General features: G+C 41.0%; 2 protein-coding genes and 1 long non-coding RNA gene across 7 annotated transcripts in view; 1 reads left to right on the top strand and 2 right to left on the bottom strand.

Moving 5' to 3' along the window:
• Positions 1-10,655, top strand: part of LOC310922003 (protein EURL) — an 18,704-nt gene extending 8,049 nt beyond the window's left edge. The window contains exons 3-5 of one of the 4 annotated variants that reach the window (XM_083882271.1): positions 5,148-5,375; positions 8,568-8,630; positions 9,660-10,655. In XM_083882271.1, coding sequence (XP_083738397.1) covers positions 5,148-5,375; positions 8,568-8,630; positions 9,660-9,820 — 452 coding nt within the window. In that variant the 3' untranslated portion in view covers positions 9,821-10,655. Of the gene's footprint in view, positions 1-4,859; positions 5,376-8,567; positions 8,631-9,659 lie in introns of all 4 variants that reach the window. The other 3 variants (XM_083882270.1, XM_083882272.1, XM_083882273.1) reach the window with 3 other exon arrangements.
• Positions 10,656-30,945: 20,290 nt separating this feature from the next.
• LOC310906151 lies at positions 30,946-35,727 on the bottom strand. The gene is made up of 3 exons (XR_014589360.1): positions 35,560-35,727; positions 32,081-32,156; positions 30,946-31,826 (listed from the first exon to the last, which is right to left on the bottom strand). It is a non-coding gene; the product is annotated as an uncharacterized lncRNA (long non-coding RNA).
• A 2,914-nt stretch (positions 35,728-38,641) lies between these two features.
• CXADR (CXADR cell adhesion molecule) lies at positions 38,642-71,424 on the bottom strand. Of its 2 annotated transcripts, XM_083854294.1 has the most exons (8): positions 71,318-71,424; positions 55,107-55,276; positions 54,228-54,432; positions 53,701-53,856; positions 52,587-52,709; positions 52,167-52,305; positions 51,615-51,801; positions 38,642-39,261 (listed from the first exon to the last, which is right to left on the bottom strand). In XM_083854294.1, the coding sequence occupies exons 1-8, from the start codon at positions 71,373-71,375 to the stop codon at positions 39,220-39,222; spliced, it is 1,080 nt and encodes a 359-aa protein (XP_083710420.1). In that variant the 5' UTR covers positions 71,376-71,424; the 3' UTR covers positions 38,642-39,219. The 2 variants fall into 2 exon arrangements, with proteins under 2 accessions (XP_083710420.1, XP_083710419.1); XM_083854293.1 differs by lacking the exon at positions 38,642-39,261 and having other exon boundaries at positions 47,394-51,801.
• Between the last annotated feature and the right edge of the window lie 665 nt (positions 71,425-72,089).

Here is a 72,089-nt window from a genome sequence, read left to right as displayed (position 1 = left end):
TGGTAGAAACTCATTTACTTTCAAGTACAAATGCCATAAAATGGAGTAGAATTTGTTAAGATATGATTGCTTACGTGGTTATCTGGTAAATATTCTCCCTGCTTTCAGCTACTTTATAGTTATGAATAAATGGAAGTTACAAAAATGTGTATTAAACTGCCTGATTGCTAGTCATACATCTACAAAATTACTTTGTAGGAGCGGATTAGGAGTCATTTGGACTGCCTACCTTGCATAGCTTACAAATTGAAATAGGATTTGGGTTGACTTTTTTTTTTGCCTAAACATTACACACTTATGTAGGAGGTCCTGTTCTTCAAGTCAATATACAGAGATACTGTTGAGTGAAGTGATCTGTTCATATTTCATCTAGGACACATGAGTTCCTAGAATCAGAAACAATTAATGGATTGTAAGTGCTTACATTGTTTTATGATTTGTCTGGGGGTTTGAGGGCCATGTGCACTTGAGGAACGATGTCTGGCATGAGCTTGTTTCCTAATAGCATCTTTGCTGTCTTAAGTTTATCAGATATGGCCCTCTAGAAATTAGTGAATTTTGTGGGATATTTTTTCATTTTTCCCTGAAGATAAAACTTTTCTACTCTGTGTGATTGTGGGTTTTTTGTTGCTTTTTGAAGTTTGTTTTTTTCCTTCTGTGAAAGAATAAATCTGAAGTGTAGGACATACTTGGACATAGTCTGCAATCCTGTTCTTGGAGAGTAAGGCAAGGGGCAAATGTACACACACCTGCAAATGTGAGGGGGGAAAACGTTGATGGGTTTATGATTGCAGACTTGAAGAACCAGACAAAAAGTAGGAAAGATTCAGGTTGATATTGGCAAGCAGAAATGTGGAGATGGAACTGAAACCCTGTGAAAATCCCTGAAACTCACAATAGCTGTTTATCAAAATTACAGTATTGCTTCTTGTTTTGTACAGAAATCTTGCCACGCTTTATTCATCTCCTGATGTAGAGTGTTGAATAAAGCAATAAAATCACATCATCTTTATATATCACTTGCTCCATGCCAGCTCGCCAGATTGTAGCTTTTTCTGCAGTTGTGATGAAGGGAAAAACATGAAGTAATCTGAGTGGAGTATGAAGTCTTCCCAAAAAGAAATGGATATCTTTTCTGCCTCATAAAGCTGATGGTATTGCCCACAACAGAAGGATTTGTTCCTAAGAACTGTACCCTTACTTGCTGTAATTCTGGTATGTGATTGCTAGTTTGTGCTGGCACAGCAGCTGCTGTCCCTGCTCAGCTCTTCCAGAAGGTTGTCGCTGATGTTCTCTGCATAGGAAAGGCCTAATTGTCTCCTTAGGATAAAAGAGAGATTGATGGTTGTTTTAGTTTTCTGTGTGGTTGTTACAGTAAAATTCCAAGCCAGTTATGTGAAAGCTGAAGCAGGTCTGTTAGCAGTTCTCTACAAAAGTGGTTTGGTTTTGCACATTTTCAGTTCCTTACTTTATTCAAGATTGCTTAAATAAGGCACCTTTGGGCGTTTTTGCAGTGGAGTAAGAGAAGGGGTAGGATGTAAATTCTGATCTTGTATACTGGAAATGTTTCACAATAACCTGCCCTGTGCACAGAAATAGGGACACTGTGGCCAGTATGTGGCATATAAATAGCAAAGCTTGAACTCTTGAAGTAGCATGTTTTTTTCCTTCTGTAGTAATTGCTCATTTCAGGCACTGTTATTACTGAGTTCACATAAAGAGATCTCTTGGAGCAGCATGACTCTAGAATGGGGAAGTTAGCAATGTTTAGAACTCTTAAAAGATAAATTCATCAGAAGGAAAGATTTGAATAACCTTAAGACTTGGGCATAATTCAGTTGGGGCTTCATGAAGTCGTGCTTGCTCTCTTTTTGTGTAACAATTTGTGTGTTGGCTATTTTATGTGGTCTCACTCTACTCTCCTACTGCATGAGTAGCATTTATTCTCATTGAAATAATGAAGCAGTCTCAAAGGAATTTATTTTTTAAGCGATACCATCACTATTCTGTCATTTGTTGTGTGAATGTGTTTGTTAGGTGGGTTCCTTGAGCACTACTGTATGGAAAACTGTGCAAAACCGGGTTTTCAGCCCATTGTTTATTTTCTGTAAGTAAAAGAAAGCACTATGAGCAGCAGCAAAGTAGAATGTTGAAGAATCCATTGGGTAAAAAGCACTGAACAAATCACTTTGGTTTTTCTAGGCTTTGTAGTGTTGTGAATATATTTGCCTTATAATTTCACTTGACAGTGTTTGCTTTCCCTTGATGGCTTAAAGATTTAAGGTTTCCATCATGCTATTTGAGTTAAGCAGGCTTGCTCTATTTAAATGGTGCTGATAAGTGTGAAAGCAAATGGCTTGTCTTTCTTGTTTTCAGTAGAAATGTTTGTTGGGGTTTTTTAAGTGTCTGTAAAGATAGGTAAAATAGCATAGCAAGTAGGCAGCAGATTATGCAGAGCTTAAGAAAAGTTGGTGAATATCTGTTTGCTGAAAGAGGCTGAAAAGTTTTTTGAGTTTTGGAGTGAGAATCTTGACTGCCCACTGAAAGGAAGTTTACTCCAGAACTTCTTTCTTAAAAGGTGCCTCTGGGTAGTATGTGAATTTTGTATCTTCTAATAGTTACCTCATGAACAGAAGGAACATCTGTTTTCATGACTTTACTTTTTTTTCCCTGCTGCTAAGAAAAAAATAAATTCCAATACTGTTTTCTTTTATTTTCCAGTTTTTTAGACATTTTGTGCCATAAATTGTGTGCACTCTCAGAAACTCAGCCTGAAAATAATGCACTTAAGTTTCAGTGCTGCCCTAAGAGTGGAAGATCAACAATTTATAATGGCTGCTCTTGATGTTTGAGCTCGCCAACTTCAAACAGCAGTTACCAGCAAGTGATATAATCAAAATGAAGTGCTTGGATTTGTTTTCACAGTTTCATGTTAAAAAATTTACCTTTTCCAATTAGTTTTGAGAGTACTATGGGGTTTCATGTCATTCAGTGACTTTAAAACAAACATTGTATCATTTGTTAATTGTTTGGGGTGGTGAGATTGCACTTTACCACAAGAATTTAAGAGAGTAAATCAGATAGAACTGAGACTTGCTGTAACATGTAGCTTTCTTCTAAAAGTCTGTAAATGTCTTTGTTTACCAGATTTTGTTATGTGTTGTATTTCGAGGTTTTTCTTTTATTTTAGTTGCTTTTAATGGCTAAAAGGTAGGATGGCTGCAGGTTGGTTCATGTTACCTAAGTTCAGAGGTCCAGTTACATTGTTGGTTTAAATACTTCGGCATGAAGCACTCTCAGCCTCTGGTTTGCATGTATATTACTGCAATTTGAAGTGACAAATTTGTTAGACAGAATTAGTTTTCATTGTATTGGGAACCTCCCAAGTAGTATATGGGGTACTGAGATAAATTACAAACTGTTCATTACTCTGGACTTGGATTCTGAATCTGCTGTGTAGGTGAATCTGAAGAAAAATAAATACCCACTGAAGCTGCAGAAAGTAATTTTGTACTGGGGCACTATTAACTTTCTGGAATAGTCATTTCTCATACCATCTGTGTTCACTCATCAACTGCAGAACTTCACAGATTGTGTTCCTTTTTAACCTGTCAATCACTAGCAGTTACTTAGAGGTTTAAGTTACCTGCTGTAGCTATTTGTACAGCCTTTGAGGGAGGATGAGCAAAGAGGAGAATAAACATCCATCTTGTGTGGTGTCATGGTTTAACCAAAGTGGGATGGGGAGAGAGTTTTGGCTTGTGGGTTGAGACAAAGACGGTTTCAAAGGGAGAGCAAAAGCTGCCCATGCAAGCAAAGCAAAATAAGAAATTGGTTCACTGCTCCCTGTGGTTGGGCAGGTGTTCAGCCATCCCCAGGAGAGCAGGGCTCTGTCGTGCATAATGGTGACTTGGGATGACAAACACCATCACTCCAAACATTCCTTCCTTCCACCTTCTTCCCCCAGCTTTATACACTGAGCCTGATGCCGTATGGTGTGGAATATCCCTTGGCTCAGCTGGGATCAGCTGTTCCAGCTGTGTCCTTTCCCAGCTCCTTGCATGCCCCCAGCCCTCTCGCTGTCAGGGTAGTGAGAGAGGCAGAAAGGGCCTTGACTGTGTGTAAGCCCTGCTCAGTGATAATGAAAACACTGCAGCACAAATCAAAAACACAGCCCCATATTATACTGGGATCAAGATTAACTCTGTCCCAGCCAAAACCAGCATCCCTCAAATGAATTTCAGGACAGTTTAATGTTGGCAAGCATTGCCAGTATTAGACCTTCCTTCTCTGGCTAGGCTGCAGGTTTGTACCAGTGCAGTGGTACCTTTGTGTACCTTTGCACTGGTATATTACACCAAAATAATAAACTATGACTGAAATCTGAGTTACGTTTGACCACTTGAATGAGACAAGCCTGCACTCGGCAGTATTTGAGCAGATGGCTCATAACATTATGCATAAAAGATGGGTGCTTGTACGAGTGCTGTCAAAATACTCTTCAGGATCGTTCTATAGAGCTTGCTGATACACAGTTGGATTTATTTTACTCATTCAGCTTATACACTTGTGTGATGCAGCATGTGTGGAGCTGTCAGTTTGCCTCATCTCTGTCACCATGCAAGAGTCACACACTGGAGTCCTGCTCTAGAGGTTATGGTGTGCAAAACACTTTGCATGACAAAGACTCAAGCCTGAGGGAAACCTCACAAATTTTGGACTGTGAGGTACCCTTGTTTGCTTCAGTGATAAGGCTGTTGATAGGAAAGCATCACTAAAGTTTGTTTTCTCGGTTGCTTGTGAGTAAAGATTTTAAAAAATTAGCAGTAAGTGAACTTCTTTCTCTTGTGTCTTCACAGGAGTACCAAAGTCAGACCTTCTACATACAAGATCTTTAAGGGGGCACAGAGACTGCTTTGAAAAGTTCCACTTAATAGCAAATCAGGACTGTCCACGATCAAAGCTCTCTAAAAGTCCTTATGCAGAAGTAAAAAATATCTTGAGCAAAAAAATTAACCGGATCATACAATACGCACAAAACAAGGATTTAGACTCTGATTCTGAAAGCTCAAAACCTTCCCAACACCAGCTTTTTAGCTTCAGACATAAGACTGACAGAAAATTACTGACACAGTTTGACTCCCCAGTCCCTAGATACTCTGCAAAATGGATAGATGGGAAATCTGGAGGCATCTCAAGCTGCTCACAGACTCTGCTGGAACCAAAAGAACCCAGAGATTTCAGACTCGGTGCTGCCTTCTGCTGCAGCAGCGTTCTGTGGCCCAACCGCAGCCAAGTGCAGAAGGGTGAAAAAGCTGAAGGTGATTCACTTGCCAGTGTTCATAGGAGACATCCTCAGCACAGCAGGGAGGAACGTGAGTATGCATCCATTTACACACAGCCTAGCAAGCAAGGGAGTTCTTTCAAATACCTGTTGACCCCTTCATGTCTCCCACAGGGCATTAGTTCTCATCCTGGAGTCCAGCATGTAAAATCAGTGGGGGGAAAAAAGAGTTACCTGCCTGAGCAAACGGGGTGGTTTGGCTGATTTATGTTTGTGGGTTTCTTTTGGTTTTTTTATTTTATTTTACTCTTAGCTGTAGCCCAGCATGATACAGGACATGTCTAATTTATGCAAAAAAAGTCGTTTCAATACGTTATTACTCTCTGCCTGTGGAGGTGGAGGTTACTCGACTCCTGCAAATCTCTCTTATTGAACTTGCACAGTGCCCTGAGTTACATTTCACAGAGACCTGCCCTAAGCAAGTGGGGAAATTAGAGGTCACGTAGCAGAACAAACTTGTGAAATAATCTTAATAGTAGGATACTTTTGTTGTGCATTTTACTGGACTTGTTTTTCCCTTGTGTTTGTTGAGCATAAGAAGTTGGGAAGGCCCTTCTGCCACCATGTCTTCTTTTAGGCTGTAGCAGAAGACCTGAGCTATCTTTTGATGACTGTGGTGATAATGAAAATAAGAGGAAATTAGTTTCCCTGTTGTTGAAGAAGATCACTAGAAGAAATCTTTAGAAAAATCTAGGATATTCTAGTGTCTCTGGAATCAGGCTGCATAAAATGTGTTAGGAGTGGATTCCTAGAGGTTTGTGCTGTTATCATCCTGCTTTTTGGGCAATACTTCGTCCTGAGCTGGTGTATGTCCACTCTTACTTCTGTAGATGAGGAAAGTAATTGGAAAGGGTTTCTGAACTTCAAAAGACCTGAGAAAGCAAATAAAAGCACTGATAAAATATTCCAAGGAAAAACAGGTGGTGAACAACAAGGTAATAGTGGAATCAGAATGTCAGAAGAGTCAGAGAAAGAGATACTGTAAAAAGTTGGAATTGGCTTCTTTAGCCTCCCATTTTTTTTTAAACAAACTGACAATTCTGTCCTTGCAAAGCTGAGTCATTCCTCATTCTTTATGAAAGGATTTTACTTAACTGCTGCATGATGCGTCACATTGCATTTGTAGTGAATTAATAGCCTTAAAGCCATAAATCAAAACAGACACACTGGGCTTTTTGACCACCTGTCTGCTGGAGTCGTGAATTGGGATTACATAAATCAGGACAGCATATAACAGGAATTAGGGAAGCTTGACCTTGTTTATGGGGTTGTCTAACTGAAGTTAGTGACTTGAAATTCATCTCCAACTCTTGATTTTGGGATGGGAACATAAATCTGCATTGAGTACAATAACAGGTTTTTTCTTCTGTTATGACTACCTAATGCAGCTTTGCGGCATTTTTGCTTGTATTTTGCAGTGTTTACCTTTAAAAGCCATTTATTTTGGAGGCTCTATGATTATATAAAGTTTCTATGTTAGACAAAAACTTAGACTGCCAGAATTAGGTACAGAATTAGGTACTGCAATGCTTTCACTCTTAACAATATAGCTATCTACTGAAATAAAAAAAAGTATTAATGGAACTGTAAATAGCTTGGCCAGTATTTCTTCAGAATTTACCTCAGCTGTGGATAGAATAATGTTTTACCACTTAAATTCAGTGCTCCATTCTTTCTCCCTTTCCCTTCTGTATCAGAATTATGTGTCATGAAACAGTCCCATCTCAAAACACTCAAGTGAAACATGTGAACCAGCCTGTCTGCCAGATGACAAAATGTTAATGAAAATGCTGAAGAATGAGGAAGTAACATCCTACCACTGGTATAAAAGGAGGGGGGGGGAATCTTGACATTTTTAGCTGTTGATTACTATATTAAATTTGGTTCAGGGTTTTCAGTTCTTAAAGGGTGGTAAGGTAAGGTGTGAGAAGGGACTTTTCAGGTTTGTTGATAGCTGAAGATAGGAAGGAGCACCATTTTACCTGGCTGATAGAAGAGAAAGGTGAACCTATTTTAATCTTAGCTGGGATTATGTCTCAAGTACCAAGTCTTAGCTATTGCCAGCTTATTTAGTTTGGCAGTACTGTCAGCAGTTTAACATCCCACAGCTGCCAGCTGTGAGAAAGTTTGAAAGGCAAGGCTTAGGATAATCAAATAATCCAGTGGGTAGCTAAACCCCATCTTTTTCAGAACTCTGGACTTTAAATTTGCCATGTAGAAATCTTCTGCACAGAGAAATCTCTGGAAAAAAAAGCTGCAGCATCATTTTTTTTCTCTCAAGTAGGCAATGAGAGCTTTGCTAAGCTGTAGCAGAAACAGCTTGCTGAAGTTTAAGAACAGTGGTTTAGAATTGCAAGGTGTTAAAGCTCATGCCACCTGCGGTGTTCAGATTGTGACTTTTCACCGTGGTGACAGGGGCACCTCAGTAGCAGGCATGGCACCATGTGTGCCCACTGCAGGGTTGAGGAAATCCTAGGAAGCAGGACGCTGCTTCCCTGCTGTTGATCAAGGTCAGTGAAGAATACTTTCACAGTTCCCTCCTCTGAGGCTTAAGGTATATTTTCTGTGAGGATGATACAGAAGGGCTTTTGAATGATACAAAGGATCTCGTAGTTATCACCAGGAGCACAGAAGGAAACCTATTTTTATATGCTGGTCTTCATATCAAGCCAGGATTGTCCTTCATTTGTCACTAAGATACTCGCTGGAAACTGTGTATGTTATTCCTGTATGCATAAAGCACAGACTTGGGTAACCAAAACAGGGAGCCACAGGCTGAAAATTCTGTCAGGAAGCTGCTTCTTGCAGGCTGCAAGTTGTAGCAGGACATAGCTCAGAATTGTCCCCTTGCCCACAATTAAACAGATCTGCCTGGAGGGGTTGCACTGGGGAAATCATGTTTTGCACTGAGAGGAGGGTGGAGTAGTTAAATGTGCCAAGCAGTTCTGATTCTGAATGCTACTGTTTTCAGGGCTTGATTTTTAACCTTTTTGACATTAAAGAGAGGGTTTCCTAATGGAGTAAATCCTTGCCTGTATCAACATTAAAAAGAGAATTTTCAGACTTTCCTCAAATGAGTGATAAATACTGTTATCTCTGACTTACTGCCATGCATCTGTTGATTATTAGGATGCAAATAGGAGAAATCTCGAGAAAATAGGAGTCTGCTTAGGGATGCTTATGTGACTTTGGTAGTAGTAATAACAGATTTTTATTGTTGCAGTGACTACAATGACTCTAGGAGAGTTAAAGCAACTTAATGAAAAACTGCTCAAGCAAATCCAGGGTGAGAATTTTTCAATAGTCTTTGTTTTGAGTTTGTGGTGCTTTGTCATTAAAAATGCTCTGATATTAAAAAAGAAATTTTGATTCCTTTCTGTCATTTAAGTTTTTAACTGAAATCTCTTGTGTTGCATGGAAGTGTGTGATATAGAGAGATTTCTAGGTGCTTTCAGCTTTAATCTGCTTTGGTGCTGCAAATTTGCACAGTATTCTCTTTAAGAATTTGACTAGAACCATAGAATTGCTAAGGTTGAAAATGACCCTTAAGATCATCAAGTGCAACCATTAACCCAGCACTGCTGAGTCCCTCACTAAACCAAGTGGTTCCTAAATCTCCACATCTCCATGTCTGTTAAATCCCTCCAGGGGTGGTGATTCCACCACTTGCCTGGGCAGCCTGTTTCAGTGCATGACAATCCTTTCCATGAAGAAATGTTTTCAATCTAACTTTGCCTAGTGCAAACTAAGGCCACTTCTTCTCATCCTGTCACTTGTTACCTGAGAGAAGAGTCTGATCCCACCTGGCTCCACCCTCTTGTCAGTCAATTGTAGAGAATGATAAGGTTTCCCCTGAGCCTCCTTTTCTTCAGGCTGAGTCCCCTCAGCTGCTCCTTATCAGCCTTGTGCTCCAGACCATTCCCCAGCTCTGTTCCCTTCTCTGGACATGCTCCAGCACCTCCATGTCCTTGCTGTGAGGGTCCCAAAACTGAGCACAGGATTTGAGGTGTGGCCTCAGCAGTGCCCAGCACAGAGGGATGATCTCTTCCCTCGTCCTGCTGATCCAGGCCAGAGTCAGCTTTGTTTGGAGTTCTAAACTGGTCCTCCTTGGCTCAGGGTGTCTATAACTAGAAACAAAGTGATGCTGTTCAGTTTGCAATACATACAAAGCTGTGCTGGAGCCAGGAAAAGCAGAGTTCCTGTGCGTGATCCCACTTAAATGTCTGTGCCTCTTCCTCAGCGTTGTTTGTCAGTGTTTCCCTAAGCCTGTGTCAGTACAGGGACCAAGTGCATTGACCCAGTGCTGTTGTTGCAGATGTGTTTGAGGAGCTGACACAGCAGGTGCAGGAGAAAGACTCGCTGGCCTCTGAGCTCAACGTGCGCCACATTGCCATCGAGCAGCTGCTGAAGAACTGCTCCAAACTGCCCTGCCTGCAGATGGGAAGAACAGGGATGAAATCCAATGTACCCATATGAAGGGAGGTACCTTCCAGCCCCCCTAGAGCAAACTGTCCCTATTCAGTACAGCTGCACCCATATTTAGAAGCTTTGGAGAAAACTTGGGCAGCTTTCTCTTTGTATTCGTAATCCATGGGAAGTCTTATTCCACTTGGGGCTTAACAAAAAGGGCAAATATTTTGGCTATTAAAATCTACTGAAATATGGTTTATTCACATTTGGGGATTATTATTTCTTTCCCATAACTACACATGAGCCTTGAAACGAATTCTGTGTTTTGTTGATGGTAAAATTGTTTCTAGCAAAGAATGACCTGAAGCCTGTAAAGCTGCCTCCTTCATACAGAGGACAAAATAAAAATTTGACTTTTGATCAGGTCTGATCATGTTACATCCAAGAGAGCTTTAAGGGGAGAACAGTATTAATGAAACTCATGTTTTCTTATTTATTATGAGCAATATTTTATTATTGAAATTTTTTACTAAATAAATATCACTATTTTAGGTACCTTTCCAGATCTCTTTGTAAAATGTCTCAATTACTCTGTGTAACATTTATGCCTTGTGTATGATTGTTTATCTTTTTCAGGTCAGTATCTTTCATGATACAATTTTAAAAAGCATTATTTCCCAAAGAGATGAATTTCACATGTTGGAGAAAAAACTCTAGTGGTGTACCACTTATTTTTATCAGCTTTATAACTGAAGAATTTGGTTCATGAGATGTTTAAAAAAAAGCACAGCGCTTGCTTTAAATTAAAAAAAATAATAATCCATACTTCGATTTTAATGCATAGAAGTTGAAGTTGTTTTATATGTGTGAAATTTTCAATGCTGAAAAATTACTTTGATGAAACTCAATAAATTTGTAATACTACACTGCCTCGTTATGATTTCTTTATAAAGTTGGATCAGACTGATAAAGTTCTGAAATGCAAGTAGTAATGGTACATTATAAATCAGAACAGCCTTTGCATTTTTAAAACTTTTATCAGACTACCATGGCAATAAATCTTAGTCTCTCCCAAAAATACTGCAGGGCTGCATTTACATAGCTGAAAGCTGCTGAGTTGCACTGAAAAAATGTGGGGGAGAATGAGTGGAAAATACAGACACACACACACAAAAAAAGTTAAAAGTCAAATTTTGTGCTTTTGGTTCTTTAAGTGAAAATGGAGTAACTTCTGTAGCTGAGCCGAAGGCATGAATAGCATGAAAAAAGCTTTAGGTTTGATTTTAAACTCAAGCTGAGACATAAGCCAAAGTTCAAAGTAGGTTTAGTGATTGACCTATGTGTAGTGATAACTGGGTGTCATAGGACAGGTTGGTTTTGTGTTTTTATTACTTTTTATTGATTCTTTCCATATCCTCTAGCTGTTCCAAAGCCCTTCCACAAATGCATGAGCAGGGGCTTGAGCTTATCTGAGTATTTTGTGGTTCAGGAGGGGGAAAAAAACAAAGCATCATTGCTTGTGTATGCAAGTGGGCCCTAGAAAATCGCTGATTCGAGTTGTCAGAAGATGGATTAATCTCCATGTGCAAGTCTGTTGGTAGAGACCTTGTTGATTCAGTACCAAGCTATAAGGGTCAGGTCAGAGAAGGACCTGAGGATCCTGGTGGAGAGCAGACTATCCCTGAGCCAGCAGTGCCCTCGTGGCCAAGGAGGCCAATGGGATCCAGAGATGCATTAGGAAGAGCATTGCCAGCAGGTCAGGAATCCCTGTCCCTCTGCTCAGCCCTGGTGAGGCACATCTGGAGTGCTGTGTCCAGTCCTGGGCTCCTCAGTCCATGGAGCTCCTGGAGCAGCTCAGCAGAGGTTACAGAGATGATGAAGGGATGGAGCATCTCTCTTATGGGGAAATGCTGAGGGAACTGGGGCTGTTCAGCCTGGAGAAGAGATGACTGAGATGGGACCCCATCAGTGTCCATCAGTGCCTGCAGGGAGGGGTCAGAGCATGGACCAGGCTCTGCTCAGTGGTGCCCAGCAATGGGACAAGAGACAAGGGGCAGGAACTGATGCACAGGAAGTTCCACCTGAACATGAGGAAGAACTTTGTCACTGTGCAGTGACCAAACACTGGAACAGATCACCCAGAGAGGGTGTGGAGTTTGCCTCACTGGAGAGAGCCCAGAACCACCTGGATGCAATCCTGTGCCATGTGCTCTGGGATGACCCTGATTGGGCAGGGAAGTTGGACCAGATGATCTACTGTGGTCCCTTTCAACCTGACCCATTCTGGGGTTCTGTCACTCCGACCTGTTCAAGTGGCCATCATGCAGTCTGAGGGAGGCTGAATTATAGCATTCCCCAGGTGTCTGAGCAGACTGAGGAGAATTAAGTTCTACTTTACAATTCTGGTAGCTTTTGTGGGAATTAAATGCAGAACATCTACACTTTGAAGTCCCTCCTATGATTTGAAGCATTTTATTTTTGTTACGTTAGGTAGGTTATTGATCCAGGCAAGGTTGAGGGGGATATTTTTTTTTGTTTGTTTGTTTAAGAGGAATTATAATTAGGAATGCTGACTTTAGGGACACGTAAGCCATGGAGAAGCAATTTTTTTCGTGCTTTGCCTCTGACTGTGACTTTGGGGGAAAGGAAAGCGTACACCTGGCACACATACTGAAAAAATAGATTATTAAAATTAAAAATATATTTAAAAATTATGTAGCTTTTTTCTCAGGCCCAAGTTCCACAGGGGGTTAACGCGTACCCCAATGTCTGTCAGCTCTGAACTGCATTTGCTGCAGCACATCTGTAGTTTAGAGGAGTTCAAGAGGACACACATGGCTATAAGAAAATGTGCAAACCATCGCATATGTGGAGGATTTCTTTTCCGCTGGAAAATCTGTGTGGTGTAAATATTGAGTTAAATGTGAGCTGTTTGTCTCGATCTTGCATTAAATTTGAGTTGCTTCTGTATATGAAACATTGAATCTTAGGGAATCCAGTTCAGAGGTGGATGTATTTTGAGAGTAAGGAGTGAGCAGTCTTTAAAAAGTCCAAGAGGAGAAGGCTTGGATTTGCAAAAGTGGTGTTTGGGGGTATGAACACCTATCAATCAACTTGTTGGAGAGAGAACAGGATAATCAGAGGGATGGTGCACCTCTCCTATGAGGAAAGGCTGAAGAACTGGGATTGTTCAGCCTGGAAGAGAGCAGGCTGTGAGGTGACCTAATTGTGGCCTTACAGTACCTGAAGAGAACCCACAGAAAAGATGGAGAGATGCTGTTTACAAGAGTCTGGAGTGACAGGACAAGGGGGATTGGATTCAAACTGACAGAGAGTAGGTTTAGATCAAATATTAGGAAGAAAATCTTCCTTGTTAAAGTGGTGAGGCCCTGGCACAGATTGCCCAGAGAAGCTGTGGCTGCCCCATCCCTGGAAGTGTTCAAGGCCAGGCTGGATGGAGCTCTGAGCAGTGTCATCCAGTGGAAGTTGTCCTTGCCCATGGCAGGGATTTGGAACAAGATGATCTCTAAGATCCCTTCCAACCGAGGCCATTATGTGACTCTGATTCTAGTGTTAAAATAAAATCCAGTCTGAGGGTCTAATAGTTAAAGTTTACTAGTTTTCATTTGCATTAGAAGCTATTGCTTCTTAAAATGGTTACAAGAACTGACCAGAAACTGTCACTTAACAGAAGGGTATTAATTAATACTCTCTGAAAACAGGTAGAATTGTTACAGTTTGGGGGTCGTCTGTTGTGGGTTTCTTTGCAATTGCTATTGATAAAGGGTAGAAACTTAATTCTTTTAACACATGAATATATTACAAATAAAACATTCACTGAAATGGAATTTTGAAACCTTTTGTGACTTTATTTGTATTGCAATGCCTGGAGATCCCAGCTGCATCTGGGGTGGGTTAGGTAATAATTAAATTCACAACGAGGCATCTTGATCCAGATGAGATCTGTGTGATAGCACGCCACAGTTATAGACCCATTTAATATCTTAATCTATTATTTTCATGCAGAATCTTGGTTTTTAGTAGCAACTTTGTAACTGCATTAGAACAATGTTGTCCCTATTTCCCAGTTTGGGAACTCATTTGGGCAGGTGCATTCTGCTAGCAACATGGATAATGCCTGTGCAGGTTTCCACACTAGCAAGCCATGTCCAGAAAGTGTGGGAAGGGAATTTGGGGTTTATTGCTGCTTTTTAATTAATCAAACCCTCAGAACAAAACTGATGTTTTTTGTTTGTTTGGTTGAGATTTTATATTTCTGCTACATAAGAGGGTAGGTTTAGATTAGATATTAGGAAAAAATTCTTTACTGTGAGTGTGATGAGGCACTGGCAAAGGTTACTCCATCCCTGAGAGTGTTCAAGGCCAGGCTGGACAGGGCTTGGAGCACCCTGGGGTAGTGGAAGTTACTCCTGCCCACGGCAGGGCGTTGGAACAAGATGACCTTTGAGGTCCCTTCCAACACAGACCTGTCTAGGATTCTGTGATAACACAGTCTAGGGAAAAGCAACTGTTTCTGTCAAAATGGGAAATGCTGATTCCACGTGGCAGACATGGAATGGATCGCAGTAGCATTTACATTTGTTTTGCAGCTTTGAGACCTAGATATACATATTTAAATACTGTAGTTAATTTTGAGGGAAAAGTAATAAAGCAATCTGCTACTTTCTTTTTTTTTTTCAGATTAGCAGATTGCTTATTTTATTTCTACCCCCCGCCAGGATTTTTGCTTCTAAGAAAGAATTAACTGTTGAACTGTTATTTCTGATTTTTACTGCATATAAAATTGATGACGTGTAACTGCAGCTACACTAGGGGAGCTGTATCTGTAGAAATAGCATTGAGGCTGTCAAAGTTGGTTGGGCTTTTTGTCGAGGAAACTTCCACACAATAGCTGTGGTTCTAAAACACCTCAAAATCATAATGCTTCTGGCTAAAGAAAAGCCAGAGTTTAAATTCATAAAGTCTGTAAGGAAGCTGGTTTTTAAAATGTCTTTTTTTATTGTGTTGTGTGAAACAGCCCTCTGTTCACTTTTGTTTTGCAATAGTAAATGTCTTAGCATCGCTTGGCTTCAAGTTCTAAAGAAATGATTTCATAAGGATGGTATGTTAAGACAGTGTGTTGGAATAAAGGGAAGTAGGAATGCCAATGGCCATAGCTCCCAAAGTAGATTAAATTCTGCAGCAGAGTGGAAAAAAACCAAAGATGCTGCTAAATTACTATTGTTTGCTCATGTAGTAGTATCACAAGTCAATGGCAGATCCTGTGGTGAAATGGAAGACAGAACTTCACTAGGTTTTTCACCTCCATTTAATTTGTATCTCATAGGGTTCCCATTGCCAGGAAGTCTTTAAACCTGCTGGAATGTTTGTCTACCATCTGCTTAAATGTTTATTTAAAGGACTGTTTTTCTCAATTACTGAGAACAAATTAATTTGCTGGTTGCAGTTACATAGTTAATTCTTTTCCAAAGGCCTTTCCTAAGGGAGCCACATCAGACACCTCCCAGTCCTTTTCTCCAGGAGTATTTTTTCTCTGTTTGCTGTCCTTTGTGGTCCTGAGTCACCATGAAGAGTCTGACAAATGCCACGTTCCTCTGTTGGCATGAACAACAGCGAAATTGCAGGTAACACCTGAGAATTTTCTCTCTTCCCCTCCAACACCTTGGTAACTCCCCAGTTCCTCCTTCACTCACCCCCTCACCTTCCTCTGTGCCAGGGTCAGATGCTTAACCCCAGCTCAGGTGTCAGAAAAGGTGCTGCCACTGAGACAGCACCATGACAAAGAGAGGCAAAATTGCAGGCTGGAGTAGGGTTGTTGACAGAGCAATTTATTGGTAGCTCAAGGATTCAAGAGTAAAGCATGGACATGAAAAGGTGGAAAATCAGGAAGAAATTGGATGTCAAGCCCAGAGCTGGCTGAAAAAGTCCTTACCTGCATACTAAGAAAATGTTCAAAATATGTTATTTTTAGGAAAATATGACTTAGCACTGATGAAAAATGTGCCTAATTATTAATAATGACCTAATGGCCAACAAGGGAAGGCTTGTGCAGTTCTCTCCTGTCCTCTCCATCTACCTCAGTAACTCAGGAATCAAGCAGTTCCTTTTTCAGTTAAAATGTACTCTTGGCATTAGGCTAGCATTAAAAAAACCCTCATTGTAGCATTTAGTTTTACTCATAACAACAAAGAAGTGAATGCAAGTACCTTATTCACTGAGGTGCTCTACTGACTTCACGTGAAGATGCCTCTGAGCAAAACCCTCTGTAGTAACAAAAGGCCTACAGAGACTGGTCCTGGAGCAGCTCACAAGTGAACCTCTATTGCAACAACTTTAGCATCTGAAAGAAATGAAAATTGGAAAGCTCCTAAATATATGTTAGAAATTTGGAGAATTGAAACCCTTGATTGTTATGTAATAAGTGTATTAATATCTTGAATGTTTATTTTGTAATGTAACAATGAGAAGCCACCTTGGTAAGCAAAAAGGGGGGAGCTCTTTAGAAACTGCAGCCCCCCAAGCAGACAAAGAAAAAAAGAAGCCCCCCCACGCTTGCCAAACTGCAGCAGCCCCCCCGATGCCGGAGTGAGTTCGCCCGCCATGAGTGCCGAGAAGCCGGGGGGGGGGGGCGGACGCCCGCAGCCATGCGGCACCGGCTGCCGAGCCTGCCTCAGAACGGCTGCTAGCGGGGGCGGGGTCTGCCTCAGGCTTCCCAGCCCAAGGGGGTCTCCCCTGCCGCAGAACAGCTGCCGGCACCGCGGCTCCCGGCTCCCACACTGCTCCCGAACTCCTGCTGCTGCCGCCGCTGCCGGAGCCATGCCGTATACTCCCGCGGTTGCTGCCGACCCCCGCTCCCACACCGCTCCCGCTGCGGAGCCGCCAAAAGCAGACACACCCCTCCCGCCACCATCAAGCCCGCAAAACCTCTGAGACACCTGCTCCCCGAGCGCAGCCATCTCGTGAAATTGCCATGAGGCTGCTGGAGCCCCTGCAGTCCCTGCGCCCCCAGGGCAACCCCGTACATGTAAATTAAAAATCCCAGGTGCATTCTGGAACCCTTTTTAACATCAAAAACCCCCTATAAAGATGAATCTAAGTAAGATTTAAACCCACAAGAACCAATACTGGGCTGTGTATACCCTAGAGCATCAGTGGAGCTGATTAGTCCAGTTTTCGTAACTCGCTGTAACCTAAAAGTACCAAACAAGGGGTGAGACCCTGAGGCAAACAAACAGAATTCAGAACTCCGGGGAGACTCCCAGCGAGGGAAGAGTTCTCCAGCCCTGCTGAACTTCCTGCTGCAGAGCTGACCAAGACCCTCCTCCTCAAAGGCAAACCGGGCTGCCAAAACCCCTCGAGCCACCATTGTAAGAGCTGATTAATAAAGGCATTTTAAGGAGAAAAATATTATCTCCGCCCATTTTTAACAATCTTCATCCTCATCTTCATCCTAATTTCAAAAGTGTGCAATGATGAGATGAAGCAGAAATGAGCTATGGGATAGAGGTGACCTTTGCAGTCTAAGTCACCTGGGGTGTCTGTGTGGCCATACTCACAATGGATGAGATACATTCACATCTATCTATCATGAGAACATGGGCAAGAATTTTTCCTGCCTCTTATTTGAAAATTTATTGAGCTTTTCTGTGTATTCTGGATACTTTTGTGATAAATGTGAAATTGTGGTAAAAATTCGTGATGAAAAATACAGAAATATATGTTGGATTGGTGTTAATATAAAAATGTGAAAAGGTATAGTCTGTTTTAAAAATTCTTCCCAAGCCAGGTGGCTGCCCAAACAGCAACCGCTTTTCAGCCTGAGACAAAGAGCAGGACAGGGGCCATCAGGATGGACAAAGAAACTGGCCAACCGAGGTAAGAATCGACATTATACCTAGATGGAGAAATTCCTCCCGGAACGAAGAGGAATTCCTCGCCGAGAATACACATCGATGTAATCGTGGACCGACGAGCACAATCCGCGTGTGAAAAGAACCTTCCTGGAATACAATTTGCAAAGTTCAAGGGATCCGGGAAACCCATTCAAAGATGTATTTGGACTATTTGTTGAACTATGCCCCACACCTGTTTTGCCTTGGGATACAAAAAACCCTATAAAACCCCAAGCTGCAGTCCGCTCCGTGTGGATTTGGAGAATCTGTACCTTAGGGTGCGGATCCCTGTCCACCCAGTGCTGCGCTGCCCGTCCTATTTGTGGTTTCTCTCTTTGTCGGTGATTGGGATCATTTTTCTAATAAATTGTTTATTTATTAATCAGATTTTTTTGCCATTGCATTTATAACGCTTTCAAGCAAGTGTGTTGGTTCTGTGGTCACTGAAGTACATAGCAGCCTTCGTTGATTTCTATTAAGGATAAAAAATATCTCTGTGTGTAACGCATGCATATATATAAGAGTGTATGTTACTCTCATGGTAGCATGGATTGCTGTATCACATAAGTGAAGAAACATGGCTAGAGGCAGAGTTGATTAGCCAAGGATAGCCTAACTTCTTATTTAATAACACCAGTTTGGTCCAAGGTCCTCAGCAGAACATGTCCAGTATTTCCTCTTTAAAATATTTTTTCTTCCAGATAAAGCAGAAAAAAATAAATATTCTGCTAAGCCAAATACCAACGTTAAATGATAGGACTTTTTAAATCCACCTAAAGCGAGAAGAAATTATCAAAAAAATTTCAGGATTTTCACCTTTTCAATGATTTTTGCTAATCTGCTAAAAAAAAAAAAAAACAGAAAACCAAAAAAACTCAAACAAACAAAAAAACCCAAAACAAACCTGTAGGAAGTCAGTTTAAGGGGATTGGGGCAGGAGAAGTAGCAGGTTTTTGGCTTCTAGCAGGTAAAATAATTAGAATTCAAAATCCAAGGCAGCCAGCCTTCAAAGTGAAAAGATCATAGGCTGCAAATTATTCTGTTTAGAGCTGTGAATTGAAATAAATAATTATGGCCTTCTCTCCCCAGATGGCTTTAAAAGGAGATTCTGACTAGATGTTTATGTAGAGTGCACTTTCGAAAATCACTTGTGCTCCTTTCTGACTAGAGGTTTGTTTGAAGTGCCATTACTCGTTTGAAATGCCCTTACAACTACTTAAGTTCTTTGTGTAGTTAAAGATTACCAAGGCCTTTGTACAGGTGACTGTATTTAAGGACAGTTGGTCCTTCAGTGTGGAGACAGGTGAAGGAATAATACAGTGCCAACCTGCAAATAACTTTGGAAGGTGCAATATTTCTCCTCTCTCAGTACAAAGGGTTGTTTAGCAAGCAACAGCACCCTGCAAAACTGCATCCAAAGGCCTGTGGGCAGCAGGGCAGGGAGGGGATTCTGCCCCTCTGCCTCACTCTGCTGAGACCCCACCTGCAGGGCTGCATCCAGCTCTGGGCTCCCAGCACAGCAAGGACAGGAACCTGCTGGAGCCAGGCCAGAGGAGGCACCAAGGGGATCAGAGGGATGGAGCAGCTCTGCTGAGAGAATTGGGAATGTTCTGACTGGATTGTTCTTTTTTAGTATACTCTGCAAATGAATGGGATGGAAAAAGCTCAAACACTGAAGGAGGGTGGGGATATAGAAACAAATGTGTATAAGCTGGCACAGTTCCTCTTGAAACCTAACAAAATGATCTAGTAATCAGGAAAAATAAGGTTCTTGAAGCAGTGTGGTGAGAAATCTAGACAGCTTTCATGTGGGGGTTTCTAAAGTTTAATAGTTTAATTAATATCTGTGAGAGCAGCATGTTGGACTAAGTGACTGAAATTTTCCATTCTTGTCTTAATTGTCCTTATTTGTTTTGTCCTTTGTCCCTAATATCATCATGGAAGGACATGGACCTGTTGGAGCCAGGCCAGAGGAGGCACCAAGGGGATCAGAGGGATGGAGCAGCTCTGCTGTGAGGAAAGGCTGAGAGAACTGGGATTGTTCAGCTTGGAACAGAGGAGGATTTGGGGTGACCAAATTGTGGACTTTCAGTACCTGAAGGGCAGGGCAAGGCAAGGCAAGGCCTTTAAAAAATGTGTAATGCAGTCATGGGAAAGTTGCACTCTCCTACACCATTAACCAGCAGGCAGGTCAAACTCATCTTCATTAGCCCGAAATCCTCTTGTAAATGTTTTTCCCAGCAGCAAATGAGCACTTATCTTTTTATCACAGTATGTACTTGTAAAGGTTTCCCTTACAGCAGTTTCATTCAAACTGGCCAGTTCTCAAAAATTGTATTTTCTCTTCATAATCAGCTCTTGAGAAGGGAAGGAGGTAATTTTTGAAGGAAAGGTGCTGGTGCTTTATACTGGGCGGCAGTGGAACAGGAAGGAAAAGGCATGGCCTTTTTTTTCCTTTTTTTAGCTTAAAAAAAAAAAAAGATAATGAGATTTCTCACAGCAGTAACTAACAGGATCCTGCCCTTGGAGGAGGCAGTCAGCATCCACACAGGGCTTTCAGTGAGTCTCTGTCAGCATCAGCCTCTTCTGCGGCTGACTCTGCTGAGACTTCACCCTGAGATGTGGGGGACAAGGACGAGTAGGAGGAAACCACATCTTTTTCAGCCCTCCCCAAGTGAAGCTGCAATTCTGTGGTTTCAGAGAGCCCAACACAGACCCCAAGAGCTGGTTTTCTGCCAGCAAGTGCAGGACTCTTTCCCTCCATCTCTGCTCCCAGAGGAGCAGGGCTGAGCTGGCCTTGTCCTTGTGCTGTCTCCCACTGCCCACCACCAACCTGGCCTTGGGCTTGCAGGGAGGGGGCTGGGGGTGGGAACAGCCTGTCCCAAGGGCATCTTTTTCTGCTGGGTGACAGTGACCCACGGCAGAGCTTCCAGAAGGCCTTGGGCTCAGCCACAGGGACAAGCCAGGCCTGTTGTTCGTGAACAATTGGCATTGTTTTCCCTCAGTGTGGCAAATGGCCAAGATCATTGGCTTGTGCTTGATTTTGTATGTGTTAAAATAACACAGCACTCAGAGAAGCCTTCCAGTTTTGGTGTGTGGGTCAAAGAAAGACATTGATCCAACAGGAAAAGCAGACCAGTTATAGCACTCCTAGTAATGTAATGCTCTTTCAGTGCCACAAAAATAACACTAGTGGCCAGCTGCTTTTATCCATCCCCTTATTTCTGTGGCATCCTATTCTACAACCACAACAAATCTGTTAATTAACTGCATTGATCAAAATTAAATGCTTAATGTTTAAATTCAGCATTTTGGTGTTCAGTTGCCACATCATGGTAAATGTGATCTCTTTACTAGTTCTGGTTTTATACTGTATGTTGTTTAGCAACTGGTGTTTTCCACAGAGAAAAAGTCAGATGAGAAAAATATTCTTCTAAAAGCAGGTAACTTGCACACAGTAAGCATTTATCTGTAAATACAACACCTGTATGTCTGCAAATCTCAGTCACAAGTACATTTATTGTTCTGTCTGGCCAAAGAGCTTTAAAACAGATCTAGTGGGACACAGTTGCACTGGATCTGTTTAAAAAAAAAAACAAAAAAACAACAAAAAAAAAAAAAACCCACCAGTGGGAGATCTGGTTCAGTGTCATGGAATCACAGTATGGTTTAGGTTGGAAGGGACTTTAAAATTCATCTTGTTCCAGCCTCCTGCCATCTGCCATGGAGAAACACCTTGACTTGACTGCATTGCTCAGGGCCCTATCCAGCCTGGTCCTGAATGTTTCCAGGGATGGTGCACCTACTCTTTTCCTGGGCAATCTATTCCAGGGCCTCATCACCCTCATTGTAAAAGATTTCATTCTGGTGTCTCATCTAACTAGAGCCTGGTTCATTTTATTCCTTGTCCTTTCACAACAAGCATGGCTGAAAGGTTTGTCCCCATGGTTTGTCATCTTCAACAAGACCTGAGCAGGCCCTGCCAAAGGAAGTCTTCATGAGGAAGTTACTTCATTGTGAAGGTCAGCTCAAGGCTTTGCCAATTTAGCTTTGATATTCCTCGTATTCTCACAGAGGTTATTCCCCCAGACACTGTGTTGCTGTGAAATGCAGCTTTTCACCCTGCTGAAAACACACAGCTTAGTCATCATTTATATTATTTATATTAACCTTCTACTTCAATGCATCAATTCTTCAGCACAGTGCCATTTTCTGTAGGGCTTTGTTAACATTTCAGTTTCATTTGCTGATCGTAGGCCTTTTTAAAGGTGTGATTGAGGCAAGACTAATCTTTTCTGAAAACTTGCTTGTAGCTGCATATTATCTCTTGGGGAAAATTTACACATTTTACACAGCTGATATAAGCAGGGAAAATATCATTGCCCAGCAATGCAGATTTCAGACTCCTCTGATCACAACATGATCCCTCAGTTGCTAGTTTGGCACTGTCTGCTTGCCTTTTCTGGTGAGGCAAGGACACCTTTTGGCCACCAAAGGGGCAGGTGAGGAATGTCTGTTCCTTTCATAGCTGTCTCACAACAGAGACAACCACCACTATGATTTATGATGTTGAATAAAGTCAAAACTTACCTGGCTCACGTTGAAAGAAAGTGAGTCAGAGATCAGCTCTTGCCCTGAAAAGCTGAGGAGGCTGCAAGGTCCTGACAGTGCTGGAGATAGGCTGGGACCAGGAGCTGCTTCTTGGTGCTCTGGTAAAGCCCTCAGCCCTGCTGTCAGGTCATTGTCCTTCCTCCTGAAGCACTTTTAGGCCACCAGCCCTCAGCACCAGCTCCCTGAGCACCCAGGCAAAGAATCCAGCTTCCCTGAGAGGTTTGTGCTGGCAAAACCCTTTCCCTGAGCAGCCAAGAGTGGTGAGCACTGGAGTCAGCTGAGGAGGAAGCACAGATGGGAATCACCCCAAAACAGGGTTGGAAGTTGCTCAGGATGAGCATAGCTTGTTGGGCCCCTGCATGTACCTGTTGTTTCTCAGAGCAGCAGCAGATAGACTGCTCAAACACTGAGCAAGGTTAAAAGAGTATCTTTGGTTGCTCATTCAGTGAGTTCCATCTATTGTGGGAATGAGGGGGAGGAGGAAGAAAGCGTAGAGAAGAACCATATGTGATGGTCTGAGCAAAGACTGTCTCATCGTGACTAACCACAAAGGGACACACCACACTGCTTTGCTGACTTTAACTGCAGTGTGGCAAACCAGAACGCTTCATTTTGCAAACTTAACTCCAAATGCTGCATTTCCTATGGCACCTTATTGCTGGTTTTAAGGCACCTCTCACGATTTTGAACTAAAACTGGAAAAACTAAAGATATTTCCTTGTTGTGTCATGTTCAGACACTAGACCAGATCTGTCCAGAAACATGTAGCAGCTCTATAACCTCACTTGGAGCTGATGAATTTTGCACGTGATCAGCTCTGACTGCATACCTGGTCAATCAAGTAGTCCGGCAATGTGTCTGTCCTCTTTGATGTCAAGGCCTGGAAAACCTTGCCTGGATTCTCAGCAAGCAGCTAGTGCAACGATCACAAATAAAGAGCTCACTCTGGGGTGAAAATTAGGGTGGAATAAATTTAAGAGGTCCATTTTTGTTAAAATACATTTTTGAAAGCTACTTTGGAATACATCTACTGCCACAATATGGTTTTTTTGAGCACACATATAAACTAGAACCTGCTTCTGTACCGGGAGACTTGATCATAGTCACCCATTCCTAGCTGGAACCACTGAAGTTTGAATCCCTATCTACATGAATCCCAAACCACAACATGAATAGCTTAGCTTTTTTAGGACTTCACAAATTTTTTAGTCTTGTCAATGTTGTTATTTATTTAGTCTCACACACACACACACAAAATTAAAGCCTGCAACACGGCATTAAAGACAATCTGTAATTAAGCTGGCTTGACATAACATGCCAGAATAATCCACATGGAGGACATGTGTTGCTTTGGTGGCTATTTAATATGCTGTTTGATCTCTTGCCACAAAAAAAAAAAAAAAAAAAAAAAAAAAAAAAAAAAAAGTACACTGAGATATTGAAATGAGGAGTATGTAAGACACTAAGAAATTCCTAGGATTAGACAGTTTCTGGGAGAGAACAGAGCCAACTGCAGTTGTTCTACCTGCAGTGAGAAATTCTTCTTTACAGGCCTGAACACACCTATTCCCAGCAGTGCCTGAAGTTTTAGCATGGGAAGGAGCAGTGTGGCCCAGTTAAGTGAAAGATCTGGATGATAACAATCATTTTCCTGTGAGAACGAAGATGATTCCATTGCCTCAGTGAAGGTTTCCATCCACTTCACACAGGTATCAGGAGGCTCACATGATGATGGTATTGCTCACCTTTAAAACTGCAAACACACTTCTGCAATAAAAGTGGAGAAGGGATATTGGAGGTGGGGAGGACAGAGAGGGTGATGCTTCCTCTCAAACCACAAGGCTACTGGAGATGCTGGATCCCAGTTATCATCCATTTTGCCTGATATCATCTTTGCAGAACTGAATACTCAGGAAGGAAGCCAGGAAACATGCAAACATCTGCTGGCACTTCCCAGAAACAAAGCTTCAGAGCTTTGACCTACCTGCCTCTGTTCCTGAGCCAATGCTGGTATTTTGCCACAAAAAATACCAGATAAAAATATATTCCAGCTCTACAACACAGACAAATGTGAAACAAAACTTTCTGTGAAGTTATATCCATTTCATGGAAGCTGTTTTTCTCCACTTTAGAAATCTCTCTGCTTAAGAAATCTAGAGCAATCAGAAATATTATTTCAAAGCTCAATGAAGGTGTGATCGCATACATTTGACAAACATTTGCAGTTGCGTAATGTGTCAGCCATGGAAACCAAAAGTGATATTCCTAGAGGAAGGTAATGCCTGAGCTTGATTGGTCAAATGTTGGATTTGATGCTCCTGGAGGCCTTTTCCAACCTGTGTGATTCTGTAATGCTATGAATCTATTTCATGGCAAAAGAGATATGTGCAGCACAAGTCCCCACTCAATTCCAAGGGCAGCCCCATCACTCCCAGAGTGCCCCCCTCTAGATTGTACCAGCCAAAATCAGAGGAATCAGTGTCAGACCAGGGCCTTGTAGATAGGACACATTGATCTCGTAGCAGCTTTCCCCTGGCTGACATCAGCCCTACCAGCTGTCCTGATCACTTCAAAGGATCACATGTGCAGTTCAAATGGTATCAGTGGTGTGAATTTCGTTTCTTCTTCTCCACCTGATGATTCAACACTTACTTACAGAACCTTCCATTGTGAGCAGAGAGCTGCAGTACAGCGTCCCTGATAAAAGTCAGCAAGACAAAAGCTCTCTCTGGTGGTACATTTCAGTTGCTGCGGGTTCCTTTCCCTCCCATTCCAAGCACGCCGAGCAGCTCGGTGCTGTCCCTCCCTTTCCTGATGAACCCCCCCCAAGCTCTACCAGAATTAGTGACAGTGCTGGAGCAAACAGCAAGCAGGACATTGTCCTGCTTGAACAGAGCTGAACACATCTGGGATAAGACAAGACAGTATAGATGGTGAAAACTATTCACCATCCTGGAACAATATCTTAAGCTGCAAGGTCAGAAAATTTCCGTGTATTGGCATTTATGAGTGCTTCATAGATATCATTAAGCCCAAACACATCCAGGAGCTCAGGAAACAGAATCTACCTCAGGTTTTAATGATTTTATTCTTATTCTTACAGGTACAATTTCTTACCACAGCAAAATATAATATCCATCTGCCTTTTTAGCCCCAGGAGAGAGCTTGGAGCAGCAGATATGCTTATGTTCAAATTTCTGTGCGTAGCACTGACTGCTGAGCAGCTATCACTCTAAATTCCCTTGCCTCTTCCAAGGTGGAAACATAACAAGTTAATGCCCTGGGAATGGAAGAGGTATAAGGAATAGCTGGTATTATTTGCTGCTGATTTCTCCAAGTACATTTCAAAACAGTAGAAGATTGATGTTTAATATGGATAGTGTTACTGCAGCTAGGAATAAATTATAAAGCAATATGCCTTCCTGTCCTTTCACATACTGTCATTAGGCACCTTAAACAAACAAACAAACAAACAAACAAACAACTACCAAAAAAACTTCTACAAGATCAAAAATGCATGGATGCATGATACCAGGGAATCATCAGGCACAGACTGTGTTGTTTCTTTACATGCATATAATATTCAGTTGTATATTCAATTCAGTCTGTCAATTACAGCCCACTTACCTTTAAACACCAGAAAAAAAATCAGATGTCACACAGTCATATTATGGCTGTCTCCTTATTAGGCATTTATATGTACTCAGCACAGGTTTGCCTTATTGCCATATTGTGTGGATGATGGATTTCTGTGAATTGCCTTTTCATTCCTATGACCTATTCGTACCTTTTGGCACACACATCTAAGGAAGTCAGGAGAGCCTGGAGTCAAAAACATCTGTGTAATGCTCAAAAATGTATCTGATTGTTAGTAGGCTGCTATATACATCATTATCTTTTGTACAGGTAGACACATATGTATGTACATGTCTGTACATATAATATGCACATATCATATGTGTGTGTAGACTGGATTTTTGCTTTCTGTATAATGAACTAATAATACATGGCTGGGAAAATCACATGCAGAATTTCAGACCTGTGACTTCAGTAGGACTGTTCATAAGTACAAATGAAACATTTGCTTAGGCACTTGGTTAAGTTTAAGGTCAGGGTTAGGTTTATACTAACCCTACAGGAGTTACTTTGTAGAGGTTACCTGGGTAACTTGTAATGATATACAGGGACAGGAAAGTCTACCCCAGAGACTGGTTCTGGATAGATGGTGCTTCATAAGCCAACATGCCAACTTTGTGACATGGGAAATGCAGCCAAGAACAGCTTAATCTTTATTAATAAATGTCCAGAAGCCAGGTAAACAGGGAGGTGGCAAAACTATTGATTGTGTAATGACCTTACAGCTACAGCATGATGGAGTTAAACATTAACCTGAAGAAAGGGGGCATTGTGTTCATACATGGATAAGTGGTGTTTATAATCACCTTGTTACTTATACCAGTCTCATGAAACTGAAAAGCAGATTAATTTAGCAATGTATACTATCAGTAAAATGGTATTAAAGCTTTTCTTCAAGAGCAGCCCTGGAGAGAAGGACTTGGGGTGCTGGCGGGTGAGAGGCTGGACATGGCCCAGGAACCCCCATGTGCTGGGCTCATCCAAAGGCCCGTGGGCAGCAGGGCAGGGAGGGGATTCTGCCCCTCTGCCCCGCTCTGCTGAGACCCCACCTGCAGGGCTGCATCCAGCTCTGGGCTCCCAGCACAGCAAGGACAGGGACCTGCTGGAGCCGGGCCAGAGGAGGCACCAAGGGGATCAGAGGGATGGAGCAGCTCTGCTGTGAGGAAAGGCTGAGAGAATTGGGACTGTTCAGGCTGGAACAGAGAAGGCTCTGGGGTGGCCGAATTGTGATCTTCAGGTGCCTGAAGGGAGCACAGGAAAGATGGAGAGAGACTATTTACCTGGAGTGACAGGACAAGGAAGAGCAACTTCAAACTGAGACAGAAAAGCTTTAGATGAGATTAGGATGAAATTATTTACTATGAGTGTGGTGAGGCCCTGGCAGAGGTTTCCCAGAGAAGCTGTGGCTGTCCCATCCCTGGAATTGTTCAAGGACAGGTTGGATGGGGCTCTGAGAAACCTGGTCTAGGGGAAAGTGTCCCTGCCCATGGCGGGGAGTTGGAACTAGATGATCTTTGAGGCCCCTTCCAACCCAGTCCATTCCATGATTCTATAATTCAAGCATCACTAAAACATTACATCCTGAAACAAGAGGAGCAGTAGAACTGAACCATGGGCAGAAAGAATTGTCTCCTGTCTCACAAATCAAGCTCTAGGCTGAAATGGACATTCAAGATAGAACCTTCAAACCAGTGTTTAAACCTGCTGCCAAGCAAAATGCAGCTTGGGCTGCTTCTTACCAAGCCTCTTCCCTCTCCTGAAAGTCTGGTTATTAAATTTACTTAGTGGTACTGTCACATAATCTGTCTTCTAGACACAAACATTGTCAAATACGGTTAATTAGTGTACAAAAATCCGTTGGTAAACTAATGTTCCTTAAAAAAAAAACAAAAACCACAACCCTGAAAAACAAGCAATGAATTGGCTCATGTTGGAGCTGTCTGCTGCATTGTACAAAGTGCCTGCTTCAATAGACAACTAATCCAAAGTAATCCTCTTTTGAGATCACTGATTCACCATCTGATTTGTACTCTGATTTGCACTGGGAATGCCTGCTGTGGCAAATTATTCCAAAGTGGCAGATTAGATTATTTTTCACTGCCTACACTTTGATCTCCAGAAACTAAGAGACAGCACAGACTTTCCAACAGCTGATGAAATAAAACTGAAAAAAATATGATGCACACATTTTTTTATGAAGTCTCCTCCTGGGAATAAACCTAAAATAAACATTGTGTTTTGGCAGTCATACCTCAACTATCCATGAAGGGAAGGTTCATAGATTAAAAGCTTTCCTTTTAGCTTTTCCATAATCCTATCCTCCAGCTTCCCATTTCCTCTTTCTACCTAATGATTCACAATTCTGCCAACCTCTCCAACAAATGCCTAGGTATACTTTCTCTTCTTTTGCTCCCACAGCTCTTGTTGCTGGAAGAATTCTGACCTGCTGAATGCTCTGGACTTTGATACAGGAAGCCTGGTTTGGAATAATCTTTCTATATTGCAGGGCCCCTCTTCAATCTGTGATATCTCACTGAACTGATTGCTCACTTGATTCCCCCTCTGTAAAATAAAGACAACTATCTGCCCACTGCTCCACCTCTCAGCATTTGGTTGTATTTATTATTATTTATTATTGTTTAGATTGCAGGATCTATGTGGTAGGACAGGTTTCTTACTGTTTTCCTGTAGTGTCTAACACAGGGACGCCAGTCTGGGTCAGAACATTGGACTCAAGCCTGCCACAAAATTAGCAATATTATTTGTTAGTGATAAGAGTGTGTTTAATACTTTAACAAAAGTTAACCTGAAAGAAGAACATTGTTAGATTTCTACCTTACTACATTCCTATTTCTTAACAATATCATAAAGAATAACAACAATGCACATGTTCATATGTGTGCGTGGTGGGTTTTTGTATACAAAATACTGTGGGGTTTTTTTGGTTTTATGGGATTGTTTTACTTTTGTATGGTTGTTCCATATTCTTCATCAAGTATTTCACACCCAAAATTGCCCTTTCATTAATTAATTCCAGCAGTTCAAGAATAAAGGGAAACAAAATCAAGTACCATGAGATACAGCAAGACTGCAGAATCTAGCACTTTCTTCATAGTTGCCTGTGTCTCTTCATCATCATGAATGTATATCAAGCCATTAATGTAGGGAGTCTTGCCATGTGGTTTTTTTCTCTTCAGTTACATAGATTAAGTTAACATTAACTAAATCCATAAGATAAAACAGGATTACAACCTGGGCATAGAGGAGTAGAGACGAGATAAAAGGACAGAAATATATTAATATTTCAGAGAATTTTGGATTCATGGCTATGACACTTTGCCATATCTCGTGAATATACAGGGTGACGGTCCCTGGATCAGGTACAGCAATAATATCAACAGTCATTTGAAAAACACTGACATCACTAATTAGCTTGAGGCTGATTCTATGAAGCCTGTCAGATTTCTTAGGTAGCTGTATGATATATCCCACAGAACTGATAATTGGCAAGAAGAAACTAACCACATTTCTCTCTTTGGTGCCTGCCAAAAACATTTTAACTTGCAAATAGCAACAGTTCCAATGAATATAAACGAATGCAAACTTGTCTTGGGAGGTTGAGCTGCTTATGTAGTGAATCTGATGGAAACTGATGTTTTCATAATGCACCTAGGTTTGACTGACAGACATTTCCACAGACAATCACAGCACATCCTTTGCATCACTTTTAATGAAGCTGCAGTTTTCATTCTTAGCTACATCTTGTTGCCTGACCAACAATGGTTTGGATTTGGCTTTCTTTGTTCCTCAATTCCAGTCAAATTAAATGGGAGGTAAAAAACCAAACCAAACCAAAACAAAAACAAAAACAACAACACAAAAAATTCCCCAACAATCCAGCAGCATGGAACTCAGCAAAAAGTGCTGAGTGCTTTTCTAGCCTCACCTCCCATAGATTCACTGCCTACCTAAATTGGGCCCAACAGAAACAAAAAAGGAACAAAAAGGTTCTTGCTGCACAAATTTAGAGGCACAGAGCTTCAGCAGCAGCATCTATGAGTTATGGCATATGTTGGCTCTAGCAGTGAAGCTGCTTGGCAGGGAAAAATGAACAAAACAAAACAAACAAACAAACAAACAAACCCAAAAAAGAGAAAGGCAGGAAGGTTAAAGAGGGGAAACTGGCCAGCAGGAAAGCAGCAGCAAGGTCCATGAGACTTTAGAGACTGCCTCTCATGCAGCAGTTGGCTGTGCTGAAGGTGATGAGGCCTTTTTGCCATTCTCTTCCAGTAGCACAACACACCAGTTCTCACCAGCCCAGCACCTCTGACCACCAGTCACACCTGGGTCTGCAGTGCATGGTAAGGTTACCTGGCCAGGGGACAGTGAAGTGAATGCTATAAACAAGTTACACATAGAGTTTCTAAGCAGTTCTGAAGTGGCATGAGCCTTTCTTCTGCTCAGACAGAAGTCAAACTGACAAGCTGAAGACAACCCAGCCTAAGTTGTGTTTTTGCTTTATAAATCTTATTTTTCAGGGCTTGTATACCAGAACCATGTTATCATGCCTCAGTTGTTCACTATGAAGACAAGAACTGGAATCTAAGCAAAAGAAGCAAAAGGACTGGTTTTTTGGGTTTTTTTTCTTTTTTCTTTTTCTGGAGGGTAGAGTTCAAATGCAGATTTTCTGAAAGTGTCTGTTTAACATAACATGCTGTTTGGAAATGATGCACTTATACCCCAATGAAGATCTTTCTCAGAAAGCTCTCTACTGAGAAATATGTTAAGCCTGATATTACTTTCTCCCATCAGAATAAATCAATTGCACAGAGAGAAAATCAGCCACACTCAAATGCACAGCCTGTTATATCCTATGAATTTCTACTGTGCCTTAAAAACAAGTAACAAACAAAGTGCATTTCCTATGGTGCTCATTGCTGGAGAGAATTTATGCCAATTACAGGGTTATATTAACATCTCTGGGAAAGCATGAATAATATCAAAGTTGGGCAACACTTTTATTTGGTCAAATATTAGCTCACATCCGTCATACTTTAGATAAAGGAAATAACAATTAGACATCTAGTTGCTGTTACATTAAGTATCCAGCCCTATTTTAGTATTATGTGAATGCTAACATGGTATTAAAGTAAAATCACGTAGTAAAATTGGAAAAAACACCTCAGAGAGTGCATAATTAAAATATATATATACACATGAAAGGTGTAATGTAAATATGCATAAATATGTATATGAATCTAAAATCCAAAAATAAACAGTGTACCTAAAGACATTTTAAAAATAGAATGAAGAGCAGCAACTTTAGCAGAAATGGTCAGACAAGCAATCCTAACTGCTTAAGATTTCAACTGCAAATTCCTCTTATTAAATACATTTTTCCCTGCTCAGCTATTGTTTTATTGCTGATTCTCAACACAAGCCTCTCTCCAGTGATGCACTCCTGAATTCTCACTGTTTCTGAGCATGCACATTCCCCACACATGAATCATCTCACAGTAGGACAGACTTAATCCTGATTCTTCTGCATGGAAGCACAGTGCCCAGCCAGAACACTCGGCACGGAACAGAACCCGACACCACTCGCAGGGTAGGACACATCCTCCATCTTCTTCCATGCATTCCCTTCCTCCAGGCAACTCACTGACGTGCCAAAATGTGGCTCTTTAGTGTAATACAATGAGACAACAATTTACTCAAGTACAATGCCTTTTATGAATAGTAATAGCATTGTCTTAGGTCGAGCAACAGTCAAGCTTACTCTCCAAGTAAAAGGATGAGTGGAGTTGATCCTCAGTGGATCCTGCTCTCTAGGAGGCAGGGAAAGTGGTTCTGAATCCCATTTTCCCCTTGGTCCCCTGAAGCTCCATGCTGTGTCAGCCATTATCCTGCTACTAAAAGTAAAAAAAGGCAAAACATGAGTTTTCTGTCCATTTACAGCAGTAGTCAGGGAGTCTGGGAAAGCTGAAAACCCTCACTTTTGCAGAAAACTCTGATGTCACAAGGCATTCAAAAACCTCCAGGACCCCTTTCTGGCCCATACCACCACTGTCTCCTGGATGTGGGTGGAAGAGGAGCCCAGTGCACCCCCCTGATGTCTCACAGTTGCTTTCTTACATGTTCTTTTTAAAAGAAAGACTAAACTTACCATAAAATTACCATTTTCTCTTCTTATCAGCAGTGTAGAAAATCATGTGTAACGATTTTCATTACTATACTTCATGCTGCAAATACAGGATTTTTGTTAGCATTTCCATACGAACTAGGCCAAGAGCAGCTCCTGCAGAGGTCTGCACACCAGCCATTGGAATGTATCTTGTGACATCGACAGACCTGTTGCTTACCACACCTTTGCTCTACCCAGGTGCTTCCCAGCAGCATCTCCTCCTCTTCTGTATCCAGATGGAACAGCTGAAGGTATTATCTACCCACCTTTCTGCTAACAGATTGTTCTGCTGCCATAGTAGAAACTGTATACACACACACTCACCAAATCAACCCCAGCAAAAGCCCACCCAAGCTTATTTAATCCATCCCCATTAGTTTCTTGCACTGAAGCCAAAGCAGAGGCCCTAGAATGACAAACAGCTATCAGATATTAACACTGGTCATTTAAATACAGCACTGAGAGATGATAAAGGATTCCTCTTTCTTTAAGGAAAAAACCCCTCAAAATTCAACTCCCAAAAATATTTGAGCAAAATGTAGGACATTTGGTATGTCCTAGGAAAGCAACCACCCCACCTCCCCAGCCTCCTGCAGCACATGGTCAGGAGCAAGAGCTTGGAACTGTGTGGCAATCCAAACTTCTCACAAAAGGCCAAGATTTTGATCTGGGGGAGAGGCAGCTCTGGTTCACCCCTGGGACTAGAACCACCCAGGATGGCAGCCAGCACCACAGGGCATGGTGTCCATGTTTTGGGACTGCATGCTTGAAGCAATTTTCTGACCAACATTTTGCATGTGGAGGGATTATGACAGGCAATTCTCACTGTCAAAGACAGTTAACCTTCTAAAATTTTGTTCTAAGATTTGAAACTAGCCTAGCTACTTCTAAACACACCCATCACAGAAATGCCTAGTTCCTGATTTAAATGATAAAAACATGGATAAAAATTACGGAATTATGGATTTTAAAGTGTGAAACTTTTTTGTCTGTCATAGAACAGGATTTGGTTAGTGTTAGTGCTCCCCATCCCAATTTCAGCAACTCACTCCTTTGAGGAGTTCTGCAAGGTTTCCATGCATCTCAACTACATGTTAGTGCATGATGTGAGATTTATTAGAATTTCCACCTTCTTTTCCATTAACCTCAGAAGCAAGACTAGTGGAAGTTATGGAAAAGCTTGATTCCTGACAAGAGGAAAAAGGAAGGGAGCACTATTTCTCTGTAAGGACAGCAAATTCTTATTGCATTAATTATGACTCAATCATGAAGACAGAGAGAAGACATTGTCAAGTTAGATACTCAGAAATGGTAAAATGCAGAAGTGACCCAGTGTTAATGAAAACAGCAGTAATCTCATTATTATATTTTTGCCAGCCCAAACTTTCTTGGCTTATGTTTTGATAATTGTAATTAATGTCACTTACTTTGTAACAGGTAGATTATTCATAAAGAACATGGCACATACAACTCATTGTAAATACGTTTGCATATCCAGTGTCAGCTCACGTCAAGCTGCCTCCTGAGCTTTAATGCAGCCTGCACTGTATTGCAAAAGGAAGCCATTCAAAATAAATTACTTGAGATTCTTAATGTATCCCATTTTCCTATAAACAATGGAAGTCATATGAGGAATAGAAATGAACTGGAATGCAAGATGCTAAAGGTGAGCTATGCTATGTTAACAGGGTTGTTAAAACCCAGTGAGCTGGGTCTCCAGCATGCAGATTTCAACAAGCAATCTCTGAATGTGGCATTGAATTATAGTGAAAGATACTGGGGCTTCCTTTTAAGTAACGATTTTCCTCTTTACCTTCCACATGCTACTGGAGTTGAGACTGAAGTAAGTTATTTCCCTTTGTTTGTGTTTGGCCCATCTATATTTTGTCAGTAACACAGGAGAGCTGGAGCCTGTGAGGGAACTGCAGTGGCAGTCACTACCTGCACGGCTGCTGAAGCCAAAGGTGCTCTGCTGTCCTGGGTTGCAGTGTAGGATGTACACAAAGTATTTATTCTATTACCATCTTCATGAACTGTTGAAACCTGGTGGGCTAGTGTTTTCCCAAGCCCCCTGCCTCTTCTGCTAATGGCCTTTGGAGTGTCTTCTGCTAATGGCCCATTAACGCCTTTGGGGTGTCTTCTGCTAATGGCCCATGAATCACAGGTAACTCCCTCCAGGGGTTATCTCTGTTAATGGGCCATCAAGGACCCATTTCACACTTCTCATGCTATTGTGAGATGCTCTGCCCAGGGGGAGGAGCCAAGCATTCTCACCTGGATATAAGCTGGTATGTGGGACAGTGCAAGGGCACTTATCCACTGGATTCCCAGAGGAGCAGGGCTGCCAGACCTTTCTACAGGATCACTGCTACAGGAAGAGCACCTCACCTGGACTGCTTCCACCATCCTGCTCAGGTTGTATTCTGACTCTGTCAGTGATCCTTCGTGTTATTGCATTTATTTTATTTTACTTTTACCTTTTTACCATTCTTCTTATTAAATTATATCTCTGACTTGGAGCCTCTCATTCGTTTTGCTTTCAAACCACAACATCTGCCCATGTGGATGCTCCACAAGGTGCCTTAGGAATTACTTCAAAGTCACAGGAAATAACTGCATACATTTTCTGCAAGCTCACAGCTGAAGACAACATCAGCATTATCAACTACCATCTCCTTTAAGTCTTAAAAAGAAAGTGGCAAGCACTGCTGGTGTGCTTTGTTCTGGCACTGACTGGAGCAGGATGCCCTGGGAACACACTCTGCATCCCTACAAACACCCAGGAAGGCAGGCAATGGGATGTACATGCAATATCATGCAAGCTGTGCGTCCTACTCAGAATAAAGGATTTCTGCATGTGGTAGGAGGGTAGAGGTGGCTGGAAACACCAGTGCCAAAAGCTGAGGAAGTCTGTAGCTTTGAGCACCACAGCTGAGGATCAACCTTTTTTGAATGCAGAGAGAATTTGGCTACATGCATCCTTTTTACAGGATCACAGAGCACTGAAGCTGGAAAGCTCCTCTGGAATTTGCCTGGGCCAAGTCCCTGGGCAGAGCAGGGCAGCTAAGTGCCTTGGGCCCTTTTAGCCCCACTGCTGAAAGTCGTTTGTTGTCTGCCTTTTTCTTGTACTTTGATCCTTCTTTCCACTTTCACACTGCCTCCTTCCCCTGGTGTCAGCACAAATACCAGTGCAGCTGCCTGCTGAACTGAAGGATGAATGTGCCCGAGTTCAAACTACCCTTCACCATATGTAAGCAATTTTAAACCATATTGTGTCTCTGATGTGGCTCACGGCAGCTGCACCAGTGCTTAGCTGACAAGAGAGGAGGGAACCCAAGGCCAGGAAAGAAGAGTCAGGACAGGCTGGGGCAAGTCTTTCTGCAGCGTACCAAATGCTGCCATTCAAAAGGCACAAGCCAGGGTCATGATTGGAGGCTTCTTCATTTAATGCAAATACTTACAGAAATCCCACTTCAGACGTGGATACAGCTGCAGCAATGTGAAACTGGCATAGCTGCCGAGCCTGTTGCAGCCACGCTGCCTGCAGGGCGCTGTTAGAATCCAAATCCCACCTTGAGCATGGGACAGTTCACCTGGTGAGCTGCATGGCTCATCTTACACTGTACAGAGCACACAGAACCAACCTCAGTAAGGACACACTTGTTCCAAAGTTCCACGTGACTGAAAGGCCTGGCCACCAGGGAGAAGATCCCAGGAAGCATGAGAATGGCTGAGCCCAGCACTGCTCCTCAGACACCTGCAATTATCATGGCTTTGGGAGACACAGAACTGTTTCTGAAGTGGTCTGAACTAAATGGAGAGAAGGAGCAGCTCAGTCTCACAACTCCCATTTGGTGGAACAATGCTGTATGCAAGGACGGAGGGAAAGTACTTCTAGTCAATCTCTTTGCAGCAAAGATACAGCTGCTATTGGTGACATTCAGGCTTTGTGACTCTCCAGGTCTAGGCCAGCATGCAGAGATTCTTCTGAGTGTGAACAGGAGCACAGCTACCAAACAAACATATGCTTTCTTTGTAACAAGCAAGCCCTGACAAGAAGTAAAGTAGGTGAAATGCACTACTTCTTCTCATTTAATAGTGTTGGCACAAGAGTCAGGGAGTTTCCCACCTGCTGACCATGTGTGACCAACCTGTTCTATGTATTACAAAGGATATACGGTTGAAAAAAATAACTAATACCAAGTAAAACTTCTCCCTGATATCTCCAGCCACTCCAAAACAGCCACAATAATCTATAGAGGCACAACCCCCAGGCTTAACCATCTGTCCTGGTTTAGGATAAATTAGGGGAGAACCTCCAAAGGAATCCCCTAATAACAAAACCTCTACCACCCCTCCCCCAGCTCTGGGTTTGGGAAGGAATTTCTCAAACAAAGTGGAAAAAACCGGTTTATTGACAAATGAAAAAAACACCCCCCGACACAAGGGAAAAGGAAAAAAAAAAGCTCAGGTTACTGTGAGGGGGAGGGCGCAGAGCTTCTTTCGGCTTCTTTCGTGGGCCCCGGAGATCCTCGGACTTCTCAGGTCTGGTCAGGTCCAGAGCCGGTCAAAACTTCGGGGAGCGGGGGAGAAGGGGAAAAGAAAGGGAAAAGAAAAAAAAGTGGAAACAGCGAAAAACAAGCAGTGGAAAGAAAAAGCAGCGGCGAGTGAAGCGAAACGAAGCAGCCGAGAGAGAGAGCAAGTGCCAGCAGAGCCAACAGCAAAAAGTCCCAGCCCTCCCCCCGAAAGGGGGGGATGGGGGGGGACGGAATGGGACAGCTGTTAGACATAACAAGGTAGTCCACGATATGGGATAGGAGGCACCGTCAACCCAGAACACCATCCTATCTTTCAAGCCTGAGGAAGGAAGGTGGCAGAGAACAGACTGAGAGAGAGAATAAATCTTCAGACTTTCTGTGTGGCATCAGACAAACTTTCAAACTCATGTCCTGCTTATACCACAAAGTTAGCAGCCTGTACTTGGTGACCTCAGCCAGGGTTGAATTCTGGACTAACTGCCCAACACAAAGCACCTTCCAAAAATCTCAGTATCTGGACATCTAGTAAGAACATAGGGATTAGCCAAGCAACTACTCAGAGAGATCACAAGGGAGTTTTACAATTGCTAATTTCTTGGGGGGGGGGGAAAACCCCACCACCAAAAAAAAAGCAACTTTCTTTGCAAAATTGACACAGTTTTACCTTCAATGACAGCAATTTTATATATATATATATTACAATATATATATATTGATTTAGATCGGAATTTAAGTACAAAAAAGTTTATTTCAGTTATTCCTTCAAGGACATCCTTTAGTGCAGCACATTTTCCAAACTTTTCTGCAGAAAAAGAGTTCTACAAATTCACTTTTTAAACAAAACTATCAGCTTGCATAGTTACTCCTACCTTTCTCTGACTGTCAAACACCAGCAATTAACCACTTAGATGATGGTGGTCATTAAGAGCAGGACAAGACACTTTCTCATCTTATATGAAGCACACAATAGCAAAAAAGGTAAATTCTGTCTACAAATTATTACAGAACATATACTGAAGAGAACAGGCAGTTGCTGTTCCTTGACAAGGCAACTTTCATACCAATCTCAATGGAATTTTACCCTGATTAATTACTTGCCAGATTCACTCAGAGACAAGTTTAGGCAGCAAGGAGTCAAAGGAGAGAATAAGGAAGGAAATTTTGGCACAAAGACAAGTACTTCTTAAAGGCAAAGTATCTTTTCTGTAATTACAATGTTGAATTTAGATTTGGAACTTTTTTTTTTTTTTTTTTTTAATTGGCTACTTGAACCTGTGCTATTTAGAAACCCTACACACTTCTATTTTTCTCAAGAAGTTATTCCTGTTTCCTTAGGCTGTTTTACTTGAGTGCTCATGTGCAGTGACAAAACTCATTAAATGGAACTTGTGCTTAACAGCATCTGAGTTTATTCCAGAATTAGATGCGCTCCTCTCAAAAAAAAAGCCAAAATAATTGAATAACTTTTCAGCATTATAACCACCAGCTTCACAATGGATTGTGATGTGGCTGCCTTCAGACCACAGCATAACACATGCCCCTAGATTAAGGTTTAAATTAATAACTATGTATTTACAATAGCTGGAAGCCAGCACCGGTATTTCTCAAGAGCACAGGCAGATGTAGTTAAAGGCAGGTTTGAGTCTACACGTGCTCACTGCTACTGCCTAAATTCCCTGTGTGCTCTGATTTATGTGGACTGTGGCAGGTAATGGGTTACCAAAAATGCCCAAGTACCAGCAGGGTACCACGCTCCAAAAACTGATTTAGTAAATATCAGTCCATTAGATCAGATTACAGTGGTCTTATCCTTACATGGTTAAGTAAATTAATATTTTCATTATGAAATCAATACCCAAAGTCTTCACACTGCAGGAGGCAATGGAGACCCCATAACCAGCCTGGTTTAAAGAACATACTCTTCTTCCCTCTGGAATTTACTCCTGCACGGTAAATTGGGGAGCAGAAGGAATAAGGAAGTGCACAGACATGGATTTACCCCACCACCTGCATCAACAGATCATGCTGAAGCATGTGTTAACTGTACCATTCAAGTATATTTTATTAAGTGTTATAAAATATATACAATCTCAAAACACAGCACATTTTGTACACAGTTTGTAAGCCCTCATGAGTATCACTACAGCATTCAATAAAAGACACACTTCCTTATGAAATCAGCAGACCAGAAAGCTAGGAAAACTCAAAACTACTCTATTTCAGATTACAATCTCTTTAACACCCCACTACTTAAGGCTATATTTGTGCTACCTGAGTTGATTGTGTTAATTTCAAAATTTTTTGCATCTCCAGGAATGGGATGGGGGAAGCAGAAGGAAGGGATGGTGCAGTCTTTTCACAGCACAAAAGTAGAAAGAAAAACGTCACGAGTGGCTTTGTAAACTTTGCATTAAAAATGTGAAAAAGAAAAAAAAAAATTGGTACTTACAAAAGTGAATACAGCCTACTTAAAAATCTTGAATCTAAAGTGAGATCAAGTAAAAAATACCCAGCACTTCATAATGTACTTCAGTTTCACCATAGTGGAAAGTGATGCAAAAACTGATGCCTGTTTCTTCGTGTTTATACCACTGTTATGTCACCAATCTTGTGTGCGATGTCATACTACAAAAAGAAAGAATATCATTAATCTACATGAACAAGAGGCTAGATACTGTAGCATACGGTCATTAAATGCACTATTCAGATAATCACCCAACTCAGGGTTATACCTGACAGCAAAAAGATGCAGTGGTGCAGAAAATTGAAACTTCATTTAGCAGTGGACTATAAATAACTGGAAATTTAACTTGACAGGAAATTTTCAGTATCTCATGGATTTCCCAGTGCAGACCTACTGCATTGCACTTTTAAAGCACCTGTCAAAATCCACCGAATGTTTCATGCCAGTGACTTGGCATTGTCAAAGTACAATGCAGTTCTGCTGTTTACTGCCATGAACACTCAGTTTTCTCCAAGTGCCTCATCCCAACCTGCACACTTGCTCATTTCACCACTTGTTTAGAAATCAGTTCTAGCTCCTTTGATTATTGTTATTGACTTTTCTGAGGATAATGTTTTGTACAAAGATAATTTAAAAATAACTGTTGTTTTAGTTACAGTTCTCTATCAGCTTTGTACTTCTTTGGGTCCATATTCTAAGACTGGTACTGTAAGAAAAATGATAACTCAGCATTTTTGTCACATCTCCATGCTACAAAGTGCACTTTCTACATGCTGCCATTACCTAAACGCTGCCAACAGTCACCCGTATTAATTCTGCAAACATGATAATACGCCAGAAAACAACTCTTCCTAACTAATAATCCATAAATGTATACGGATGTATTGTGTTTACTGGAAACATCTCATTTTCTTACCAAATTTCAGCTTATTACAGGCCTTTATATAATTACACCCATCCTCACAGATTTTTCAGACATGCCTCAATGCCACAACAGTTTCTCCATAAGGCCAGTAATTAAAACAACTGACTCAGGCCATTTCTGCAACATCTCACTTTCTTCTTTGCACACTGTCACACTGCCATTAGAATTACACATCAAATGGAATCTTCCAGTTGCAAGTGACAGTAAAAGGAACTGAGTGACTTCCCAAAACTTGGCTTGGAATAGTAACTCAAAGCAGCAGCAAGTTCTGCTTGGCAGGAAATCATCACCTCTGACTTCTTTCTATTTCAAGCCATTACCTGGCATGAGAAACCTGCTGTTCTCTGAACTTCATTCAGGCTATTGTTCACATAATTATTGTTCCAGGGAATATTAAGAGCTGCAGTAATTGAGACTGAACACTGAGATCAGAAGTGTCCTTTTTGTATTCCTGTCTGCACCATGGATTGCACAATGCTGCTATTTCCACCTCTTGCATTTATAGTTCTCAAGTTAATAACCAGCAAGCATGTGCCTTCTAAATAAATTTTAGCTGCTCCACACACAGTTCATTCTATCCTATTCTACCGGAAGAGCCTGAGGAAACAGTGCTCTTACACTCCAAAACATCTATAAATCCAGCTTTTCTCAGGCAAGAAGAGGTTCATGTAATGATGTCTCTCCATCAAGCTCCTCTGCTCCATTTCATGAAGGAGTCAGGAGACCATTAGCATACCCTGCTTATGGAGAAAATTCTGCTACATGACACAGAGATGAGCTGGGACAGGGGAATAGTCCTTCATACCCCAGGTGTTTGGAAAAGCAAGTGTTCTTTAAAATCTCATGCTTAAATGAGCTAGAAAGGCAAACACAATCTGTTCTCCCTTGCTCCGCTGCCGTGATACTTCCAGTCTTGATTTTCTTTGCCTTTCCTTCTCATCCAAGCAAATCTCTAGCAATTAAAAAAAAAAAAAAAAAAGTGCAGTCTGGCAAGTGAACCTTAGCATGCAGCTAGAGGCTGTTCATGCAGCTGTGATAAAGAATAAATAAATAATAATAATAATAATAATAATAAAAAAATTAAAACATCCACCCCTCCAGTGTTGTAACTTATAAACAAGATGTGGTAAGTCCTTTGGATCGTGCAAGGAAAACTATGAGTTAATAAGAAACTACTGTCTGCCCAGGTACTTGCAACCATAACCTCATTAAGTTTAAGCTGGAAAACCAGGGGCCAAGTTTGAAATACACTGTATGAAATGGAGTTTAAAGTGTCTCATGCCTAAAGCAGAAGCGAGTAAAACTGGTTAGGAACAGAAAATGTGATAGAAAGTGACAGTAAAAAGAATGACCCTCCACAAAAGCGTGATCAAAAGAACATACCACACTCAGAAAAAAACAAAAACCTGCCTAAAACTCTGTCCTGCTCCAGTAGTGAAATCCATAGCACAGGCTGGAATAAAAAGGCAGCATGTGATAGAAAGAGGAAGGTCAGGCAGCAATATTAGGGGGAAGCTGTAGGCGAATCACATAAAACACTGAACACCAGGTGATGCCAAGGAGATTTCCAGCTCTCTGGTTATATCTCAGCCTGTTGCACACAGGGTTAGACACCTCCAGTGTCAGTAATGGTGAAGGAAAATGCCCAACACATCTGGAGTCTGTATTTCATTCTGACAATACCTTCCAAGACACCTACAGTGAGCAGCAGGGAAAAGGTGGTGAGGGAGTACCAAGTGACCCAGTGGAGGGATGAGGACACTACTCACACACATTGGCAATGGGCTTTGGGGGATCTCTCACCCTCAGGAAGCCCCATAAATGGGATCTGCTCAACTCCTGTTTTTCCTACAACCTGAAATACTCAAGGAGCACCAGAAGTACTGAAAGAGTGACTCCTGCCAGGACAGAATTAAAAACCAGGAAGTAGCAGGGGACAGAGACAACCACAGATGGTCTCATCAAGACAACTATCTTTAAATACATCTGTTTCAAAATTTCCTAAGATTATGAAAGAAATGGAAAAAAGTACTAGATGGGCATCTGGTGGACTGAAAAGACTCACCAAGAATAGCTTTAAAACAAATGACAGTGTGATGGGAAAACCCTAGTTCCAAAAGTCACAGAGTCAACAGAAGACTCCATTCTAACAGCTATGAAAGATGATGAACCAAGAGGAAATGTCAACGCCAATAGAAAATTAAAACAAACAAACAAACAAACAAAAAACCCCAAAAAAACCCCACCACCCAGCTAAGTCATGACAGAGCCAGGACACCAACCCCAACTCTCCACCTCATTAATCAGAGTCCTCTGTCTTGGGATTCTTTTGTTATTGTTTTTATTGCTGGTGAGTGAACTTCTGTCAGCCATGTCAGGCTTTAGGATGTTCTCGGTCTCCTTGCCTGTTCAGCAATTTTCCCTCCATGTACAAACTGTAAAGCCAGCAGCAAGTGAACTAGCTCATATGGTTGGCACAGACATGAGATGTTGACAGAATTAAATTCTCATGTAGAACGTAACAACCCAATTTTCACTGTCAGTTGAAATCCCAGCTTGCTCAGGTAACACCAGGGGCAGGGAAACTATGATAATTTCTAATAGGCAACAAAAGGGACTGTTGAGCATAAAGGCTGCAACCCTCCTTCTAGCCCTTTCATCTGGGAATAATGGATTTTAGTGGGTTAGGTGAGATTCCTGCCTGCCCACCCAGTTCAGATGTGCAAAGATCATACTTAACATAATACACCTAAAATACTTCAAGTAGCAACATAACCTTGATTTCAAAAACATAGAATTGCTGTCTAGAACTTTAATGCCTTTCTAGTAGGCAAATCTAGCAAGATCACTGCTGTAGGTTATCTGCAAAAGAATCACAATTTTCATTGTCTTGCTGCTAAATGAAAGCCAATAGGCACATTGATGATCGAGCTGAGGATTTTTTCCCCTAAATGAGCTGCAAATGAAGAACCATCATTGGTGACCTTAACTTCGGTCTGAAAAATACTGACATTTTAATGAGCAGCTTTAAAGTCTGCTTCATACTAGGCAACTGGGAAATAGTTACACCTATTTTTTTGGTAAATAAAAGGGATGTAGAAGCACGTACTTCAATCCCAGCAACAGTGTGTGTACAGATGATACAGTGTATCTCATCACAACTGTTAAAACTTATAAAAAATTACATTCATAACTCACCTATACATTTCTAGAGCTTTTGGTTAGAACTTATCAAAAAATAAATAAATTAATAAATAAATGAAAAAAGGTTTAACTGATGCAGATTTCTCACTTCAATTATTTTCCTGAGTAAACAATAAGAAAATAACCATCTGGCACCTTGGAGGATTCCTCAGCTTTCTGTTGGGAAACATTCTTAGAAAGTCACTGCAGAGCACCAAACAGTCAGTCACATTTAGGTACAGAGAGATGGGGACAGAGGCTGCAAAAGCATCAGCTGTGGGAGACACTCATGATTCCCAAACACAGCATTTATTATTCTGTTTCCATACAAAACACTCATATTTAGCTTTTTGGCTTTTTTTTTTTTTTTCCAAATGGGCTGGAGACAGTATGGGAACCCACAGCATTTTTTTTGTGTGTGTTTTAAACACAGTGAGTTTTCCCATCTTAAACAGGAATACAAGACCATTAAATTAAATAGGCTAGCTAAAGAGGTCAAACCACAACTCAAGTCCAAAGCAAAAGACACTGCAATGCCTAAGCAACTTCTTGAATTACAGAGTACGAGGACGAAACCAGGGCAAGACCAAACAGCTCATTTCAAGCTGTGTCCTTTTAGTAAGTCTGAATTTTTCTCATGTACCAACAAGAGAGATGGAAGAATATGTGAAAATAAACTAATTGCAAGCTTTATTTTGTATTTTACAGATGAGATGAACAGTTTCTGGTCTTGACAGTTACAAGATCGGAAGTGACATGGAAGAGCATTTTATTTATCTGGAGAAGTGCAGTGCTAGCAGCCACAACATAAGCTTTTTGACGTGTTTCATGAACCACCAGCTGTGCCCCAGAATTGGCATTTTCTTTAACAGTCAAAACAATTCAGTAGTTTTATGTATTCCCACCAGTTGCCTTTATTCCTAGTCTAAGATATCAGCTTCCCTCTCACCTGAGCTATTGAACTGGGAAACAGCTGTAGGAGAGCAAGATAAAATTAATTTCGGATTTCTAAGTAAGACACAGGATAAGTGTTTTGACTTCATCAAATAGTTTCTTGGAAACACCACCCACTCAGCTGCCTGAGGAGTCATCTGTGAGTGGCTGGAACTGCAATCAGAGCCCTTAAATATTGGGAATAAATGCTCTGCTGCACACTTTACCTTCCTTGAAATCTGACTAATCCCAACTGCTGTTTCACAGGTAAAATATTACTAAGTGACACAAAATAGGGAGATTCAGATCCCTGGATGGGATAATAGTTTCAATTACAAATCACTGACTAGGACAAGTCACAAGTTGTAAAGAGCTGTTACTGCACTTGTACAGCAGCCAACTGGCCACAAGAAACAAAAGCTCAAGTTGCTTTCCTACTCACACAGAACCTGACATAATTGGAAGCTATTTACTAATGGCACCGAATTACTTTTATAGCTCTTTACCATCTGATTCAGTACTCCTTCATAGCAAATTCTAACCCAAGTGACCACCACACGCCTGGAGATGTGTTTGTGTCCAGCGCACAAAAAAGCTGAGCTGTCACCATTTACCCCATCTGGAGTGTTCAGGAGAATCTACTTTCTTCTGCCTCTTTATACAGCACTGTTAGTAATAATATAACCAGAGACATCACCTGCAGAAATTATGGATCATAGGCAGAGTACAAGGCCCTGCAATTTAAGCAGTGAATGTTTTGCAGACTCTGAAGACCTCTAAGCCAGATGTTGCTACTAACCAGAGTAGGGAAAGACTTCAAGAAGCTGGAAAGTTCATGCACGTTTCCAGAATTCCCATCCCTGGTACAAAACTCCACAGGAACTAATCAGACTCACTGCTTTCCTCTCCCTGTTTTGCAATTAGGAAAAACTCTCTGGGAAAGAGAGTACAATACCCTTCAGGTACAGCACTCAGCTTCTGTCCTGCCTGCAGCTCCACGGCATCCAGCCCTGGAAGTGGGACAACTGTCAAGGCATCGCGCAGCTCCCTGCACTTCCCAATGGACACGCTGTCTCCAGAGATTTTTTTCCCTCAAGACAAAATTAGATTAACATCTGAAAGCACATAATTTTATCTTTGGTAATGTCTCTTCTAATATCGCCACTTTTTAAAACTGTTACATAATCAAGTTGTGTAACCAACAAGCTCAAATTCCTTACAAAGCTGCTCCCCTCCCCCGCTCGATCCATCCATCAACCCTAGCACCATGCAAGGTTCCTGTAGGAATTCCACTGCTTTGTTTCCCAAATAATACAGTGCAATTATCCTTCATTGTTTCTCCAGACAGCATTGACCAAAAGAAACTTTATTAAAAATCAAGAGCCAAATAGCAGCTGCTGCTACTAAATACTGTTGACTTTGTATATCCAAAGCAACCTGACCTTTGACAGCTGGAAGCTGAAGTCTTCAAAACACCAACTTACAAGAGTGATACTAACTTTGATTTCCAATGATACAAAAATCAAAAGATATTTAAAGGCTCCCTATTTACAGAAACTTGACTTTGAATGGAAATCAGATTCAGGAACAACACAATCCTCCAGGCCAGTTTTCTGCCAGAGTGGTTATTTTATAAAATTAAAGGTTCATACTCTTCTCCTGGTAGTTGTTCCTGCAACATTCTGCAAAAAGCCTAAAGCAAATTAAGAAGAGCAACAGAATAATTGTTAACTCAAGTACACACATTATTTTTATATTAAGATGCAAGTCTTCATGTTTTGAGACATCACCTACAATCATACACAAGCTAAAAGTAGTTTTAGAATAAGCTGAGATTTGGAAAGGTAGGCAACATTCATAGCTTTGTTTCCTCCTATTCTTGTTTCTGCTACTTAATCAGCTCTTTTCTTTACAAAGTATTCTGTTTTGTGAATTTTACAGATAGGAAACAAGGCTAAGTTGATGTTATTATCTCCTTTTTAGAAGAGCCTAGCAATTAATTGCCTATCAGTATAATCAAAGAGCTTTGAAAGAACTCAGGCTGCTCCATCAGGGAAACAAATGAGAGACAGTAAGCTCAAAAGACACAGCCAAGATGTTCAGAGAAAGAAACAAACATCCCGGCCTTTTATAACATTTATCCAGGCATTGTCTCATACACATATAAAGGACCACAGAAGTCCTTTATAAAGGATCTCTCTGTTTTGTTAGGACACTCAGGAAAGTTCCAGCTGTTTTGCTGGAATTCCAGACAAGCTGGAGGTAGCACTCAGCTTCTGGTTCACAGTCACCTACCCTCCAAATAAAAGACCTGAGGAGCAGCTGAGGCATGCAAGAGCCATCTGTGACAAAACTGCCACTCCAAGTTAAACACCTCCATCCTTTCCCAAGACTTGACATGAATGTTAAAAAGAGTGTAAGAAAGCTTTTCTAGAACTCTATAAATAGAGACAGATCTGAACGTCCATTTTTTTTATTAGGTTTCCTTTGTTATTTAAGCATGAGCCTTAATTTGAAATTAAAAAAAAAAAATCCTGGAGGTTTATCCACCATTTAACATGTGTACACATGTTTTGGGTTTTTATATATACAAAAAAGTGACTGGAACATCTGGCCTGGCCCAGAACACATTAATATATGAAGACAGGCATGCATTATAACATACGAACATGCATACATTATGAGCAAATGTAAGCTAATTATGCTTCCAATGATATGAACTGAATACATGCCAGACTTTGGATCTCCACCCAAGATGACATTGGAGAAATCACATTAATCTCAGGTAAAATTACAAGGACAATAATCAGTTGGTTTGTCAGAGTATCCTGAATCAGCTTCATCAAAATTGAGAGAGATGCAAATTAACACATTAACAATAAAAACCTAGAGCATTTTATCAACATACTTTGAGTGCTGTCAACCTGCTTGTTTGAACTTTAAAAGATAAAGATTAATCAGTTTCAGGAATTTTTGTCTACCTAAAATAAAGAGGGATGAAATCTAATCTATAGTTCCTTTCCAGCTTTGTTTCAGAATAACTATATCTACAATTTAAAAACCCTACCTAAAAGTGCATCTTTTAAAATATCTAAAGCTTTACTTGCCTTGGAAGCAGGGGGAAAAAAGCAATAAATAAAATTATTCATGCCAGTGTGGTATACACAGCCATATTTATTGGTTCACTTCCAATTACATTAAGAAAAAGCTGAAGCCATATACAAGTGCTGCTTTAAAATAAAGACAGACTACTGTTTTCTCCAACAGTTTTATTTCAAAAAGTACACAAGTCTGTCATGGAACTACAGCATTTTAAAATTCTGGATTTTATTTTTTTACAAACTCACTCACAATACCTGTATTTTAAAATACCATTCCCCCAAAAGTGTGAATATAAAAGCTCATACTGAAATTCATATCAATGTTCAAAGTCCATGCTTTGTGCATGAGAAGTGTAACATAACATCACATTTTGGATCCCAGGAAGTTGTTTATTGCTCTGATTTCAGCTGAGCTATATCTCAGTGCTAGGGGACTATTCAACAAAGGGCCCCAAAAAGCACCTATAAAGTGTATAAAACAAGGTTTAAGTGACACAAATAGCATAATATCTTCAGACTGGAATAAAGACCTAGAATGATCCCGAATATATACACTGCTCAGAACAAAACTAAAAGCTTGTCAGGGAAACCAGTAATATACAATATTCAGCATTACAGAAAAACTTGCAATTCAGAAGTCTTATTTGCACTATTAAACAGGAAGCATACATCTAATATGAATGAGACTATCAAGAGCTGAGAAAAACGTATGTGTTGTACATTTCTTTCAAAAGTCATGTTTCACCCCTCCAACAAGGCATTTCTGTGCACCACACAGTTCTGAAGTATTTGTTTTTAGGGAAGGAAGTTTCACACAAGTATCTTTAAATACCCACTGCAGAAAGTTGATGGAAAATCTTGTAAATGTATGGACAAGTGTAACGTAACCTCCACAGTATTACAAGTCTAACGCTTTATTCACACCATGCTAAAATTGAGGGGTTTCTTTCTATATATAGTAGTCCTCAACAGGCAATTTTACAGTCATGACACTAACTAGAGGTTTCTTGAGCTCACTTAAGAGTATTTACACAATGGTAGCATCCTCCCTCCCTCCCTTCCCCCCAACCCCTTAAAAAAAAAAAAAAAAAAAAAAAGAGAGACATTAAAAATGCCACCTCCTAACTGGTATATCAGCTTATCAGCTGCCATGACTTCCTAAAAGCGTTCTGTCAGCAGAGCTCTCTGTCAACATCGGACACCTCATGTGTTTAAACCAGTTCATCTCCCACACAGCTAGAAATTACTGTTAAAATATAGTAGCTACTTTTGAGAATCATAATCTAGTGTAAGTGAATCATCTAGTGACAAAAGAAATAATTTATAGTAGTAGTATTATGTTTTCATAGTAGTGTTGCATCCACCCAAAAAGGCATGATGATAGCAACTTGAGGCAGAGTTTTACCCCAAGTCAGAGGTTCTATATTTCAGATAAGGACTGTGTCAGATTCCATTTCTTTCATTTTTCCATGCAATTACATAAATAGGAAGACACTGTCAAGGCTGCCAAGCTTAACAGCCAGGCGCTGAGGGCACATCAGGCTCTCCTTCTGCCCATTTATTATTCTGCACAAGTGGACAGAGCATCAAGCACGTGTAAACTCTGCTCCACGTGCTTTACTGAGAAAGGTTTCTAGGGCTTACCTGACTATAAGTTACAGGGTCTCAGGCCAAACCAAAAACAAACAAAAAATTAATTTATAAAAAAACTGAAACCACAAAAAAACACACAGGTCCACAGATGGCTTAGAACCAAATTTAGTAGGTTTGCTGCCTGGTTCTTTAGGTTTATAGCTCTCTCTCAGTCTGTGATTCAGTTTAGTCTTGCACTCAAACTTGTATTTGTAGAAACTATATCCTTTTCATTAAGAAAGGCCTTAGTTTCAAGGTAAACAATCAGTGTATGATTAACATCTTGGAAATCTCTTCTAACACAATAATTGGATGTAAAAAGATGTCTCCTCATCTATAGTTCTTCAGAAGCTATGTTTGGCACATTTACTAAACCTATTATTTATCACATAAATAAAAGTCAATCATCCCTCTATTTGGTACAACAACTGAAGAGCTTTCAGGAACACAAACACTCAAATCATAATTAGCAATTGAAGGAGTAAAGTGACATTTTGAAATACAGAACAATACAGAGAGAGACACTGAAGTTCACATCCAAAAATAGGCATGAAGAGGTATAAATAGTACATAAGAATCAAGAAATCAGATCACAGTGTCATGTTTTAAGAACTGTACCATCTAAGCACCTGTTCATACAGTATGTTTAGGCACCAGAAATTTCATAAAAACTGAAGTTACAATCAGGCAAAGTTTATTGACAAGGCACACATGAAAGATAAAAAATTTGATCTCTAACAGTATCAGTTTACAATCTAAAAAAGTCCCAAATTTGTAAAACTAATTCTATATTACTTAATAGCCATTCAAGTTTCTAAATTCAGTATGAAGGGTATGTTAAAATCATGAACTTGTTAGCGCTGTAAGGAGCTTAAAGATGACCTTGTAGCAACCACTGCCATGGGGAATTTCTTTACATTAGTAGTGCCAGCCAAAAATTGTGCACCTATTTACAGACAGGACAAGCATTTAGTAGTAAGCCAAAGAATTCATCACAGATCTGTAGGCAGCTACAGATAAGCAGATACTAAACCTAGAAGTCTGGGGTAATGTTGTTTTCTCTCACTGTTGCTACACACAAATAATCCCAACATCTTTCAACAGGCTATTCAGATATTTCCTTCATCAACATCAATGTACATACTCTAATGCACTTACAGTTTTCCAAAATACCTTGCAGTTCAACATCTCTAGCTAGAGTAAGCTAAAAGAGCTCTCCCCACACTGCTCCCCAGCACAAGATAAAGAAAGTAGAAAACAGGAAGGAAAAAATAATTCAGATTCAAACTGCACTGAGTTAAAAATGGAGCTTTTGCAGGTATATGACAACAGACATCAGAAGCCACCAGAATTCCTTAAATACGTGTGAGAGTAAGACAAGGAATTGTTGTGTTTCTCCTGTATTGCTTTAAGTTTGCAAAACTGGGAAGAAGCGTTTCAAATCTCACAACATGAGATTTGTATCAACAATTCTGGGTAGTTATTTCCTCTCAGCTACATGAAACTCTTGCTTTTCACAGTCTGAACATTGGTTCAGAATATTTAGAGCTGTTAAAGAGGCAAGAAAAAACAAGCTTTGGACTCCTTGAAATTCAGAAAATGCTGTCAGCCAGAGAGAATCTTGAACAAGGACAGACTGCTTCTTAGCTGTGAGAAAAGTTGTTTCCACACTGGTTAGAGCAAGAGGACAGTCATCAAATACCAGTTACTTATTCAGGTTTCATCAAGTCCCCATGGAGCTTCTAGGAAATTGCTTGGGGAAAAAAACCTAAGAGCATTGCCTTAGTATCTAACCAGGTATTGGAAAATGCAAGGTACAATTAACTTAAAAGATACATTTATAAATGTATTGAGATACATTAATTCATTCTTACTGTGACAGTAACAGCTGGTCCTAGGTTTTAGAGCTTAGATACCTCTACCAACATCCTGATAGGACCTTTTGCACTAAATAACATAGGAATTAATTTCTGACAGGAGCAGAACTAGTTACTGTATAAAAAATTGCGCTTCAAAGAACCTGCAAGGTTTCCTGTCACACTTCCACTCACTGCCATTTTAAATTCAGAACAGATTAATTAAATTAATTGAACCAATTAAGTAACTGTCTGGCCCTGCAATAAGAGCTCAAGTATTCCAAACAAACATCGCCAGGTTAAACAACCATATAAATACTCAATTTGAACAGAATTCAAAATAATCCCTGGTATTTCAGCCCCCTGCAACTATACCAGACAGTGGCCAAGTTAAAATTTCTGTTATTCCACAAAAGAATAAAGTCTCAGGAACTCTGAGAAACTTCATAGTCTACACATGAAATGCTTTTGTTACTTCTCACCTGTAACAGTGTCTCACTGTTACACATTCAGAACTGTACATCAGCTGACAGTGTCAGAGCCTCCTCAGCAACCTACCAGAGGTCTAAATACCTTCAGTGTCTGATATTTATTTGTGAACTTCAATGCTTTTAGCAAATAGTTCAACCGTCATATGCAAATAAGTTTAAAATTAAATATGAGAATTGGTGGCTTTTCAAACTAACTTGTAAATTTTCTTCAAGGAAAATTTCATGCCAGTGTTTAAAAGAGGGATGGAACACAGTAGTTTTCTCTAATACTTACGATGAACACTTTCAAAAAACAGCTTTTAAATTAATATTTTATACTATCGACCCATCTTTGCTTTGTGCTGGAATCATCACAGGAACAGCTCCCATCCTACTCAAATTAGGTGCAGCTACCTTTGAGGGTGCAAAGGCTGGATTTTGAGCAGGAGTACGTTCAAAGTCTTCACTTGGGACTTGGCTGTATGGAGTTTTGGTATATGCTTCCATGTTGGAGGGAGACATTGAGCCCAGGGAAGAACGATTGCTGCCGATGTAGCTGCGAGCTGTAGAACTGCGACTCTTTGGAGGTGGAACATCTTCTCTGAAATGAACAAAAACAACAACAACAAAAAAAAGTCAGTTATAATACAAGAGTTCAGTCACCATTACTTTAAAACAAATATTCAGTTTTGTTTTTTTCTCTTCTAATTCAGTAGTCTAAAATATCCTTATATCTTCCTTTAAAGTAACATAACTCTCCCAAAACCCTCAATATTCTTAGCCCCTAAAATGTTTGCTGAAATTAGACAAACCACAAAAAGTTCTCTGACAAGCCATTAGTGTGTTATAATAAGCTTTCCAGATTAAGATAGAAATCTCAGCTGTTAAGTAACTTATTTGCAGCAATACATATTTAAAAGTTAATCTTCCAATAATACTGCTCAGAAACTAGAGACACGTTGTTACCTGATATCATGATGTACTTCTTTCTCGTATTTCTTCTCTCTGTGCTTCTTACAGAAGCAGAAGATGATAGAACACAATACAGAGAGACCCAGCAGAGTTCCTATAATAGCTCCAACAATGATAGCAGCTGTATTTACGGCTGGAATAGACAAATAACAATACTGTTTGTTAAAAGTCATAATCAAAAGACCTTTCTTTGAACATTAAGCCCAGTGTGTTTCACATGAGGCAAGTCAATAATACATCACTGAATCAGAAGGGGAGTACTCAATCACATGCATTTAAAAGAGTAAGACTTGAAGTGGCAACCACAAGTTACATAACAGGATTGGGGGTTTTAACCTTTTAGGAGTTGAGAGAAAAAGACTGTTCAGTTTTAATACAAAAGCACTGTGTGACTGTTGCACAGCAAACACTTACGAGGGGTGACATTCAGCTCAACAGAACATTCATCTGTGCCAACTCTGTTTGAGGCCACACAGTTGTATCTACCAGAATACTCTCGAGAGGCGTTCTTCAGAAGAAGTTCCCCTGTATTTTTATCTACAAAAAATAGAAGGTAGAGTTGACCATTTTCTTAAGTATAATTCCATATTTAACATCACAGAATTATTAAACCAGCATATACTTGAAATCTTAACTTAAAAATGCCATTTGAAAAACATCCAAATTAAACCAATTAATACTATCATGCTGTAGAATGCTTTGTTCGTAAAAGTCTTACCCAGCTAGAAATGTATTCCACAGCATTTGACTTGCCCTATCTGCTGAACAAAATAGGAACTGTCTAGATTCTTCAGAACACACTCAGTGTCTCAAAAACTACATGCACAAGCCCAAAACTAACATGGCTTTTAGTGACTCACAAGTCACTCTTGCACAATTTACCACTCAAGAATATTCTTATCCAGCACTGATATTGCCAATTGCTCTTTTTGTTACCATAAGCCAAATTTGGGATATGGAGAAAGAGTTTAGTAGCCTAAACTCTTGAGTGGTACAGAGAAGGACATTAATGATCAACTGATTCACTGTCAAAACAAGAAATAAGGGACATCAAATAGGAGACCAGGAGTCAAATTCAAAATGAAAAACAGTATTAGGTTCTTCCTTTTACTGATTTTTAGGGATCTCTGTTTTAAGATATTACATACTCTAATAGGGTGCAGAAGCTTACAAAAAATTGATTTTGTGTGTGTGTGTGTGTTTTAAATCAAATTGAAGCTATATCTGAATTCCCTACTGTTCACTTAAGCACAAAAACAAAACCATCAGTAAGGAGAACTGACACCATTTGGGCACAGGTGAACATCATACTGCAGCCTATTGGCAAGAACCTCAACTTGAAGCTTGAAACATTTCCAAGCATAAATTAAAAACCAGAATCAACTCCAGCTTGTTTCAAAGTCAGTTTTGTTAGAGGGCAGAAGTGACATTAAATCTTGATTCCTCTACAGTAAAACTAACCCCTAGATGCTTACAAGTCAAAAATACTATTAAAAATCTTTTTAAGTATTCCAGAGTTTGACAGTACTCAACACAGAAGTGGCAGGAAGATGCTGTGTGCCAGATACTCTCCTCCAGTCATAAGACAAAAGTGGGGATCCTTCTTGTGACACACATTTCAAGGTAACGTCCTTTCCAATCTCCTGCGATCCTTCAATGGAACATTTAGTCCGTGCTGGCTTTACTGATAAACAAAACATCACTGGATTAGTAACAGTCACAATCAAAATGTTTACTACTTGTATTCTAGCAGCCAGTCCCTTTTGTGAAAGGCAAAGTTGGTGCCACAAACCGTTTCAACTCACAGAATGATTTTTCTGTGAAACACAAGTCAGGTGCAGAACTTCTAAAAATGCTTGTTATTCTAAATATCATTCCCTTCATTTCCCAGAACAGGATTATGCCCATCCCTCCCAAGGCCTCGATAATGACCATGATCACTACAGATTCAGCCCAACACTGCCCAACTGGAGCTTTCATTTCAGACACTGGAAATAGGGTGAAATAGGCACATAAAAAACATCACTGAAAATTTAAGAAAAGAAATGATCTTACCAAGTACAGTCAACTGTATTTTTTGGCTTTGAACTCCAGGAGCCTTCTTCACTTTACACTGATATGTGCCAGTGTCTGCCGCTTTTAAATTCAGGATATCCAATGAACCATCACCAGACTTGGGATCAAGATTACTAAACTGCATTCGCCTAGTTGTAGCAGCATAATATTGATCATAAACCCTGTCTACGGAATACATAATTATCTACAAAAAAAAAAAATATGATTCAGAAATCCACTTAGTGTGCAAACAATTAAAATAATTTACTCTTTGAATTCTCAAGTTTCTTTCTATAGTTTTAACCCCAGTAATAAAAAAAGAGTTAAACATACCCATCTTTAAAATATGATCACACTTAGCATTACAGTGAATACTCCAACCAAACACCTGACCAAGTACCAATATGTCAGCATTGACTTCTGACTGAAAGAAAACTGTTTAGAATTGCTCCAATTTAATTCTGCAAAATCTGCCTACTAATATGAATCATCTTACTTATAAGGCTTTCAAAGACAGGAAAGCATTAATAACTAAAAGAGTTCATATATTTAAAATCAAGTCTTCACAAATATGTTTTTAATAAGGAAGATAATGCAGGTAACAAAAGCAAAGTCTGCTTTTTGGAACTGAAGTGTATTTAATTTGGGAGTTCTTCATTAGAAGGCAGGTTTATAGTGAAAAATGTCTTAGCATTTCATCCTTAATCTGGTATTTCAAAATTTCCACTAGATTTCATGTGACTGGTGCTTCAAAGCAATTTAAGATCACAAGCATCCCAATCTGAAAAGGTGGAAGTTTAAAAAGTCAGTAACAAAACTCATACATTGACCTACTTGAACAACTGAATTAACAATGTGCAAACAGAAATCTCTACTTACTATTAGTTCCCTCTTTTGATTATCTGCTGGTATCAATACCCACTCAATATCTAGTGGGCCTTCATCTTCTTCCGAGAGTTCAAAAGTACATGGTAATGTAACTTTCTCTCCTTGTGCTTTTTCAAACATTGACTGGTCAGCTGAAGTTATAGTTAGGCTTCTTGTCAGACCTATAAAAACATATTTTTATGTTTTGAAAACAAGTCACACACAGTTGTTCACTGTGAAATAGAAATTCCTATAGAAATGACACCATCAGTCAGACTTGTCACTGCTGAGGAGAGCCTGTGCAGACCCTGTCACCCAACACAGAGCAATGTCCCATGCTACTCATTTGGAATTACATCCAACAGCCAGCTACATCTTTCAAGCCTTTTTTTTTTTTTTCCGGTTTTTTTTTTTCCCCCCTCACAATTCACATCCCACACAAATCTAAGCCAAACATTTTCAGCAGCAGGTTTTCAAGTCACTATATAATGACCTTACCATTACTTCCTCACTGTAAAATGGAAGTATGGAACAGCAACGTAACATGGAAGTATGGAACAGCAACGTAACATGGAAGTATGGAACAGCAACGTAACATGGAAGTATGGAACAGCAACGTAACATGGAAGTATGGAACAGCAACGTAACATGGAAGTATGGAACAGCAACGTAACATGGAAGTATGGAACAGCAACGTAGTCTGTCAGGATAGACAGAATTCTTGAGAAGTCCTGGGTTGGAAGTAAGTTACTTTGCCTTGAGTTATAAGGGCTCCTCTATCTACAGGGAGACAGAAGACAAATTAATCTTTTCCAAAAATCTCAATGAGTTTTTTCCATTTGTTTGCCTTTTCTGCTTGTCTCAGTCCTCTCTAAAAAGGCTGTGCAATCTTTATCTGAATGCCTCTAGGCAAACACACTTCCAAACAACAAATGTTCGTCAATTCAACCCTGAAAAAGAGTCCATACAGTGACACAAAAAAAAGCTATTCAGAAAGCCCGAAGCAAGATTCCCCCTATTTCACCACAAGCACAGGCTTCTCTTATATCAAGTGTACATCACAGCCAGGATGTGGAAAGCATACCCTTTGCTCATGATGGAAACAGGTTTGGCACTGTTACATCCACTGCTTTGTCCACCTTGCTGGAAACCAAGCTCAGATTTTCAGTCATTTTATGTGTGCCAGTTGCTTGATGGACACACAGATGGGAACACAGCCACAAGAGCTGCAAGGCCATCAGGAGAGGAAGATAGATGGATTTGTGTCTTTTACAGATATAAAGTAACAGCCTCAGATAAAAAAGTTCAAAATCATTTTACACAGTGCTTTTATGTTCTAACTTGCACTTCTCCATATAGTAGAGGAGCTCCAGTACAATAGAGGAGATTCTGCAGTAGATCATCGAATATGGTGAGTTGGAAGGGACTCCACGGATATTCTTCTGCTTTATTAAAATTTTGCTCTCTAGCAAGTCTTTGCATTCTCTTCCTGATGACAAAATAATGGCATCTTTAACAGCTATTTAAAAAAATCCTTTAGAAAGAAGAATCACTTGACATACTAAATTCTAGACTACAGCCTGCAAGAAAAGGCCTTCACAATAGTTGATTACTAACAAAATAGGTAGGATTATTATGTTTCCTACCATTCATGGTATTACTTTTCATGACATTACCTTCAGTCTAGGAGAAGGGGGGAGGGGGGAAAAGAAAGAAAAGAAATATCTACCAAAAAAACCCACATCAACTTGAGGTAGGAAAGGGATTTACATGCAATGTCTCTTACCAACAATTTATACCTTTTCAAAGACAACTCTAACAGGTCTGTACCACCTCTTTTTTGACCACAGTAAACAGATCTGAACAATTAATTCTCTGCTACTAAGTTGAATTAATACTGTCCCCTAAATAATAGTGATCTCCATGAGTACCAGTTGACTTGTCACACCTCCTAAAGAATCTTTTCAGATTTCCAAACTAGCCATTCTAAACCTCTGAACAAGCAGACAACACTACCACTACTTCTCTTTATGGGTAGATTTCAAGAACATCCATGTTCACATAACACACAGTAGCATTTACATTATTAATGTAAATTCCTGAACTGTTTTTTTGGCGACTTCCATACTCTTCTGTTTCCCTTTCTCCCATGGCCTTACAGCTTAGGGAACTGTAATACAATATTCTCAAAGTTCATCTCCAAATTGCATTTCTGCATCTTCAGTGTTCCTATATTAGAGGAAAGGGATGCGAACTCAAGTAGAGTTTAAGTGACTGATAATTAAATACATTATGATGTTACTTCCTTAAAAGCCTCAAATCTGTAACCTGGGAAATTAGAAGTTTTCATTCTGAACTGAATCACTAAAGTAGAGCTGCTGCTCTGTGGCAGCATCTCCAGCCACAGTCACTTTGCCACCTGAAGTTCCACAACAAAAGACCACAGTACACACGTTTGTTTTCCCTCCTCACAAGAGAACCTGCTGAGAGTTTCACAAATGGGGCAATAATTCATGTAAGAGCAACACTCTGCTTTTTCACAGCAGATAGTAGGTAATAGAATTCATACTCTAAGGACTATGACACATCCCTACTACTCTATTTTCAGTTGATACCTGCTGAAACACATGGCTAAACCAAACTGGACAGATGAGTATCCGTATGTTAATTTTTTTGACTACTTTTCTAAACAAATGGGACTTGTACGATCAATGTTTTATTTCTCTCCCTCTTCAGCTGTTACTTGTTCATCTCTTTGACAATTCCAAACAAATATAAAAGCAGAAATAACAGTCCAGTACAACTAGAAGTCCCCCAAGTACTCATTTGTACTGACATAGCTAAGAAGCATTAGATTCTTCCACTATCTCTTGCCTCTTCATTGCCAGACAATTCATGTGAGTGTAATTTCAAAGTGGACAATACACAGTCTCACGACAGAACACTGAGAAAGTGGCAACTGGGAAGAAAAATTCTGCTAAGAGCTGGAAATACTACATTTCAAAGACACACTCCTAGGAAACTAGACTCCAGTCATTACACCTATCGCTCACTGCCTGGCAGCTTGGTCCAGGTGCTTTAAAAGCCAGAAATAGCAAACATTTCAGTTTCTACTGCAGCACTCATTTCTCTGATCCAAACATATAAATCAACATAGCAACCATGTGCCAAATAAAAGTAGAACCCAACAGCCTCTTCTGAAGAGTCTTGCCCAAACTAGAAGATTGCCATAAAAATCTTTTTAAAGTTTTGATTTTTAATGCTTGTGAAGTCCAAGTAGTATTTTCATGCACAATGACTGCCTATCAATGAAAGCTAAAGCACACAATCCTCAGGGTAACACCCAACAATCATTCCTACACGTGAAGCTTCCATCACACACCAGCTGCTAACAGAGGTACTCAAACATGAGTCTGAGCCTTCTAATTATCAGCTTTTCCATAAATCTCAATTACTTTCTTACTGCACATTTCCCAACACCTCTTTTTCATTATACTAGTGTTCCATGGTCTTTTTCTTACACTAAGGCTGCAAACACAAAGCTTTTTTCCACTTTTTTTTTTTTTTTTTTTTTTTTTTTTTTTTTTTTTTTTTTTTTTTGAGTCAGCATCAGCATGCAAGCAGCAAGCATTTCAATTAAGGTACATGTCAGAGCTAGCTGGGCTTGGACTGAGCATTAGCAACACAAGGGAGCGGCAGGTAATACTAGCTGGAGATCCGTTCTGCAGGGAAGACACACATCTGCTGCCAGATATGCTGGAGAAGAAGGCTTGGCCAGATTTGACACATCAGATATTGTCAAGGCTCCCCCGACCCTTATTACCATCACCACTAGTGCCTTTTTCTTTTCTTTTTTGTTCTTTTCCCAGTTAATGATTTATTACTTGCTATTAACAGAAACCTGGAGCAAATCAAACATGACTAGAAAACTCCAAGGGCAAAGGAGGACATGGGATCCCAGGTGACATTTAGTCTCCTTGCTCTTTTCCCATGAGGAGAAAAAGGCTTGTGGAGACACATCCTTCAAATTAAGAACTCACTACAGGATGGGCACTGCAAGAAGCACTTTAACTTTTATGGCCACAAGTGCCCCTGAGAAACAAGGGCCTCCAAGTCAGAGGGGGGATCCACTCGAGGAAGCAGGTTATGAACAACCTCATCAGAGCTGGTGATGAGCACTGCAAATGAGAGACCTCCCAGGGAATGTTAACTGAACTTTGCAAGGAGGGAATAGAGACTGAGCTATGGGAAGTACCTGGGCCAGGTTGGCTGAAGGAAGAGAGACCCTGGTGAGGATAAAGCATATCAACAGGGAAGGCACCTACAGCACACAGAGCTGACACCAGAGTGAGACATGCAGGACAGTTTACACGACTGGCACTTTGTCATGAATGGACAAAAGCTTTTTAACAAAGCCAGAAGTGAACAACAGCAGGTGACCTGCCCTCCACCCGAAGGAGCAGCTGGAACACAGAAAGCTGTTCTACAGGACAAGCAACAGGCTGGCTAAGAGCTTGTGCGGCAGAATTAAAAGAAAGGGAAGGTATGGACAACATCACAGTCAAGGTTTGTCACAAATCACCTGACTAGGGTAAGAAAACTGATGAAAACTGTTCCAATGTTCTCTAAAAATGACAGAGACTGGTTACTATTTCACCTCTGTGACATCTACTAGAGGGCAACACAGCACGAGACAAAACCTAAGAGTTTTCTGAAAGATTTCAGGGAAAAACAGAACTAAGTGAGTCAATCCCCACTTGATACTTTATTGAAATTGCTGTCAAGGAAAAAACCTAAGAGCTTGCTGGGGATGGGATCAACAGCAGCCTTAACCATGAAATAGTGAAGTTTAAAATCCTGAGAGGAGGAAGGCAAATCCAGCATAGACCCTGCACTTCATACGGGCAGACTGGCTTACCCAGTAGCTGGAGTTCAGTAGGATCCAGTTCTAAAAAGCAAAAAAGCTCAAGAAAACTCTGGGGGGAGGGTATTTAAGTGCAATTGCTAACCGCACAAGGAGTACATCTCAAAACCCAGCAAAATAAACAGATCAATCAGCAGCTTGGCCTAAGGAGGAAGGAGCAAGAACAGCCTACCAGGGGAAGACCACACAAACATTGCCCAGGCATGCAGCACCCCTGCCAGGGAAGTCAAAACACAAACAGAGCTGAAAGCAGCATGGGACTCCAGTGCCACATGAAAACCTTCCACTATTACATGAGCAGTAAAGAATCAGAGAGAAAAAACAGGACAGGTGATAGCTAATACAGAGAAGATCAAAGTACTCAGTGCTGATGCTGTTTGGAGCAGAAGGTTGGATGTGACTGAGGTCAGGTCCAACACACAATTCTGCAACTGCATTAAAGATCTACATGAAGCCAACACACACAGTGACAGGATGACATTTTCCCCATTTTTCCTAAGATTTATCCCTTCACTTTCCACTCAAATCAGGGAGATTCTATTTACTTCATTCCCCTAGTATGCTCCTCAAAACATGAGTGGATCCACTGTGGTATCCAACTGCTAGTGCATGATAGGCAAACATTTTATCACAAGCTGAAGGAAGGTTTGTATTTGTTTTGGTTAGCATGGCTTAATGGATAAAATTTCAGACCCTTTTCAGACACCTCTTCTGTTTTAGACACAGATAAGCGATTCATATTGTTTATCCCACTTATTCAAATATGCTTAACATTAAAATATCTAATTTCTAACTGCAGCAAATAAATCACTACAAATTGTAGAGTCAGAAACACGTAACAAGCTTTCATGAAAACCCCTAAAAGTCAATTTTGAAGTGCACCTGATCCAAGTGACTGTATATTGTTTTCAAAGTATTTTTCAAAGAGAACATGTGCATATTCAGCTGTGGCAAACAAAAGAAGGAATATTTGTGACTAGATGAGAAGAGACAAGCATCCTTCCCTTGATGAAGAATAAATAAGTATTATCCCTTACAAAAGTTTACATTAGAAGAAGTAAGACGTCAATACACTACTTGGATTCTGAACTCTCAGATTTAAGTTTCTTAAGGTGGAAAAAATACTCTTTTTCTGGGGAACTGACCCTAAAGAGCATTGCAAACTGTATCTGTATGATTAAACAAGTTTTTCATATGATTTCTGAAGGGGTGCAAACCTGCAGACAGTCTTTAGAAAAAGTCTTTCCTTCTGAACATCTGAGCTTACCTTTAAGTATCATTCAAGTAGAACCGAGTTCAGCAAACTACATTATTATTAAGAATAACCTAGGGAAAAATAAATATTTTGTGGAATCTGATAGAAGCTGTTTTCTAGTATAAAAATCTTCAAAACAGAAAGCATACAAAAAAATTAAAAAGGAGCAAAGCTTTCTTCATTCCAAGACAGACATAAGCAGAGCTGTGATATATACTAATAAAGAACAGAAAGCAAAGTATTAGATTAAAGGAAAGTTTTAAATTACTTAAGCATTTAATATTTTCTTATTTAATCAGGACACACTGAAATTCTGCACTGCTGGCTTACACAAATGTAAGTGTGCATCTAAATTTGGGATGACTGTTCCTGGCATCAGATAGGGCAGGGCCACAGAAGGGTTATGTAACCCAGCAGACAGTCCCTCCCTAGATGAGGAATAGGACACTGACTCACATAGAGAAAGAGTTGAGTTCTGAGATGCTGCTGTACTGTGATCCACCTGCAACTGCATCTTCAGAGTACTTTACTACCAGGCTTTCCAAAACCAGTCTTGTTTGCCAATACCTGACTGCAAACAAGCAGAAGCTCTAAATATATAAATGCTTTTTTCCACAGAATGTGTCCTTAAATAGCAAGTAATGACCACAACCAGAAATGCACATTAGTGCTTTGAGAGCCACAAGCTATAAAATTCACTTAAGAGACACTTCAAACTTTTCTTTCAAATGCAGATTAGACACGTACCTGTGAACAAATCTTTTCAACGGGCAGATTTCAATCTCAAAAACTCCCCAACATCCCCATTTTACTTTTGTATACGCCTCTTCTCGACAGTTCATCTCCTGCTTTTCTCAACCAGCTGTAATGACCTTACAGAAGGAAGCTGCCCGACTCTCCCCTTTCCCACCTTTGCTAGGACAGAAGTTCTACAACGCCTTATTTCGTTCACACACCAGCGCTTCTGAACTCAGTCCCTGTAGGAGTGAGTCGAGTTTACACCCTCGGCAAGCAGGGAGTGTGCAGGGAGGAAGGTACACACAGAGGAGTGCCTGGCTGAGGAGATTTCCCGGTGTTTACTGGCACGATCTAACACAAACACAAGTTTCCCACAAGCAGCCACCATTCCACAATCGTGCCCTGCCTCCTCACAATACCAAACATCAGCGTTCTCAGCAGCCAAAGGCACTGCTGCCTGCAAGGCAGGGTCCTGCTGATCGAGTAACTGGATTAAAAGCTGCCTTCACAAAGGAATAAAGGGAAATATTTGGCATTACTTATTTTTAATGGTTTTTGCAGCACTCAGAAGCTGAGACACATCAGCACAGCTGGGATGGCCACAAAGTTGCACTTATGATGTTTTTCCACAGTTCATCACAAGTGAAAAGCAAAACCACATCCTAAATTTATCAGCGAGACCCCTCCTCAAATAGTTAAAATAATAATAATAAAAAAAAATCCTTAGAAAAAAAAAGACCCAGCTTCAGATTTGGATTCTCAGTTTCTACATTTACCCAGCACAGTTACAGCTTTCAGAAGCTTGGGCCCAAATAAACTATGAAGCTTCGCTGACTCTAACTCTTCGCATGTCAAACTCTGCAACACAAAGAACAGTCCCCAAACACTACCCTTTAGTAAATATTAAAGGAACAATGTCAATAAAAAGGAAGTTTAATAGAAGGATTAAAAAAAAAAAAAAAGTCTTCCCCTTAGAAGGCAAATTCAATAGACTTGGGATTTTTGATGTGAGAATGAAACTCAAAAATGTTTCATGACAGATTCCAAAACACATATTAGCTCAATACACATCCTATTAATTTAGCCAGGTATTTAGAGATCTAAGAATACTCAGGTTTCACAGTAACCTTAACGGAGGTAAAACAAGCAAGAAATTCGTCAGGAACTAACAAAAGCTAAGTAACAATGCAGCAGTAAATAAAACAAGAGAAGAAAAAGTCACAGCATTACTGCATCTGAATCCATGTATCTAGAGAGGTTTGGTTTTAGTACGTTCTAATTTTAGAACTCCACAAAGAATTCAGTTTTAAGGATAATCCCAAGCTGATAAAGGCAAATCACAAAGCTTTTCCTGACAAAGAAAGTACTGTCCTGCTAATATCAAGTGTTAAACAGTTACTGTTTAACGTGCTCCACGGACCACATTTTTCCAATGCTTCACACCCTAAGTGTTGTTATCACACAATGCATTGATACAAACTTCAGAGATAAGCACAGTTCACTGTAGTGGTAAAAACACCCCCAAAAATTTAGCAAAAGGGATAAGCCCACTTAAACCTAACATTTCCAGGGCTAGTGACATTAATGTGCCAAGTACTCTTCTACTTAAACCTCAGAAAGGCCCAATGCAAAAAGGTTAGAGAGAAGATAAAAACTTGCCTTTCTACACTAGCCTAAGTCCACTAGGCAGAACACTGGTTAATCCTCAAAGACAGTAAAATGAAGACAAAAGACATTCACGCCTGCATTTCAGACCTCTCAGGTCAGTACTCTCTAAACTGGAGTCACAGATCTTAGTGAAGCTCTCCTACTGTGCTGAAAAGATACAGATTACAGAGCCAGAGAAAGTAAACACAGCCTAGGAATAAAAGCACTCACCTTGGAGAAACTTGGCTCCACAACGTCTCCTCCTTCCTAATTATTTTAGTCCCGGACTAAATACAAAAACAGTTCAGGAAACCAAATCCACACAGCAATTTTTGTAGAAAAGAGCTAGAGTTTTATATACTTAATGTTAGTAGGGACAAGATTTTAAAACTCTCTCTTGCACATTTCATCTCAGCTACCTCATCAATAGCTCAAAGAGGCTGAGTGACCAAACTCCCAGCCTTCAGAACACTTTTTCCACAGATGGTGCAAATAAAAGACTTATATGCATGAAATAAGTTTTTGCCATAAACTACAACGAGAAGGCTGAATAAACAACAGGGCTGTTTAAAAAATTCCCCTACATGTAGGAATAAGCCTGGGAAGCTTCTACCACCTGGATAGTGAACTCTGCTACTGGGTCTCAAAAGAGTGAGTTTGTATTTCCAAATTTTACTTCTTCTGAGCAAGGTTGGGGAGAAACACCACTTTTCTGAGGCACATTTAATTGAATCCACAGATCCTCTGTCAAATCACACGAGTTAAAAAAAAAAAAAAAAAAGACAGGAAACTGACTACACACACTTCTTCAAAGACATTAAAAAATCTTCCAGTCTGGATGTCTGAATACAGCACTAAATTAATAAATAACTCTAATTCATGTATGCAGAATACCCTTACCCCATTTAAAAGGCACTGCTCAATTAAGCTACAAGTTACAGACCCTCCCAATCTATATTAAAAAAAAAAAAATCTTAACTTTAAGGCTCATATAAACAAAACTACCAATAACCCCAACTCTGCAAATACATAGCATGAACATGATTTCACTCCCCACCACAATCCACTGAGATCAGCTGAAACAGTTATGCCACTATGAAAACGTAAAAATCACAAGCTACAACTTCAATTATTTTTTTTTTTATTTACCCACAACTTCATTTTATCCTCAATACACCCTCTGCCTTCACATTCTCTCCAACATCCCTTTCCTTTCACAACTGTCCTTGTGCCCCTTACTTGTTCAGCACATTCTTGGAGCTTTTGGGTTGCTAAACCCAAAGCCTCCAGCCTGTATCCTAGCAACTGCTGGCTGATGACCTTCCTGAGAGGGACGTGCTTATCAAGTGCAGAGAGGGGGCATTCAGATCTCCTTACTGAGGGGAATGATAAGCTTTCTGGAGGCAGCCGAAAGGGGGAGGGGACAGTGTAACACAAACCGGGATTAAGATTCGTCTTACGCAGAGCAGCGGTGTTCAGCCCAGAAGATACAGAAGATCACAGAAGCAGATATAGATGAGCTCCAAGTTTCCAGCGGTATCAGCTGGATGGACCTTGGCAGCAGCTGCACGAGGCTGCTCTGGCACAAGCCAAGGGAGAGGGAATCCAATGGCACCGCTGGAAGGGGCAACCACAGCAGACACGAAGCCACGCACCAGATATGACCACATCACATCTGTAATGGGGGCAGGTATAATGTGACACTTCAGAGCCTTTAAGGAATCACCAAGAAAGAGCACTGAGAAGTGCCAAATGAAATGAAGACCAACCACTACAACCACTGTGTTCAATGAACACACGAAAAGATCAGAGCTGAAATCCTGGCATGACTTGCTCACACAGAATCCTGTCCCTCCTCTTCCAAGTCGACACCAACTGCACAGGTTGTTCTGCCTTTAGCTCTGCAAGTCACTTTCCCCTTACTGTCGGCTATTGGAAACTTACACAGTCACTAAGCAATCAAGACACAGGATTCGATCTTTTTCCTGCCAATCTGATGGCATTTTAAAGGGAGCTGAAGGAAGCAGCTCGCTGGCAGTGTGAACGCATTGGGCACATCTGCCAGTCAGTGCATCAGGGAGTTCACTACAATCCAACACTTAACTGAGCAGTGATATTATTTTCACTTGAGTAAAGAGGCTTTGGCTCTTCCGAGCTACTGAACAAGCAGTGCTTTTTTACCAGCACATGCAAGTTTTGCATTAAGATTGACAACTATTTGATTCAGTAGCACAGAGTTGATTTTGGGCTCTTTTCTTGTTGCTGTTTTGTTGGTGTTTTTTTGTTTGGTTTTTTTGTTTGTTTGTTTGTTTGTTTTTTTAATATAAAGGTGAAGCATCACAATGACAGAGAAAAATGTCTTGTCTGCCTGCTCTTGTTTCCCTCCCTGCCCCACTCCCACCATGTAACAGACAGAAAGGAATCAGCCCAAAGAATTAGAATATCCACCCTAAGTTAACTAATAACTTTAAAATTTAGGGTGACTTTAAATATATATATATCTATATAGATAAGTTAATTTTTACATGTCTTAAAATAACTGAGATTAAATATTCCTTGTAGTTTATACTGTTAATACATCTAAAACAAAGAACTGAAGATGAATAAGGGAATATGATAAGTGAATACAGGAAACTTCCTTATACAAACTAATTCTGCACAAGTTCAAACTGTCGAGAATGTATCAAATCCTCATCCTCCTCTCCAACACACCAAATAGTTCTTGTTGAATAATCATTTTTCAGCACACTAAGCATATAGGCTTTAGCTGTAGCGCATGAAAAAACAAATCTGTTAAAAACTGTAGCAGCAAGTGCAATTACAAAATTTGCAACCATCAAGTAACTCAGATGCTTCTTGACAGCAGCTAAAGGACATCAGAGTACCAGTGAATGGCTCTAGTGTAAAACCAATAAAGCTCCAAATCTTCCCCCTTTATCACGTTCTGAATACATGACACAGTAAGTAGGTGACATCTAAATGATTTAATAAATAAACAGCAGCAATAATATATTCCACCCATGTGCATTTGAGGTTCCAGCCAACACCTCCTTGCTGTAATTTAAACTTGAACTCATTGAATCAGATCAGGAAAAGGAATAGGCAGAAAACTGAGCTCACAAAAATTCGTTCTTTTCATAACTCCTAAACTCCCTGAAGTAGCTCACCATGGAGCCAGATGAATGCCAGGTACAACTTCAAATGGGATGCAAAAATAATCTTTGAGGTGACACTCAGACATTTGACTGATTGCCTGATTTAGCCATGTAGTCTTATTCCTCAACTAAGCTCTCTCCAAGCCAAGATTTTACAGGTATTTCCCTACTTTGGGAAAATACTGATCAAACTGAACAAGTTTTTCTCCTAATGCTCTTATGCCATCCTTCCTGCCCTGTACCAGGACAAATTGGTGGCAAAACACTTTTTTGTTTCAAATCGTGTAATCTAACCAGTTAAAAAATTAAACTTTTCACCAACTGAGACCCATTTACAAATGTAAAGGAAAGTACCATCGAGGATGCAGGTGCTCCTTATATTGCAGCTGCTACTGAAACAGGTTTACACAGAATTTACTCCCGTGGCAACTGGCTGAAGAGACTTTTCTCTGAGCCATCCCCTGCAAGGTGCAGGGGATGCAAAGGTGCAAAGTGGTGAAAGAGGAATTCCCTAAAAAGGCAGGGGGAGGAAAAGAAATAAACAGAAAAAAATAAAGTGACAAAATTGTTGTAATAGAGGGGATGGGGACACATACACTCTTCCAAGCCCATGAGCTACACAGTTGTTAAAATTTCTCCAAATTTATAATGTTTCACACAGCATCTAGAAGTTTCAAGAAATAGACCAGAAGTTGCAACAAGACCAAAAATGATCTCTGTCACTACAAGGTTACAAAAGCATCCAAATGATGAAATTGGAAGTAGAAGTATTGAGAAACAATACTGGGGCCCAAAACAAGCTTCCTAGCCTGTACAAATCTCTGCAGGCACTGTGGGAAAGGAGCTTTAATATGCTCCAATACTGAGGCAGATTTAAATATAGATTTACTTTCTTGAAGTGCGAATGGAGTCAGTAGCAAAGCATACATATGCTCATATAAAAACATGAGTATTTTTTGTAAAGCAGCAATAGAAGCTAAACCAGCCATTCAGGAGGGGTGGTTTCATCAGTCTGTTAAGTGGGCTTGGCTGTGGAAGAGGCAAGAACTGGGAGCGAAGACAGAGGAGGCTGAAGTTTGATGCAACACAGGGGGACAGTCAGAGGACACTGAAGTGACAAGCTAAAATAATCTCTGCAGCAGCATTCTCAACACATAAAATACCTTCTGGGAAACACAGATTAGCCAAGGCAAAATCTCTAATTTGAATGTCATGGTCGATGTCACAGCAGTTGACTAACAGTTGATTAAGTAATTTCTGGTTAAAGACTTTCATACTTCTTAAAACTCTAAGATCCAGGGAACGAGTCCTGAATTTCAGGTAACTTCTCACATCAGTGGAGACTTTAGGAGAACTTGAACCCTGCATCTTGTTACAATTACTGCCAACAGACGAAGTGTACCAGGTTTAGCAACTAAAAGACTGGGATAGGACTGATCATTAAACTTCTGTGGTAGTCACACTTTATAATTTAAGCTTTTGCAAGATCCTATTGCATGCATAAAAACATGAACAGGATTAAGTTCCTTATTATGCTTATTTGGCAAAGTGTATTAATCATCAAATGCTGACTTACCATGCCATGCATGACTTCCCTATGCACAATATTGGAATTACTTTTGCAAGTTTAACAGCAGGGCGATAACCACAGCTTTTCCTAAGAGTTTACCAGAGCTTTGATTTTATTTAAAAGCTTACAATTTTATTAATAAAGCGTGACACAGTGCAGAATTTCAACACAGTACAAAATTACCAGCTGTATTACCATTACAAACAAAAAACCAAAATTAATACAAAACCTACTATGGGAAGCAGCAAGAAAAGATACCACTACATACTAAAGAAATTCCTGCCCAGTTATTTACCTTAACACTACTCAAACTCGCTCTCAGCTGGGGCATTTATATGCACAGCATTACTGTTTTGTAAAATATTCCTCCAAAGGTTAAATGGGTCACTATGCATGTAGTATCATTTTTTAGCATCTATCTTTGTAAAGGTATAATCTGGCTATGTTAACATTTCAATTATTGAAATTTTGTGTTCTGGCATTAGACGTTTTCGGAAGTTTAAAAGCTGTAAATGATTATCATATTTGTTTTATCAGGGTCACAAGTTCAGTGCCCATCGTTATTCTCAGCCATCTAAAACCGCAGACAAATTTGAATTTGCACCAAACAGAACGAGATTATTTCCCCAGTACTGTTTAAGCAGAGAGACAGTGCCACACCACATCACCTCACGATCACAGAATACAACTGGGTGAAGAAGGAAATGGGGATGTTCAGAGTGACAATGTTTCTCTTGACACCTCACCCCCCTGTGTGACAGAGCCCCAGCTCTCCTGGGGACGGCTGAGCATATCCCTGCCCATGGCAAGAGGCAAATGAATTCTTTCTTTTGCTTTGCTTGCATGCCGGGATTTTGCTTTCCCCATTAAACTGTCTTCATCTCCACCCACACATTTTCTCATGTTTCACCCTTCCAATTCTCTCCCTCATCTCAACACAAGGCGAACAAGTGACCACGTAGGTGGTCCTTAGTTTGTTACTACGGTTAAACCACAACCACCACAAATTCGAGTAACCTCAGCACCTAGGCAATGCTTCACTGACATCAGCTTTCATTTAGCTGCACAAAAAATGGCATCCTCTAAGTTTGGTCCATATGGAGAACAGCAACTTACTGACATCTGCTCCTTCAGTGAAGGAAGTAATGTCTACCTGCAGCACAGACCCAGAAACAGTAATTCAGTCTGATGGGAAAAAACACAAGCTAGCTCAGAGGACATATCAACTCCTATGATACACAGATCATTCAATTATTTCCTTCAGAGGACCGTGAAATATATGTTTTAGGGTACAGTCACTGAACAAAAGAGTTATGTGCTTTTTTATTAGGAATACTTCTTTATATACAAAGTCACCCAAGTTCACACTGAGGTCTGAAGACACCTGTATCCTCCAGCAGAACTAAAGTGTAAAATTCTGTTCTAGATTGAACAGAATTTTACACTTTATACCTCATATGTTAATTATTCCTAATCTTTTATAATCATAGACTTTGATAACCTAGCAGTGCAAATGCAGCACATATAATTCTACTCACCACAAGTTCTTTTTATGTGAAGTGTTTTGATATAAATTGTGATGGCTAACCTTGTCAACTAAATAGTAACTCACAGTTTTTACACAGCATCTACCTCGTCCCTAACTCTGCTTCAGGAAACACATTTAATGCAGAACTACCTACTCCCTTTCATCCAGGAGATCAGAGTTCACCATTCCATTACAGACACAGAATTTTGATCCCATGAGTAATTTCCTAAAACAGCAGTGACTTCGACACAGGCATTAACATTTCAATAGGAAATAAAACCTAACCTCCTGACACAACTGATACACATTTTACTGTGAACCTGAACCTCCATAGGTGTTTTGTCACCTTTTACAGTTTCACGTAAGTTCGGGTCAACTTTAGTGAAAACTTCCTTTTATTTTAGAGATATGTTTAGGAAACACTGATATGGCAGCCAAGTTCGTTACAGAAACCTAATAATATCTAGTATTTGAAAAACATCTGCCTAATTCTTTAGCAGCCCAGGCACGTTTCATTTGGTATGTGCGGGTTCCGGGTATGGCTGATTGCTTTTTTTGTTTGAGACTATCTACTCCTTTGTTTTCTTTCATCAGAAAAAACACACGCGTTTAGGTCCATCTAATTTAACTCCTTTCCTCCCAACCCTCAAATCCTCTCACGTTTCCCCCGCAGGGCTCAATCGTGGCCATCGGGTCTGGACAACAGGGTTCCGAGGGCTCTGCGGGACCCACCCGGCCCCTTCCACCCCCTCAAAAGCAGAGCCAGCCTGGATGCTGGAGGTGCTAGACACGGCAGGCAAGGTTGGCCTTTAACTTTTTTTTTTTTTTTTTTTTTTTCTCCTCCTTTTGCCCTTTCCCCGTCGGTTTTCCCCGACTCCGCCACCAGCCCGCCCCAGGAGCCGCTCCGGCCGGGAGACACCGGGCGGGCGGCACGGCGGCCCGGGAGGGCGGCGGGGGAAGGGGAGAAGGGAGGAGGCAACAGATAAAGCTCGGCAGCCGCGCTGAGGGCGAACAAAGCCCAGGTCGGCTCCGCGGCGCGGCCACGCCGCCAGCGCCCGCCCGGGCACCGCGCCCTGGGCTGAGGGCGGGCAGGGCAGAGGGGCTGGTGGGGACGAGGAAACACACGGGCCATGGAGACCCGCACACACACTCACACACAGGGCGGAGACGACCCCCCCCCCCCCCCCCCCCGCTCACCAGGCGCGGGGGACCACCACAGCCGCACGGGGCGGCTCCGTGTGGCGCACCCCAGCCCCGGGGCGGACACCGAGAGGGCGGCAGCCCCCTCACCCCCAGCCCCACAGACCCGCCGCCTCTGGCCCTCCCCTCTCTCCCCGTCGGTGCTGTGCCGTCCCATCCCATCCCGTCCCGTCCCGTCCCGTCCCGTCCATTCCACCCGCGCCCACCTGCGGAGCAGAGCAGCACAAGGGACACCCCGAGCAGCAGCAGCGGCGGCGGCTCCATGGCGCGGCGGGGACCGAGCGGCGGCGGCTCCGGCTCTGTGCCCGGGCTGCGCCCTGCGCACCGCCCAGCAGGTGAATCAGCCCGGCCCGGCCCGGCCCCGTCACTTCCGGCCGCTCCCGCCCCACCGCGGCTCCGCAGCGCCCGCCCCGCCCGCGGCACCTGCGCCCGCCGCCGGCCCGGGGCCGTCCGCCGCGCCCGCCTTCCGCGCCTCCGGGGCCGGCCCGGGCTCCCCGCGTTCCGACCGTCTGCCCGGCCGACGGCTCGGGCGGGACCCGAAACGCGCCGTGCGAGCGGCGGGAGGCTGCCCACGGTAGCCGGAGGGATGCCCGGGGTGCGGCGGGCAGGGCTCCGCTCCCCTCAGGAGCGCCCGTCCCTTGCGATTTCTGCGAGCGCCGAGCGGACTTGTCTCGGTCCCCATAGCAACGCGGTGCCTTTTGCGCTCCTGTGCGGCGCGCACGTCTTGCCGGTGAAAGATCTGGGATTGCGGAAAACTGGTTCAGGAGACAAAAGGGAGGCGAGAGTGTGTGCAAAAGGGCACAGAGCAGCCTATGGTTCTGTAGCGTGGTGTCTGAAATAGCAGCCCTCGCCAGTTCCAAAAAAACCCGTGCATCACATGCAGCAAAACCGTCAGGCGCGTTTATCGGAAGACAAAGTGCACGTGATGGGGGTTACTTTCCACTAATTTATTGCCATGTGTGTGTTACAATGGACTGC

Source organism: Zosterops lateralis (genome assembly GCF_965231275.1).
Source record: "Zosterops lateralis genome assembly, chromosome: 2".
NCBI lineage: Eukaryota > Metazoa > Chordata > Aves > Passeriformes > Zosteropidae > Zosterops > Zosterops lateralis.
Note: the sequence above shows the minus strand (reverse complement) of the source record. Positions and strands in the feature narration are given on the sequence as shown.

Excerpts from the sequence above, each read along its gene's own strand:
- CXADR (XM_083854293.1), bottom strand. The coding sequence starts at position 71,375 with ATGGAGCCGCCGCCGCTGCTGCTGCTCGGGGTGTCCCTTGTGCTGCTC. Across the intron at positions 53,857-54,227 it reads AATACAGTTGACTGTACTTG|TAAAGCCAGCACGGACTAAA; the intron begins GTAAGATCATTT and ends TTTGTTTATCAG. Across the intron at positions 52,306-52,586 it reads TGAGCTGAATGTCACCCCTC|CCGTAAATACAGCTGCTATC; the intron begins GTAAGTGTTTGC and ends TGTCTATTCCAG.